Source organism: Salvelinus namaycush, chromosome 3, assembly GCF_016432855.1.
Source record: "Salvelinus namaycush isolate Seneca chromosome 3, SaNama_1.0, whole genome shotgun sequence".
Classification (NCBI taxonomy): domain Eukaryota; kingdom Metazoa; phylum Chordata; class Actinopteri; order Salmoniformes; family Salmonidae; genus Salvelinus; species Salvelinus namaycush.
Window position 1 is genome coordinate 27,756,194 of NC_052309.1, and position 71,213 is coordinate 27,827,406.

A 71,213-nucleotide genomic window follows, 5' to 3' on the forward strand; every position below is an offset into this window, starting at 1 on the left:
CCTGACCGGTTGCATCACTGCCTGGTACGGCAATTGCTCGGCCTCCGACCGCAAGGCACTTCAGAGGGTAGTGCGCACGGCCCAGTACATCACTGGGGCAACGCTGCCTGCCATTCAGGACCTATATACTAGGCGGTGTCAGAGGAAGGCCCTAAAAATTGTCAAAGACCCCAGCCACCCCAGTCATACTGAGAGACTGTTCTCTCTACTACCGCATGGCAAGCGGTACCGGAGTGCCAAGTCTAGGACAAAAAGGCTTCTCAACAGTTTTTACCCCCAAGCCATAAGACTCCTGAACAGGTAACGAAATGGTTACCCGGACTATTTGCATTGTGGGCCCCCCAACCCCTCTTTTACGCTGCTGCTACTCTCTGTTTATCTTAAATACATAGTCACGTTAACTATACATTCATGTACATACTACCTCAATTGGCCCGACCAACCAGTGCTCCCGCACATTGGCTAATCGGGCTACCTGCATTGTGTCCCACCCACCACCCCCTCTTTTTACGCTACTGCTACTCTATGTTCATCAATTATGCATAGTCACTTTAACCATTCCTACATGTACATACTACCTCAATAAGCCTGACTAACCGGTGTCTGTTTGTAGCCTCGCTACTGTTTTTTTCAATTGTCTTTTTAATGTTGTTTTATTTCTTTACTTAGCTACACACACACACACATACCTTTTTTTCGCACTATTGGTTAGAGCCTGTAAGTAAGCATTTCACTGTAAGGTCTACTACACCTGTTGTATTCGGCACGTGACAAATAAACTTTGATTTGATTTCAAGTTATTCTCCCATCCTGTAAGAGATATGTGGTTTATTTTTTGTTCTCAATTTTTTTGTTTTCTGTGTCTCTGTATCTTTTCACAATTCTATTACATATGGTAATGAATTGAGTCACTTCCTGTGAGAGTTGGCATATACACCTGTTTCTCCACCAATACTCTTTATCGCCCTGATGAAGGCTGTTGTAGCCGCAACGCGTCTGTGGTTTTTGCCATGCATAATCCGTAAAACAATAAAGGCTTTTGAATTTTTACATTAAATGATAGTGCCTTGATTACTTCTGGAAGTTTGTTTGCACAAAGGCTTTTCTGGCATTGTTTACATTCCAGCATCAACATCTTTTTTCATTTAGTATTTTAAAAGTAGACTGTATTGAGTGTTTTGCGGTCAGGAGAATTTGCTTACTATTTTGTGGCCAGGACAGCGTGTTGAGTTTTCTGCGGCCCTGCAGTGAGATGGCTCTGTGATAGCCTTTCTCAGCTCCTTGTTCCTCAGGCTGTAGATAATCAGGTTCATGAAAGGAGTCAAAGCTGAGTACAGCACTGACACGATGATACACACCTACAACATTAACACAACATTAATACAACATTAAGACAACCGCAATGTGACAATGATACCTCCCTGCCCCCAAAAAATACAATAAATGCAAAGTTACACATTATTATACAACAATGATACGCACCTACAACATCAACACAATGTTATCTAACCTTATCACAACAATATTAACAGCACGACCTGGATCATATTTACCCATTAACATTTACACAGCATTAATAGGAAGGGTTGGGGTCAATTCCATTTAAATTCCAGTCAATTCAGGAAGTACTCTGAAATTCCAATTCTTGCCCATGCTTTTCAATAAGGAAAAAAACCATTGGAATTTGGATGAATAAATTCCTGAATTGACTGGAATTTAAATGAAATTGACCCCAACCCTGTTATTAGGATTATCACAGCCATGCCACCATGACACAAACCTCTCTCAACCAACAACGACTGAAGAGCATCAGTACAATATGCGACACACAATTAATACAACACTACCATCTCCTGGTGGGAACCCATTTTGCATACTGATAGACATTAACAGTGAAAGGACACAAATCAGAGGACATGGGTAACCAGAGTAATGGCACAAATATCAGACAAACTCTTCAGCTAGTGATTGTAGAATTCACAGTGTTGACTGAAGGATGTCTGATGGCAGAGTTAAACAGACATCGGAAGAGAAAGGGGGGGGGGGGGGGGGGGGGAGAATGAAGAGGAGGGTCACCTCTGGAGAGAAGTTTCCCACAAGGTAGGAGTCGCTGGGCGGCGCCCATTTTAGCTATCGCCACACCGATGAGGATGTAGGAAGTAAAGATGAGCACGCCGTGGTGAGCAGCGCTACAAGGGCAAAAGACCGCGACATTATACTGTCCACCAGCCGAGGATGGGTCGGACAAGCAGTGGCGCACTACGTTGGGTTTGCAAAACAAAAGCCGCGTTGCCATGGCAATGGCCGAGAGGTGCAGATGGCGTCTAAGGTCCACGCCCCGATGATGAGGGGCAGGTGGACGGGTTGGGTCATCACAGCGGTGTAGAGGAGAGAATTACAGATGGCCACATAGCAATCGTAGGCCATGACGGTCAGCAGGGCGTGGTTGTTGACGGCCATCTGGATGAAGCAGTACATATGGAGGAAGCAGCCGGGAACGGAAACAGTTATGACCTCAGTCAGGAAGCCTGACAACATGTTGGGGACAGTGACTGTGGTGTAGACCATTTCCATGAAGGACAGGTTGTGTAGGAAGAAGTACATGGGGGAGCCCAGCTTCGGGTCGGTCCGCAGCTGTAGGATGAGATAAAGAGAGGGATTAGACAGTGATGTAATAGATAGGCCCAGCAGGGAGTTTTTACCGACAATGTGACTCGTCCAGGGAAGAATCTGGGTTCAAGAGTCCTGACTCCTGAGGAGTATAGTGTAGTCTACAGGCCCTCAGTGAGTGGACCTGAAGGAAACCTTTTGATCACTTACACTTACTACAACACCCGTTCTCTTTTATAACATAATGTTTTTTTCTCACATGCTTTGTAAACAACAGGTGTAGACTAAGAGTGAAATGCTTACTTACAGGCCCTTCCCAACAATGCAGAGAGAAAAATAGAAATAGTAGAAAACATAGAAATAGTAGATAAATAAAATATTTTTTAAAAAACCACAAGGAATTAAAAAAATAACAACACAAGGAATAAATATACAATGAGTAATGATAACTTGGCAATATACATGGGGTACCAGTACAGAGTCGATGTGCAGGGGTGTGCGTGTACAGTGTACAATACCAGATGATCATGCTGTTTCCTCCTAGGATGATGGAATAGGCCAGCAAGAAGATGACAAACAGAACCATTCTGTTTTCCACCAGGCCCTGGATGATGAAGAAGGTGACAGGGCTGGGCCGGGTGCTGTTCATACCGCTGGGCCAGTGAGCCTGATAGGAACTTATACAAACCGAGTGCCGACAGAGAAAGACATTGATACCGTGTACACAGTGGTGAAAAAAGTACCCAGTTGCCATACTTGAGTAAAAGTAAAGATACCTTAATAGAAAATGACTCAAGTAAAAGTGAAAGTCACTCAGTAAAATACTACTTGAGTAAAAGTCTAAAAGTATTTGATTTTAAATATACTTAAGTATCAAAAGTACATTGCTAAATTATACTTAATTATCAAAAGTAAAAGTAGAAATGATTTCTTATTCCTTCTATTAAGCAAACCAGACGGCACAATTTTCTTGAATTTTAAATGTATGTTTAGCCATGTATGTTTAGCCACTCCAACACTCAGACATAATTTACAAATAAAGCATTTGTCTTTAGTGAGTCCGCCAGATCAGAGGCAGTGGGGATGACCAGGGATGTTCTCTTGATAAGTCTGTGAATTGGACCATTTCTCTACGCTGCTAAGCATTCTTTGGGTGTCAGGGAAAATGTATGGACTAAAAAGTGCATGATTTTCTTTAGGAATGTATTGAAGTAAAAGTAAAAGTTGTCAAAAATATAAATAGTAAAGTAAAGTACAGATACTCAAAACAACTACTTAAGTAGTATTTTAAAGTATTTTTACTTAAGTACACATAGAAGAAGCACATTCTGAACGAACATGGTTTAGTACAGTTATATTTTGGTTACTAAAGTAGTTACATTAATACATGGTGTAAGAATAATTGTAATGAAAAGTGTTTCCCACAGCAGAAAAAAATACAGAATAAAATCGTATTATTTTTGATTCTTGGCCTTCCTATGGTCGTATCAGAATGGGGAAATCTAAATGCAATGTGATATGATAACAATAACTTACAATCATTTATAGTAAGTGGTAGTCGATTATGTTTAGTTAACAATTCCATCCATAAGCTTGAACACTGAATTCAAAATGTAGTAATATGTTGAAATCTGATTATTATAACATAAGTTTGCAAATAAAACACACTATTACACTTAACGCTAATTTATAAAACAGTTCTCTAAGCTCTCTATACATATTCACTTAGGGGCTGATTCCGACCTGAGTTAAGCAGGCGTAAATGGAACGTAATTCCCCATTTATGCAATTTTCTCTCAAAACATATTTTGACCTTTACCTTAATAAGCTGGAGAAAGCATGCTATTCACCCGCTGTTTGTTCGTGGGTGGAGATCTAAGAAATTAAGGTGTGGTGCGAGTGTGTATACAGATAATCCGTATTCTGACTGTGATTTAATTCCATCATAATTCTACCACCTTTACGTGCCAGAAAATGATTAAGGTTGAGCGAACCTTCCAAGTGGGAAAAGCATCTACTATTCTACTTAATTTTTTCCGATAACAATAACAGCATTCTCCATGCACTGTAATTTATATACTGATAAGAGTTATTGATAAAAGATAGGAAAATTAGTAATCCATTTGGAGTAGGGGATTGTATACACATAGCAATTGTTTTAGATTATTTTTCTAATGCACTGCAGTACTTAATACAGCTGGTGGCCACGCCCGATACTGACTGTTACTTTTGATTTTGACCCCCCCTTAGTCCAGGGACACATTATTCCATTTCTGTTAGTCACATGTCTGTGGAACTTGTTCAGTTTGTCTCAGTTGTTGAATTTTGTTATGTTGATACAAATATTTACACATGTTAGGTTTGCTGAAAATTAATGCAGTTGACAGTGAGAGGACGTTGTAACGGTTGTCGTTGGTGGAAGGAGAAGAGGACCAAAGTGCAGCGTGGTACGTATTCATAATAATTTAATAAAGAATGAATACTGAACAAAAACAACAAACAGTTCTGTAAGGTGCAAACAAAAACACTAAACAGAAAATAACTACCCACAACCCATAGTGGGAAAACAGGCTACCTAAGTATGATTCTCAATCAGAGACAACGATCGACACCTGCCTCTGATTGAGAACCATACTAGGCCAAACACATAGAAATATAACAACTAGAACAAAACATAGAAAAACATAGAATGCCCACCCCAACTCACGCCCTGACCAAACTAAAATAAAGACATAAAAAAGGAACTAAGGTCAGAACGTGACAGTACCCCCCCCAAAGGTGCGGACTCCGGCCGCAAAACCTGAACCTATAGGGGAGGGTCTGGGTGGGCATTTACCGCGGTGGCGGCTCTGGAGCGGGACGTGGACCCCACTCCACCATAGTCTCGGCCCACTTATGTGGCACCTTAGGAACGGTGCCCCTCACCACCGACCCCGGATTGGAGACCCTAGTAGAGGGCGCCTCTGGACTGGAGGGGCGACTCTGGACTGGAGGGGCGACTCTGGACTGGAGGGGCAGCTGCGGACAGGAGGGCGACTCTGGCAGCTGCGGACAGGAGGGCGACTCTGGCAGCTGCGGACAGGAGGGCGACTCTGGCAGCTGCGGACAGGAGGGCGACTCTGGCAGCTGCGGACAGGAGGGCGACTCTGGCAGCTGCGGACAGGAGGGCGACTCTGGCAGCTGCGGACAGGAGGGCGACTCTGGCAGCTGCGGACAGGAGGGCGACTCTGGCAGCTGCGGACAGGAGGGCGACTCTGGCCTGGAGAGAGAACCTGGAGGGAGGAGACGGAGAGACAGCCTGGTGCGTGGGGCTGCCACAGGACCCACCAGTCTGGGGAGACCTACAGGAGGCCTGGTGCTTGGAGGAGGCACCGGAAGGACCGGGCTGTGGGGGAGCACTGGAGCTCTGGTGCGCAGCCTTGGCACCACTCCCCCAGGCTGGATGACTACTCTAGCCCGGACCCTCCAGAGTGCAGGCACAGGTTGAACCGGGCTGTGGGTGAGCACTGGAGATCTGGTGCATACTACGCGCACCTCTCCCTTAGGCTCAATTCCCACATTCGCCCGGCACGAGCGGAGCGCAGGCATAGGAAGCACTGCACCCTCCCAGCGCCCCGGAGACACAGCACGCAGAGCCGGCGCAGGATACCCTGGACCGAAACGGCGTACCGGAGACCAGACACGCTGAGCCGGCACAATACGCCCTGGCTGGATGCCCACACTCGCATGACACTTTCGGGGGGCTGTCCTATAGCGCACCGGGCTATGGGCACGTACTGGCGACACCGTGCGCTTAACCGCATAACACGGTGCCTGACCAGTACAACGCTGCTTACGATAAGCACGAGGAGTGGGCTCAGGTCTCCAACCTGACTCCGCCACACTCCCTGTGTGCCCCCCCCCAAAAAAAATATTTTGGGGCTGCCTCTCGTTCCTGTCGCGCTACCGTGCTACCTCCTCATATTGCCGCCGCTCAGCTTTCGCTGCCTCCAGTTCTTCCTTGGGGCGGCGATATTCCCCAGCCTGTGCCCAGGGTCCCTTACCGTCTAATATCTCCTCCCATGTCCATAATCCTCTGCTCCCGTTTACCACGCTGCTTGGTCCTTGGTTGGTGGGTAGTTCTGTAACGGTTGTCGTTGGTGGAAGGAGAAGAGGACCAAAGTGCAGCGTGGTACGTATTCATAATAATTTAATAAAGAATGAATACTGAACAAAAACAACAAACCGACAAACGAACAGTTCTGTAAGGTGCAAACAAAAACACTAAACAGAAAATAACTACCCACAGCCCATAGTGGGAAAACAGGCTACCTAAGTATGATTCTCAATCAGAGACAACGATCGACACCTGCCTCTGATTGAGAACCATACTAGGCCAAACACATAGAAATATAACGACTAGAACAAAACATAGAAAAACAACATAGAATGCCCACCCCAACTCACGCCCTGACCAAACTAAAATAAAGACATAAAAAAGGAACTAAGGTCAGAACGTGACAGACGGTTCTTTTTTTGCTGAGTTTATTATATTTTGTTTAAGATGTTTATTATATTTTGTTTTAGATGTTTATTAAATTTTGTTTAAGGTTATCCATGTTTCTCTCCATTGCAGCCTTAGAGGTCAGACTGAGTGCAAGTGAGAGCCAGGGATGATCTGAAGAGGGAGAATGCAGGTAAAATGACACAAACTTGAGTTAGGCCTATATAAATCACTTCAACAGTGTAATTTGTGTTGTTTTCCCAAAATATTTCTAAGGATAGAAATTATTAGTTTGTAAAGGGTTATGGTTATGGTCAGGGCAAGCTAACATGCAAAGTAGCTAAAAAATAGTATGTAGTTTCAAAGTTTTAAAAGTTTGTTTACTATGTTACGTGTAGTATATGAGACCAGGCTGGATTGGAATACTTGTAGTGCTGTAATGACATCAAGGGTACTCTTGAGGATCCTCTTGGAATTTGCAGCAGTGGTTCCCAAACTTTTTATTCTCCCGTATCCCTTCAAATATTCAACCTCCAGCTGCGTACCACCTCTAGCACCAGGGTCAGCGCACTCTCAAATGTTGTTTTTTGCCATCATTGTAAGCCTGCCACACACACACACACTATACAATACATTTATTAAACATAAGAATTAGTTAGTTTTTGTCACAACCCGGCTCGTGGGAAGTGACAAAGAGCTCTTATAGGACCAGGGCACAAATAATAATAATAATCAATAATTTTGCTATTTATTTAACCATCTTACATATAAAACCTTATTTGTTCATCGAAAATTGTGAATAACACACCACAGGTTAATGAGAAGCGTATGCTTGAGAGGATGCACATAACTCTGCAACATTGGGTCGTATTGGAGAGAGTCTCAGTCTTAAATCATTTTCCACACACAGTCTGTGCCTGTATTTAGTTTTCATGCTAGTGATGCCTGAGAATCCACTCTCACATAGGTACGTGGTTGCAAAGGGCAGCATTGTCTTAACAGCACAATTTGCCAAGGCAGGATACTCTGAGCGCAGCCCAATCAAGAAATCTGTCAGTGGCTTCTGTTTTAAATTCATTTTTCACAGAATCACTTGTTGCAATTTCGATGAGGCTCTCTTGTTCAGATATCGATAAGTGGACTAGAGGCAGGGCACGAAAGGGATAACAAATCCAGTTGTTTGTGTCATCCGTTTCGGGAAAATACCTGCGTAATTGCGCACCCAACTCACTCAGGTGCTTCACTATATCACATTTGACATTGTCCCTAAGCTTGAGTTCATTTGCACACAAACAATCATAGAATGATGTAAAGACCTGCGTGTTGTCCTTGTTAATACAGTCAGAGAAGAGCTCCAACTTTTTAATCAAAGCCTCAATTTTGTCCCGCACATTGAATATTGTTGGGGAGAGTGCCTGTAATCCTAGATTCAGATCATTCAGGCAAGAAAAAACATCACCCAGATAGGCCAGTCGTGTGAGAAACTCTTCATCAGACAAGAGGTCAGACAAGTGAAAATGATGGTCAGTAAAGAAAACTTTATGCTCGTTTCTCAATAATAATTTTAAAAAATTGTCAATACTTTTCCCCTTGATAACCAGCACGCTTCTGTATGTTGTAAAAGCATTATATGGTCGCTGCCCACATCATTGCATAGTGCAGAAAATACACAAGAGTTCAGGGGCCTTGCTTTAACAAAGTGAACCATGTTCACTGTTGTGTCCAAAACGTCTTTCAAGCTGTCAGGCATTCTCTTGGCAGCAAGTGCCTCTCAGTGGATGCTGCAGTGTACCCAAGTGGCGTCAGGAGCAACTGCTTGCACACGCATTACCACTCCACTATGTCTCCGTGACATGGTTTTTGCGCAATCAGTACAGATACCAACCCATCTTGACCACCAAAGTCCATTTGAGGTCTCAAAGCTGTCCAGTACTTTAAAAATATCCTCTCCTGTTGTCCTGGTTTCCAGTGGTTTGCAGTAGAGGATGTCTTCCTTAATTGACCACCCATAAACGTAACGGACATATACCAGGAGCTGTACCAGGCCCGCCACATCTCATCCAGCTGTTACGCATAGAATTCACTGGCTTGTATGCAAAGCATCTCCTGCCATGTCACTGATGCGTCGTGAAACAGTGTTGTTTGATGAAGACATTGTCTGTATTGTTATTTTTGGCCTTTTGTCCCAGCCATATCCACGGCAGCAGGAAGAATTAAGTCCTCCACAATAGAATGTGGCTTGCCTGTCCTAGCCACTCGGTAGCTCACCATATAAGACGCTTCTAGCCCCTTCTTATTAATGGTATCTGTTGCTTTTATACATGTCTTACTACTCGAAAGTCGCCTTAATTCTCGCTCAAAACTCCCGTGGCCTATTTTCCAAATTGCCATGTTTTGTTTCTAGATGTCTGCGCAAGAGTGAAGGTTTCATCAAGTTGTGAGATAGTACTTTTGCACATATAAGAAAAGGCACTACTCCCAATATAAGGGAACCCCAAATCAATGTAGTTCTCATATTTTTGCCTCTTCGATGGTCCAATGTCCCTTTCTGTTGTTCGGTGCTTTCCCGGGTAAGGGGGCAGTAGCTTTTCGGCTGCATCAGATTCACAACAGTCAGTGTCCATGCTAGCTGGGCTAACAACAAATGTAGAATTACTGATGCTAGCATTGGATGTGCTCGTGGAAGCAGAACAACTTGTGTCGTCGACAGGTGCAGGTGTAATACTGCTGGTAGTAGCAGTACTACCAGTAGAGCTGGTATGTGTCTCTATGGCCTTACTTTTTTAAACCATTTATCAATTTTCAAGTAAACGGAATGAGCAGTAGCTACGTTTGGCTACATACGCACCGTTAGTGGAATTCCTGCGAGAGAGTAACGGTTAATGTTATTGGTTGTTAATTATTTGACTAGGCTACCTGTATTAGACATTGTCTTGTTATTTCGCTGAACACTAAATAGTAAAATTTTATCTTTGGCAGTGAAACGACTAAACTCAGGCGAGGAAAAACACCTCACCCATATGTATATGTAGTGAGGTGCGTACTGGCGGTAGAGAAGTCAGGCGCAGGAGAGCGAAAACTGATTTACAACGGTGTCGTTTAATATCCATAAACCACCGTCAACAGAATACAATAAATGGGTCAAACAAAACCCGGTAAATACCAGCACTACAAGAAACAATTACCGACAAGGACATGGGGGGGAACAAAGGGTTAAATACACAACATGTAATTGATGGAATTTGAACCAGGTGTGATGGAAGACAAGACAAAACCAATGGAAAATGAAAAGTGGATCAGCGATGGCTAGAAGGTCGGTGACTTCGACCGCCGAACGCCGCCCGAACAAGGAGAGGGACCAACTTCGGCGGAAGTCGTGACAGTATAGCCCCGTTGGAAAATATAAATGGACTGTTTGAAAATGTGAAGAAAAAATGTGAATCACATTTTTATTTGGCGTACCTCTGATGGCACTGCACGTACCCCTGGGGCAACTCCTTGTGGTGGGCTGAGCGTCTGCAGGCTGACTACGGTCGTCAGTTGAACAGTGTTTCCTCTGACACATTCCGGGTTAAGCGAGCGGGTGTTAAGCGCGGCTTGGCAGGTCATGTTTTGAGGGACGCATGACTTGACCTTCGCCTCTCCCGAACCCGTTGGGGAGTTGCAGCAATGAGACAAGATCGTAATTGGATATCATGAAATTGTGGAGAAAAAGGGGGTAAATAAAAAATACACTTCCATTCAAAAGTTTGGGGTCCCTTAGAAATGTCCTTGTTTTTGAGAAATTAAGGCTATTCCATGTGAGAAATTGCCAAGAAATTGACTACTCCGTTCACAGAACAGCGCTACCTGGCTCTAATCAGAATAGAAAGAGTGGGAGGCCCCAGTGCACAAAAAGAAAAGTACATTAGTCTAGTTTGAGAAACGCCTCACAAGTGCCCGCAAAACACCAGTCTCAACATCAACAGTGAAGAAGCGACTCCGGGATGCTGGCCTTCTAGGCAGATTTACAAAGAAAAAGCCATATCTCAGACTGGCCAATAAAAATAAAAGATTAAGATGTGGAAAAGAACACAGACACTGGACAGAGGAACTCTGCCTAGAAGGCCAGCATCCTGTAGTCGCCTCTTCACTGTTGAGTTGAGACTGGTGTTTTGCGGGTACTATTTAATGAAGCTGCCAGTTGAGGACTTGTGAGGCATCTGATTCTAAAATTAGACACTCTAATGTACTTATCCTCTTGCTCAGTTGTGGACCGGAGCTTCCCACACTTTCTATTCTGGTTAGAGCCAGTTTGCGCTGTTCTGTGAAGGGAGTAGTACACAGCGTTGTACGAGATCTTCAGTTTCTTGGCAATTTCTCGCATGGAATAGCCTTATTTTCTCAGAACAAGAATAGACTGACGAGTTTCAGAAGAAAGGTCTTTGTTTCTGGCTATTTTGAGCCTGTAATCGAACCCACAAATGCTGATGCTCCAGATACTCAGCTAGTCTAAAGAAGGCCAGTTTGATTGCTTCATTAATCAGACAACAGTTTTTTTTTTCAGCTGATCAATTAGCCTTTTAAAATGATAAACTTGGATAAGCTAACACAATGTGCCATTGGAACACAGGAGTGATGGTTGCTGATAATGGGCCTCTGTACGCCTATGTACTGTAGATATTCCATTACAAATCAGCCATTTCCAGCTACAATAGTCATTTACAACATTAACAATGTCTACACCGTATTTCTGATCATTTGATGACATTTTAATAGACAAAAAAAAACGGTAGTGTATATTACACATGCAAAAAAATTATATAGCTATAATTACATTCGGAGAAAGAGTCTGTTTTGGAAGAAAGCGAGAACGTAAGGCAAAGTATATATAGAGAGGTAGAAAAAAACAGACAGACAACCAGAGGGGGAAGGAAGGAACGAGAGAGGGAGCAGGTTTCTGAGTCAGCGAATCAGGCTGTGGTGGTAATCAGGGCAGAAGTGCAGCGTGGCTGTTCTTTCCTCCTTTGGCACCCTCTAAGACTGAATCAGAGTTAAGGAGTAAGCAAGAAATGCCGAGAACCACCTCAAGGTCGAAATCCCTCTCACAGAGTGGCAGGATGATTTAAAACACCCATTCAATAGAATTGCAGAGAGTTAGAGAAATTACAGGAGCACTGACCCTCTCTCAACACCATGACATCCTGATTTAACATGGATCTTCATTAGAGAGATGGAGATTTAAAGAACTTATTGAGGTGGTGACCTGTATCTAAGCTATATGACAGAATGATTTAGAAGGGTAGGTCTAGTTTTGGGAATGCTTAGTGAATCTTAAAACCTGTGTACCTTTATTTGGATGTGGTGGGGGGAATTAATCTGAAGGGTAGTTCACTTGTAGGAAACTGTAGCTCTCTGCAGAATATTGTGTCTGACATGAGGAGGGCCACACACAACCACAGAATAGGGACCACTCAATAGAGTTCCCTGCACACAAGTCTTGTTTTAATCAGTCTGTAGCCTGACGAGAGCGAGAAAGCGATTTGCCATAACCCCATTACCTGTGGCAGCATGCAGTGTGTGATGTCAATAGGTGTGCAACAAAGTTTCTATGTTCATAAGGCTAATAACTTGAATATTGGAAAGGTGTAACAATTTTTCATTTGCATCAATAAGTGAGTGAAATGCATCAGAAAGGTATTGGAAAGTTCAGGAAAACACCAGGAAAGCTTATCAGGTAATAATTGTGTCTGTAAAAAAAGGTTGTGCATTGCTTTCAATTGCGGTTTTGTCACTGTCGCTTCTAACGTCTGTGCTGCTGGTGGATGTTGTCCGGGTCTTAATAGGTAACAGCTCCAAACCGCTCTGTTTGTTCCAACCACATTTAGCGGATATCAGAGGTTACTCAAGTAAACACGGTTCTATGAACTAAGCGAGGCATTTTTATTTGTATTTATTTATTTTATTAAATTTTTTACCTTAATTTAACGAGGCAAGTCAGTTAAGAACAAATTCTTATTTACAATGATGGCCTACCCAGGCCAAACCCTAACGACGCTGGGCCAATTGTGCGCTTTTAGAGGCATTATTACAGACCGCTTCTCAATTTTTGGGGTTTCCGACATATATTGATGGTGAAAACTGGTGCTTATTTTGGAGGATGCAGCCTTGCAGAACGATCAGACAGAAATCTGGATCCTTCTGGAGGGCCACATTTTGGTCGGCACTGTTCTACAGAACACATTTCTGTCTGATCATTCTGCAAGGCTTCATCCTGAATAAGCCCCAGTTTTCAATATTGATATTTGTCGAAAACCAAACACATTGACAGGACAGGCAGGGTCAAAACCAGGAGGGCGAGAAAAAGAGAGACTGGGAAAAGCAGGAGCTGAGACACAAAAACACTGGTTGACTTGACAAACAAGACGAACTGGCAACAGACAAACAGAGAACACAGGTATAAATACACAGGGGATAATGGGTAAGATGGGCAACACCTGGAGTGGGGTGGAGACAATCACAAAGACAGGTGAAACAGATCAGGGTGTGACAATACCTGGCGCCACCTGGTGTCCTACCTGGGCAGGTATGCGTCCTGCCTGGTCGCATACCTGGTTGACCAGGGTAACGGTAGTGAAAGTCGGCGATGAAGGCTGGGTCCAGGATGTCTCTAGCAGGGACCAAGCACCTCTCCTCCGGGCCATAACCCTCCCAGTTAACCAGGTACTGAAAACCCCTGCCCTGTGGTTGAACACTCAGGAGGCATCTCACCGTGTACACTGGATGGCCATCAATTACATGGGGAGGAGGGGTGGGCCTGGAAACAGAAGACAAAGGGCTGTGAGACACAAGCTTAATCCTAGGCACATGGAAAGTAGGGTGAATAAGGAGGGTACGGGGTAACAAAAGACGAACAGCAGGGGGGGCTCTAGAGACTCTAGAGATGGGGAACAGGCCGATGAAATGGGGGGAAAGTTTACGGGAGAGCCATACCCTCTGCCCGAACCGATAGCGTGGAGCAGGGGTTCGGTGGTGATCCGCTTGTCGCCTATACCTGAAGGTGGTCTTCAACAGAGTGGCCCGGGCTCTCTTCCAGGTACGGCGACAGCGGCAGATGAACATCTGGGCAGAGGGATTGCTGACTTCCTCCGCTCAGGGAAGAGCAGAGGCTGATAACCCAAGGAACACTCGAAGGGCGAGAGACCCGTGGCAGAGCAAGGAAGGGTGTTGCGAGCGTACTCAACCCATACCAGTTGCTGACTCCAGGTGGTAGGGTTGACAGAGACTAGGCAGCGAAGAGTCGTCTCTAAGTCCTGGTTGGCTCGCTCCGAATAGCCGTTGGACTCGGGGTGGAATCCGGAGGACAGGCTGGCCGATGACCCAATGGGCGTGCAGAACGCCTTCCAGAACCGGGATGAGAACTGCTTACCCTGGTTCGGAGACCATGTCCACTGGGAGTCAGTGGAACTGGAAGACGTGCTGCACCATAAGCTGGGCCGTCTCCTTGGCCGAGGGTAGTTTGGGGAGAGGGATGAGGTGGGCGGCTTTGGAAAATCGGTCGACCACAGTCAGGATGGTAGTGTTGCCCTCAGACGGGGGAGACCCGTGATGAAATCCAGGGATATATGGGACCAGGGACGGTGAGGGACAGGCAGCGGTTGGAGAAGACCAGCCGGAGCTTGCCGAGGTGTCTTGTTCTGTGCGCAGACCATGCAGGCGGCGACAAACACGGCAACTTCTGGAACCATAGTAGGCCACCAAAAGCGGTGTCGCATGAAGGCCAGAGTCCGACGAGAGCCCGAGTGACAGGCAAGCCTGGAGGTGGTCGGTCCACACAATGAATGGATGTCCACCCCTTCTAGCCAGTGCCTCCATTCCTCCAACGCCATCTTCACCACGAGAAGCTCCCGATTCCCCACATCGTAGTTCCTCTCCATGGCATTGAGGCGGTGGGAGAAGAAGGCGCAGTGATGCAGCTTAAGGTCCAGGGCATAACGTTGGGACAGGACAGCACCCACTCCGACATCTGAAGCATAGGAGACCACCAGGAACTGACGGGAGGGGTCAGGATGAACCAGGATAGGAGCAGTGGTGAAGAGGTATTTAAGGTCCTGGAATTTCCGGTCAGTGGCAGATGACCACGTGAACGGAACTTTGGTAGAGTTGAGTGCAGACCAGGGCGGCCAGGGTGCTGTAACTCTGGATAAAGCGGTGATTAAAGTTGGCGAACCCCAGGAAGCATTACAGCTGCACCCTGGACGTAGGCTGAGGCCAATTCACCACCGCTCTCACCTTATCGGGATCCCTGGACACTCTCAGCAGAGATGATGTAGCCCAGAAAGGGAATGGTGGAGCGATGGAACTCGCACTTTTCCACCTTAAAACTTCTTATGGCTGCAATCCCGTTAACGGGATCGATATGACAACAGCCAGTGAAAGTGCAGGGCGCCAAATTCAAACAACAGAAATCTCATAATTAAAATTCCTCAAACATACATGTATCTTATACCATTTTAAAGGTAATCTTGTTGTTAATCCCACCAAAGAGTCCGATTTCAATTAGGCTTTACAGCGAAAGCACCACAAACGATTATGTTAGGTCACCGCAAAATAACAGAAAAACACAGCCATTAACTAATGTCACGCCCTGACCTTAGAGATCCTTTTTATGTCTCTATTTTGGTTTGGTCAGGGTGTGAGTTGGGGTGGGTATTCTATGTTCTATTATTTGTATTTCTATGTTTTGGCCGGGTAGGGTTCTCAATCAGGGACAGCTGTCTATCGTTGTCTCTGATTGAGAACCATACTTAGGTAGCTCTTTTTCCCACCTGTCTTTGTGGGAAGTTGACTTTGTTTATGGCATATAGCCTTTAGCTTCACGGTTTGTTTTGTAGTGTTTTTTTGTTTTGTTTGGCGTCTTTTCAAATAAAAAGAAAATGTACGCTCACCACGCTGTGCCTTGGTCTACTTCTTTTGACGGCCGTGACAGAACTTCCCACCACCAACGGACCAAGCAGCATGGTAAGGAGGAGCAGCGTGTTCAGGATTCATGGACTTGGGAGGAAATCCTGGACGGTAAGGGACCCTGGAGGCAGGCTGGGGAGTATCGCCGTCCACGGGAGGAACTGGAGGCAGTGAAAGCAGAGCGGCAGCGTTACGAGGGAACACGGCTAGCAAGGAAGCCCGAGAGACAGCCGGTGTCCGCACACCGCATGGTGTCTCCAGTACGCGTTCTTAGCCCGGTGCGCTACATTCCAGCTCCCCACATCTGTCGGGCTAGGGTGAGCATCCAGCCAGGACGGGTTGTGCCAGCCCTGCTCTCCAGAACTCTAGTGTGCCTCCTCGGCCCAGTATATCCTGCGCCGGCTCTGTGCACTGTGTCTCCGGTACGTCTGCACAGCCCAGTGCGTCCTGTGCCAGCGCCACGCATTTGCAGGGTGAAGATAACCACCCAGCCAGGACGGGTTGTGCAGGCTCTAAGCTCGAGACCTCCAGTGCGCCTCCACGGCCCAGTGTATCCAGTGCCTCTGCCAAGGACAAGGCCTCCTGTATGTCTCTCCAGCCTGGTGAGTCCTGTGCCTGCGCCCAGAACTAATCCTCCTGTATGTCTCCCCAGCCTGGTGAGCCCTGTGGCAGCTCCAAGTACCAGACTGCCCATAAGTCTCCTCACTCCAGTGATGATCCATGGCAAGAAGCCTCCAGTGATGATCCATGGCACGAAGCCTCCAGTGATGATCCATGGCAAGAAGCCTCCAATGATGATCCATGGCACAAAGCCTCCAGTGATGATCCATGGCAAGAAGCCTCCAGTGATGATCCATGGCACGAAACCTCCAGTGATGATCCATGGCAAGAAGCCTCCAGTGATGATCCATGGCACGAAGCCTCCAGTGATGATCCATGGCAAGAAGCCTCCAATGATGATCCATGGCACAAAGCCTCCAGTGATGATCCATGGCAAGAAGCCTCCAGTGATGATCCATGGCACGAAACCTCCAGTGATGATCCATGGCAAGAAGCCTCCAGTGATGATCCATGGCACGAAGCCTCCAGTGATGATCCATGGCAAGAAGCCTCCAGTGAAGATCCATGGCAAGAAGCCTCCAGTGATGATCCATGGCACGAAGCCTCCAGTGATGATCCATGGCACGAAGCCTCCAGTGATGATCCATGGCACGAAGCCTCCAGTGATGATCCATGGCACGAAACCTCCAGTGAGGAGTCATGGCAAGAAGCCTCCAGTGATGATCCATGGCACGAAGCCTTCAGTGAGGAGTTATGGCACGAAGCCTTCAGCGACGGTCCCCAGTCCGGAGCCTCCAGCGACGGTCCCCAGTCCGGAGCCTCCAGCGACGGTCTCCAGTCCGGAGCCCCCAGCGAGGGTCTCCAGTCCGGGGCTCGCAACGAGGGTGCCCAGTCCGGGGCCCGCAACGAGGGTGCCCAGTCCGGGGCCTGCAACGAGGGTGCCCAGTCCGGGGCCCGCAACAAGGGTCCCCAGTCCGGGGTCGGCGACGAGGGTCCCCGCACCAGAGGTGCCGCCAAAGTGGGGTGAGCCAGTGGTGGAGCGGGGTCTGCGTCCCGCACCTGAGCCGCCACCGCGGATAGATGCCCACCCAGACCCTCCCCTATAGGTTCAGGTTTTGCGGCCGATACTTCAGGTTTTGCGCCAACAGTTGTTGCCTTCTCACCAAGCTGCTTGCCTATTGTCCTGTAGCCCATCCCAGCCTTGTGCAGGTCTACAATTTTATCCCTGATGTCCTTACACAGCTCTCTGGTCTTGGCCATTGTGGAGAGGTTGGAGTCTGTTTGATTGAGTGTGTGGTCAGGTGTCTTTTATACAGGTAACGAGTTCAAACAGGGGCAGTTAATACAGGTAATGAGTGGAGAACAGGAGGGCTTCTTAAAGAAAAACTAACAGGTCTGTGAGAACCAGAATTCTTACTGGTTGGTAGGTGATCAAATACTTATGTCATGCAATAAAATGCAAATGAATTACTTAAAAAATCATACAATTTGATTTTCTGGATTTTTGTTTTAGATTCCGTCTCTCACAGTTGAAGTGTACCTATGATAAAAATTACAGACCTCTACATGCTTTGTAAGTAGGAAAACCTGCAAAATCGGCAGTGTATCAAATACTTGTTCTCCCCACTGTATGTGATTGCAGGTGCGGGTAAGGATGACAAAGGCAAAGAATATTACCGTTTACAGGGAACTTATTCTTCCTTCACACAGTAATTTGAGGAAAAGGGGCTGGATGGAACCAAAGCAAAGAAAGTAAAAGTTAAAGAGCCCCCGCTCTCCTACCTTACCTGCCTTCCCACTTCTAACCTAACCTTTAGCACCACCTGGTGCGCCAACCAAAATACAGGGGGTGGTCCTCCCAGGTCTTACATAGTGTGCATAGACAGATTAAATACTACGGGTTATATATGCCCTCAGGCCTCTTGCCTAAACATACCCAAGGTGCGTTCCCCTTCCCACCCTGGGAACAAATGAAACACAGAATAATTTACCAATACTCTAAGTGTGAAATTTCAATAACCAAAAACACTAAGTCCTATTGTCATACACATACCTCTGAAGGAGCTGCTACAAAATAATATTTAAAAAACTTTCACTGACCACCACAACAAGCCACATAGGACATAAAATGAAGCTCTCCTCTCTGACGAAGGAACACTGGCTTTTATCAAGCTGGAGAAGGAGTTGGTAATTGAAGAAACAGCTGTATCCCCTGACGAGAGGGAGAGGTCAGAGCTCCGATCAGCGATTGGCCGACCATTGGCCGACCAATCAGCTGCTTTAGGAATCCAGGAAGCCATTTCCTGAAATAGACACACATACAAACCCATAACAACACAGAAACTGGGGAACGTAACAGAGCGAAATCGAATTTCCTCTCCATCCGTCATTCCCGCAGTCGCCCATCGATGCAGATGGTCAAAGCGATGAGGGAGTCAAGATCGGTGGGTAACTCCCGAGCAGCAAGCTCATCCTTAACCACCTCCGAGACGCTGTGCAGGAACATGAATAACATTGAATAACACATTAGTAAATGGCAAAAAAAGACATTCAAAAAATAAATCATATGGAATAAGATTTTGAAGTGTCTGTCCTATATCTAGTAGCTATAAGAAAGCTCAGTAATTGTTCTTGTTGTTTTGGCCACATAAAGTATTCATATTCCTTGACTTATTCCACATTTTGTTATGTTACAGCCTGAATCCAACATGTATTAAATATAGACACAACACCCCATAATGACAAATTGAAAACACATTTTAGTTTTTGCAAATGTATTGAAAATTAAATACAGAGATCTCATTTACATAAGTATTCACACCCCAGAGTCAATACATGTTAGAATTTTAATTATTCAAGCTCTGTCAAATTGGTTGTTGATCATTGCTTGACAGCCATTTTCAAGTCTTGCCATAGATTTTCAATCAGATTTAAGTCAAAACTGTAACTCGGTCACTCAGGAACATTCACTGTCTTCTTGGTAAGCAACTACAGTGTAGATTTAGCCATGTGTTTTAGGTTATTGTCCTGCTGAAAGGTGAAATCATCACCCAGTATCTGGTGGAAAGCAGACTGAACCAGGTTTTCCTCTAGGATTTTACCTGTGCTTAGCTCCATTCCGTTTCTTCTTTATCCTGAAAAACTCCCCAGTCCTTAATGATTACAAGCATATCCATAACATGAAGCAGCCATCACTATGCTTAAGAATATGGAGAATGGTACTCAGTAATGTGTTGTATTGGATTTGCACCGAACACACTTTGTATTCAGGACAAAAAGTTAATTGCTTTGCCAATTTTTTTTGCAGAATTACTTTAGTGCCTTGTTGCAAACAGGATGCATGTTTTGGAATTGTTTGTATTCGTTACAGGCTTCCTTCTTTTCACTCTGTTAATTAGGTTAGTATTTTGGAGTGACTACAATGTTGAGTGGGTTCCTTCCTCTCCGGCAAGTGAGTTAGGAAGGATGCCTGTATCTTTGTAGTGACTAGGTGAATTAATACACCATACAACATGTAATTAATAACTTCCCCATACTCAAAGGGATATTCAATGTCTGCTTTTTTATTTTTACGCATCTACCAATAGGTGCCCTTTGCGAGACATTGGAAAACCTCCCTGGTATTTTGTATGTGTGGGGTATAAAGATGAGGTAGTCATTCAAAAATCATGTTAAACACTATTATTGCACAGTGAGTACATGCAGTGAGTACATGCAACTTATTATGTGACTTGTTAAGAAATGTTTTACTTCTTAACTTATTAAGGCTTGCCATGACAAAGGGGTTGAATACTTATTGACTCAAGACATTTCAGCTTTTCATTTTTAATGAATTTGTAAACATTTCAAAAATCATGATTCCACTTTGACATTATGGTGTATTATGTGTAGGCCAATGACAAAAAAATCTAAATTGAATCCATTTTAAATTCAGGCTGTAACACAACAAAATGTGGAAAAAGTCAAAGGGTGTCAATACTTTCTGAAGGTACTGTTTTTAACCCCTTATTTTTATTGGTACAAAACTACCTCCATACTTCCATTCATTTGTATGGGTTACTTTCAGACGAGTCCCGTGACACTTGTGGGGGTCATAGAGCAAAACAGAGAGCACCATCGTGTTCTTTCCATTGAGGGGTCATATTAATTAGTAGGCCACTGTTCGGACACTACAGACATTTTGTGAGAAGATCGATTTTCATCTCCTGGTCTGACAAACAGCGCTGTAGATCTGCCACTGTTGCCCTGATGCAGAAGGGCAACAAAGGCAGATGTGGTGGATTGAGACGCAACCCATTCAAAAAACTGATATCCCCATCTTAATCTGACGGATCTGATGGGGATTTTTGTATTATTTTCATTAGATTGATGCACAGGTGCGTCAATAGACTACTATTTTAAGCGATCCGGTTCAAAGAGTTGTCATCTGAATTAATTCTATGAAAACCCTGTTTTCAACAGTGTGTGTAGTTTGGGAGTGTATGTGAACGGTTGTCATCGTAAACAGGATTAGTGTCTAAGGGAGATTACCCAGAACTCTCCGAATGGTTTTAAAGTTAAGATTAAATTGCTTTTTCCAATTAATTCACAAAGCTCTAATGATGTTAAAGGGTTATTGGATTACACTACTACATGTCCTAATTTAGCTTCACGCTGGTTCTCTTCCATGTATCCTGTCCTATTCCTCACAACTGGAATGTATGAGTGTATAACAGTATTCCTTTCCCATTCATGGCTCACTGAAATGTTTACCTGGGCTTACAAAGTGGGAAAAGTCAGAGGGTTTTGAAAAGTATGAAATATTCAATACATTTAATGGCGTGGTTGCACATTTGCTGCTATGAATTTTGGAAACTTCTTTATGGTACAAGACAAGTGATAAACATCAGATACATTGTTCTTAAGCATGGCCCATACCTATTATTTTAACATTGTCATACTATACTGTATCTACACATCAAGTCTTCAAAAGTGTCAAGTGAGCACTAAAAGAAAGTGTGCACTTATAAAGTGCTGTGATTCCCATGCAGTGACTGGCAGGCCTGAGAAGTACACTTAAAACACAATTGTCCAATGACACAGTCCATATGGAGTGTACTGGATTCTTCACATACAGTAAAAGGACAGAGAAAGGTAAAATTATATTAATACAAAAAGAAGAGTGTGTGTGTGTGTGTGTGTGTGTTAACTATTCTTGTTAAAGAAGAATAGTAAACTAACCAAAATTTGACCAATTAGGGACATTTAGTTAGTCCCCACGAGGTCAAATGCTATTTCTAGGGGGTTTAGGGTTAAGGTTAGAATTAGTGTTAAGGTTAGGAGCTAGGGTTAGTTTTAGGGTTAGGGTTAGGTTTAGGTTTAGGAGCTAGCGTTAGGTTTAGGGCTAGTGTAAAGGTTAGGATTTTGGGTTAGGGTTAGGTTAAGGTTTAGGGAAAATAGGATTTAAAATGGGACTGAATTGTGTGTCCCTACAAGACTAGCTGTACAAGACTGTGTGTGTGTGTGTGTGTGTGTGTGTGTGTGTGTGTGTGTGTGTGTGTGTGTGTGTGTGTGTGTGTGTGTGTGTGTGTGTGTGTGTGTGTGTGTGTGTGTGTGTGTGCGTGCGTGTGTGCGTGTGCGTGTGCGTGCGTGAAGAAGAGGACTGTACCTCTCTCGGTTTCTTCCTAGGTTCTGCCTTTCTAGGTAGTTTTACCTAGACACCGTGATTCTATATCTGCATTGCTTGCTCTTTGGGGTCTTAGGCTGGGTTTCTGTATGACCACTTTGTGACAAATGCTGATGTAAACAGGGCTTTATATATACATTTAGTTGATTGATTGTTTGCATGTGTGTGTTGATAATAGTCTCAGGGTGGCAGAAGATATGCTTTGGCTCCATTCCACAGATTAAGTGTGTTCCTGTCTCCTCTACAAATACTTTAGATCCACGTAGAAAACATATGTATGGTGATGATACAGAGAAACTGCCAAGTTGCCCACCTCTGTATCAAGAGATTATCCTCCAAATAATCCTCTTCATCACAGCCTTGGAACATAAACAGCTAGTACACTAGGTACAAAAACACATTTCCACATACACAGTATCTCCTGTGGTAAACTCTGTGAATGGTTTAGTTGGCCGCTACTACCCCTCGGAGTAGGATAAAGTTGCCATTAGAAACTGAGCTAAGGTCTGTTTGGGATCCCCCTTAATGGTTAGGGTCAGTATTTGGGAAGGGTATGATCTGATCCTAGATCTGTGCCTAAGGGTAACTTGTACCCGGAGCCTTCTCCCTCTTCTCTCTGCACGTGCTCAGACAGCCTTGCCCATGATGAGGAGGCTCATGAGGAAGACCATGATGAAGAAGAGCCACATGAAGAGTCGGTCCATAACCTTGGCCACCTTCCTCCACTCACCCGTACGTCTCTGGGTGGAGCGCTGGTCGTGGTAGCAGCTGGCGATGTACTCGATGTTCCTGCATAGCGCTTGGTGCTGACACACACACTGGGCCCTCACCACCACCTCCCTCCTAACCCTAGCCTCTGCGCCTCCTAATGATCCTTTCCTTCTTTCTCCACCTCCTCCCACACAGCCTCTCTCTCCTCCTCCACCTTTGCCTCTTTCTGCCGCCACTGCTCCTCCCATGTACCCACTTTCTCCTCTGAAACCCTTCTCTCTTTCTGCCTCTCCTCCTCCTTCTTTCTCACCTCCTGCTGCTCCCTCCTCCTCCTCTCCAGCATCTATACTCACAAACAGGTCGTCTTTCCACCAACTGGGCTCAAAGGTTTGGTATGAGACTCTTTTCACATCCAGTCTATCCCCCTCCTCTTTCTGTGTTTTTACGCCCACGCCAACCCCTTCCTCTCCACCCATCCCTCCCATGCCTCCCAAGGACTCCCCATTCACATCCCAGTTCGTACTTCTGGTTTGGGGGTTGATATTGTGGTCAGGTGGGAGCTCGGGCGGGGCCTTTTTCTTGGGGGTGCCGGTGAAGCAGTTCTCTCCCACCTCATAGACAAAGCAGATCCGCGCCAGGTAGTGCAGGATGAAGCGGCGGGCCCACTCAGGGACGGGACGCGCCTCCGGACCACAGTGATGGATGTTCATGATGAAGATGGTCAGGGCGGTCGACGCAGTGATCATCGTCATGGTAGCAATGTAGTACTTGCCTGTGGGGAAGTAGTGATCAGCAATACAGTCAATTCCATGTATAACAACTCTCACACATTCAAACATAATCATCATTATTCAATGTAATGGTGTACATTGACTTACATAATATCACTTCCTTCAGGATTCTAGACAGTGTTAAATAGACAGACAAGCATAATTGCTCCACAGAGGGAAGACAGAGTATAGGTTATCGAGTTGTGATTGCGGCACATTAAATTATCTGGACAGCCACTATCGACTGGCCTCTGTACCATTACATCGACATTATCCCACAAACACCAACACAATTTATTACTTTGCTGATACCTTCTTTGTTGAAAATGTAAAAAACAAATGTATTGAAATACTATTGCAAAAATTCCTACTTCACTTTTGTTTTACTCTGCCTGCATCCCAATGTTGATTCAAAATGCATACGCACTTTTTGCTTGTCCCTATACTATTTCACAATAAAATATGGAATAATATACTGAATAAACATACAAAATATGCTTCTTCCGTATTCACAAGGTCTCCCTGCTCTGTATCACATCTCATCTATACAGTAGACAGGGAATTCAATTTAGCAGCAGAGAGAGGCTGTATGAGGATGTGCTGAGTAAGACCCATTAAATATTTACTAAGCATCTCTGCCTGTGAGTTTATGGGAGAAGACCTACAAAAGTCTCTGAGGAGAGATGGTCAGTCTCAGTTAGTGTTGGAGAAGGAGATAAAATGGCCTCAAAAGCCCAGAGGAGAGTATATATTCTCTGATTGCTGTACTCATGGCACTCTCTCTCTACCCATCTCTCACTGTAACACCCCCACCCCCTTCTCTCACCCCCTTCTCACACCTATGAGTGGTACGTTCTCCGAGGGTGGCATGCTCTCTGCCACTAGCAGCTGAAACACGGTCAGGGCCAGCAGCACGGTGACCCCCAGGGACACTTTCTCCCCAGAGTCAGCTGGCAGGTAGAAGCCCAGCGGGGCCAGGAAGGAGATCATCATACAAGGGATGAGCAGGTTAAAGATGTAGAAGGAGGCCCTGCGTTTCAGGTGCAGGGTGTAGGTGATGTCTGGATAGGGGTCCGAGCAGCAGCCGTACAGGATCACGTTCTTCTTGGCTGGCATGCCCAGTACCTATAGTTAGGATAGCATGGAATAGAATAGAAATGAATGGCCTACGGTGATCTAGCGGTCTAAGAACACTGATACTTTGAACCTCTGCCAGCATGGGTTCAAATCCAATCCAATGCTCTTTCAGCACACTCCTCCTATCTCTCTCTATCCTATCCAATGAACAAATAAAATACATGTATTGTGCATCGTTGAATAGAAACTATGGAAACAACTAGATAAGAGAGTCTTATAAATGCAAAAGTGTTTTCAATCAATAAAGTGCAAATAGGGAATACATATCAGGCTTTGCCCATACAAATATCAGCAAAAGCACTGCTATAGATAAAGGATTAAAAAAATGTCTAAATTAACTAATAAATCTGACCTCCCACTCTACATTGGCCACGAAGTCGGCCAGGTCAGCACTGTCCAGGGCGTTGACCAGGTCCATCTGGTTGCCGTTGTGTGTCCAGGAGCCGAAGGTTAGGCGACACTGCTGGGCATCAAACGGGAAGAAGGACACATCCACTGAGCACGAGCTCTTAGTGATGGCCGGCTGGTCCCACATGATCTGTCCATCGTTACGGATCACCACATTGGTCTCCATGGAGCTGGCGAACTGGTCATCAGCACTGAGAGGAGGAGAGCAAGGTGAGAGGAAGGGAAAGTGTATGAGTGAGAGGGGAGATTGAAGGGAAAAGGAGGAGTATGTAGGGAGGGAGGATAGAGGGGGGAGAAGGAGGACAGGGATGGTGGGAGGAGGAGAGACGGAGGGAGGAAGGAAGAGAGGGAGAAGAGGCAGAGTGTGTGAGGAATTCATTGGTGAACAAAGAAGGCAATTAAAAGCATAGAAAATGTGTTCTTATCTACAATAGATATCGTCAAGTCACTAAAGACTCTTTAGAGGAGTGACTGGGAAAGGACAGAGGGCAGAAATGGAGGGAAGGAAGATGGGCATGGAGTGTCTCACAGAGAGACAAAGGATGTGATGACGGTCAGGCAGGATGATTGAAAGATGATTGCCGGTGCGCAAGGAGAGTGGGGAGAGCAGGGGTGGAGCCCTCCTCTCAGAGCCCACTTCTACACTCAGAAATCTCACTACACTTCTGACCTTCATCACAGGGACTGGACTGAGCTTAGAACTTTAATAGTCATGACCCTAAAAGTTTGAAACTTCTCAGAAACCAAAGCTTAGGAACTGAATCTGCATTCTGTGGCATCCCCCTACTATCAATCGTCCTCCAACAGGGATTTGGTAATTAAGCATATAAAGTGTTAGTTTAGGTATGGGATTATTGTGAGTCTCATGTAACACACAACCCTCAGACCTGTCCAGATATTTCCAGGAAAAAGGATGTAGAAATGCTCCTAGTCTAGCCTGTTGTAAAATGATTACTGATTCAGTTGTAATAACAACAAAGGGAGATTAAAACATAACAAGACTGTGAAAGAATGAAGAGCTAGATTATTCCACTAATACAGTGTTTCCCGGTGCAAAAAATATATATATGAGACAATCCTGTGCATCTAGGTCCGGGTGCTGGATTAGGTAGGAACAACTAGTATCCAAAAACAAGTTTAAAAACCGCATACTAGAAAAGACAGGCGACCAACCTTGTCTTTAGTTCTATTTATTTTTCATTTCAGGTTAAAAAATGAAAAATAAATAGATGTCAAGGTCAGTTGTCCCTATTTTCTAGTGTGCAGTTTTACAGTTGTTTTTGGAGAGTGTTTCCCAACTGTGGGCCAGGGTCCATTGGTGGGACAGGGCTGGTATCTACTGCGTTATTGATTAAGACTTGATTCTGGCTAGAAACACTGTCAATGTTGAATTGGCACATTGCAGCAACGAAAAACTTGAAAGGCTGTAGGTAGCCATAAATCATAACAAGTGCCAAGAGATTTTCCTGACCACGTAGCCTAACCAAGACAAACCCTGGCACTAGTCATGGTGCAACAACAAGAAAGTCCTGCTCCAATACACTGTGATGAGCATCAGAAGTAGACTGGTTACCTGGACACCCCGTGAGTAACGGCTTTTAGGGTGTCCAGCTTGTGTCCATGGCAACACAACAGATATTTGACGATGAGGGTGAAGAAGAGGAGTATGAGGAAGAGGACAACAAACCCGTGCAGGGAGAACCGATGTGTCTCAATACCAGCCAGGCCTACTTGTTATATAGGACAATATCAGGCCTCCATACATAACTACTAGGTATACGGATGGTATCGAGACCATCGTAGTCCTCCTTCTTCCAAGTGAGGTAGGCGTCCGTCCACACCTGCCGGATCCACAGGTACGTGGTCAGGATCTGGTTACGCTCATCCTACAGAAAAACACACACAGGTAAAGAGACAACAAGTACTGAAACACACAGGTCCAATGATTACAGGTAATGAAAACATACAGAAATGGTAGTATCAGAGGAGGCTGAGGTGTGCATGTGATGTGGGGTCATCATGGTGACCTTGTGCATGTGTTTGTGTGTTTACCATGTCGATTATCTGTGAGAGGGTGATCTGCAGTGTGACATTGATGATGTGGTCCGTGTCCTCCACTGGTCTCAGAGCGTTGGTGTAGTTAGCGAATAAATCAGTCAGCAACTTCTGAGCATACCTCCCATGAGCACCAAGACTCACTGCCACACAGAGAGAGAGAGAGAGAGAGAGAGAAAGAGACAGAGAGGGGGGGATTATATTATTCAATATTCAAATCCAAGTCTCAGTTTCTCAAAGGAATGGGAAAAATTGGCTCTGCAGTATCCCAGCTCGATTAACCTAAGAGCGACCTTGGAAACCACTTAATGATGTCGTAATTTGATAAGCTGATCACAAAGCTAGCTCTACATGTCTGTCTGGTCCCTTATGCATGACTCACTACAGTCATTACATTTGATAATGTTAAAGTAACTTTTGGTTAGGCTTCTTCCTATATGTAGGCACATTTAAGGTATTGCCCTTTTGTGCGGTTGCCCTTTAACTGCAGGGTCACTGGCAGAATCCCTGCTCCAGATGTTTTCCCCTAATCGCTGCATTGATGGAACTGGTGGGATAGTCCTGCAGTCTCTCAAGCCTTTCTTGAAAGAGTTCCTGTAGGGGTTTGGGCCAGCTTCTTGAGGGCCCTTAATGTTTGGAATTTGGTTTGGCAAGAAACACACAAACAATGGCAACACTCATGTTTATAAACCTTATGTCAATTTTTTATTATTTAGAAATTAAATTTGACAGACAGACCGAGGGTGAGAGAGAAAGTGACAAGGGAGATGGAGACAGAGAAAGGGGAAATGTTAGAGAGATTAACAGGGAGAAGTAAACAGAGGTGAAAAGGACAAAAAGATTAGGGGTGACTTTAGTGTGAGGGGAGGAAAGAGAGAAAGGGTTGAAGCAATGGAGGGAAGGAGTTAATTACTCAACGCACTGGAGAGAAACGCTGGATATATGAGAGAGAAGGAAAGAGAGGGGGAGAGGAGAAGGAGAGGGGGACAGAGGCAGATAAGCGGAAAGTTAATTACAAACAGTAAATGAGATAGTGTGTCCATCTAGAACTGCTAAATCCCTGTCCATTCACTTCCTACTGCAGACAGCACAGCGCAGCACAGGCACGCCCCGTGTGCCACTACTACTGCAGAAAGTTAAACACACTCAGTGCCTCTACACTTACTACTGCCAAACATTATAGACACTCAATCTCAAACAATGCATGTGTGTGTGTGTGTGTGTCTGTACATGTAACAAAGCAGTGTGTGTGTGTGTGTGTGTGTGTGTGTGTGTGTGTGTGTGTGTGTGTGTGTGTGTGTGTGTGTGTGTGTGTGTGTGTGTGTGTGTGTGTGTGAGATAGAGAGAGAGAGAAAAACACCAACTTGAGACTCTGCAAGCAGAATTCTGCAAGAATATCCTCCATGTAGAACGTAAAACACCAAATAATGCATGCAGAGCAGAATTAGGCCGATATCCGCTAATTATAAAAATCGATTAAATTCAACAACCACCTAAAAGGAAGTGATTCCCAAACCTTCCATAACAAAGCCATCACCTACAGAGAGATGAACCTGGAGAAGAGTCATCTAAGCAAGCTGGTCCTGGGGCTCTGTTCACAAGCACAAACAGAGTCCCAGGACAGTAACACAATTAGACTCAACCAAATCATGAGAAAACAAAGATATAATTACTTGACACATTGGAAAGACTTAACAAAAATACAGAGCAAACTAGAATGCTATTTGGCCCTTACAGAGATTACACAGTGGCAGAATACCTGACCACTGTGACTGACCCAAAATTAAGGAAAGCTTTGACTATGTATAGACTCGGTGACCAAAGCCTTGCTATTGAGAGGCCGCCATAGGCAGACCTGGATCTCAAGAGAAGACAGGTTAAACTGAACTGCACTTCCTAATCTCCTCCCACATTAGAGACACATATTTCCCTCAGATTACACAGACCCACAAAGAATTAGAAAACAAATCCAATTTTGATAAACTCCCATATCTATTGGGTGAAATACCACAGTGTGCCATCACAGCAGTAATATTTGTGACCTGTTGCCACAAGAAAAGGGCAAACAGTGAAGAAAAATCTTTGTAAATACATCCCATATTTATGTTTATTTCCCCTTTGGAACTTTTGTGAGTGTAATGTTTACTGTTCATTTCACTTTTGTTTATTATCTATTTAATTTGCTCTGGCAATGTAAACATATGTTTCCCATGCCAATAAAGCCCATTGAATTGAATTGAGAGAGAGAGAGAGAGAGAGAGAGAGAGAGAGAGAGAGAGAGAGAGAGAGAGAAAAAAATTAAATTGAGAGAGAGAAAGAAAAAAATAGAAAGAAAATTTAGTTAGAATAACAGACTTGGTGTGGTCTTGATTACCCATCTGCAGTACTGTACATGTGTGAATGACTCTCATAGAGCTTCAGTAATATCCTGTACATACACCATGTATTGCATGTCAACCAACAAGAGGACTTGGTTACAGCACCAACCACATCTGTGAACCAGGCATTCATCCCATAACCTCAACCCCTATCCCCGAGCCCATAACTAGACAACAACTCTGTGTCCTAGTTGTAGCCCATTATGACTAGGTTCCACAGTTTTCCCTGGTCACGTCACACAGTAAATAAGCAGCAGTGTTAAGGATTGAAGGTTGGCTCTGGGTAGAGCTACGTTGCATGTAAGCTGACCAGATGCGTCTGTTTGCCTTAAGTTAAAGAGATAGTTCACCACTAAATCAATCTTTGTCAGATGTTGTCATACTTCAAAAGTGATCTAAAGTCCACTCATTATTCCATACCATCTTCTGTGTAAATCACACATTCAGGAAAATCTCTATACCTCAAATCCAAATGAATGGGAACGATGAGACCAATCTAATTGCAGCGTTATTGGGGTTGAACTACAACCTTTTGTCTGTACAACTGCGTGTGTCCTGTGTTGTTGCCGTTGCCTCCTATGCACACTGAAGAAGGTCTTATACCCTAAATGTTTGGCGACAATACAAATAAGTGCTGTCCTATTTTTGTTCTGTGTAATAATGTGTACGGCACACAGAGTGGTCCATTTACATGTTTATCTGCTTCTGAGTTCAGTCAGCACCCCATCAGCAGCTCACTGGCTGTCATAGCCCCATTCTCTCTCAGTCCAGCTCAGCATCCATCCATCCATCCATCTCTGTGCCAGTATAAAGTGCTGCAGCCACACTGCAGAGGGCTGCTGTCCCACTACTACATTCACTGGGCCACAGCGCGCTCTCTCTCTCTCTCAGCTCCTAATGGAACAGCAGGTTTACTAATCTGTTCTTTAGTTCCTCGTTCTCCTCATTGTTTCTTCTTTCACTCTGTGCCAATTGTTTCTATCCCTCTCATGTGTTCTCTCTCTCTGCCACTGTACTCACCTTTCCGTCTCATTCTCTCCTTCGCTCTTTCTCTCTCTTTATCTCAGTTACGTACTCTCCACCTCTATTTCTCCCTCCTCTCTATCTCTCTCCCTCCATCCTTCTCTCTCTCTATCTCTAGAAAAGCAGGTTCAGTTGTTTGGTGGGTTCATGAGGTGTGAGTTTAGTCAGCGTTTTTCTCCAGCATTAATCTAAGCGCCCTGGTGCTAACGGACCATCACATGCCAACTGGCAGACACTTGTCTAACTACCTACTGTATTGCCCAAAGTGCACACAACACACGGACATGAGAGGGAACATACACATGGAGAAACCCAAATGTATGTACCAACTAGCACACACATGCACAAACACATGTAGGCCTACAGTAGAGCATAACAAAACATACATAAGAGTAGAAATTACACTGTATTGGCTCGTTTCCCAGATATAGATAAAGACTAGTCCTGGAATAAGAAGAACTATCTGAGTGTGTATTGTTAGACTGACAGGGCCAGGTTTGATTATCTGTCCCATCATGCCATGAGGCAGTGAAGCGTCAAAGCATGTACTCCTACCCTGCCAGAGGCATTGTGGGATTATTTGCTATAATCCCGCTCATGCCCTTCACTGTACCCTCTCTCCTCTAGCATCTGGACACACACACACACACTGACACGCACACCCACCAGCCACTCCTTGAAGGCAGAGAGCACTCTGGCATCAACTCTAACGGTAGTTTCAGAAGCACGGACCTCATCTACACTAACTCTGGGTCATCACCATCTGGTCATAGAATTTAAACGCTTTCTAACCACAAATAATTTTTTAATCACTAACCCTAATTTTAAACCTAACCTTAATCCTAGGTCACATACACGCTTATCATTTAAAGTGATACTGCCAATTTTTACATTTTATTTTGTTTAACTTTTTACTGAATTTGACCCCGACCCTAATATCTCTATTCTATCCTCTGTGTGAAGAGATTGAAAATGTACAACATAATCAGAACAAGAAGCCAACAATTTAGGATCCATACTGTGGGTGTGTGTGCGCGAGCCCAGGGATGTCCTGATGATTCATTATTAATGAACAAGGGTGAAGGAAGTCCCTGTAGCCTCTCTCTGGGTGTACGCTGTAGGGAATAGTAAACACTCATTATTTACACACAAGAAGGTCAGACGAAAGGTCTCTCACGTAAACACAACACTATTTTTCTCTCTCTCTCCTCTCCCCCTCTACATCTACCTCGTCCTCTTCGACTCTCTCCCTCTCCTCTCCCTTTACCACTCCTTGTCCCCTCCCTCTCTCCTCTCCTTTCCCTTTACCACTCCTTGTCCCCTCCCTTTACCACTCCTTGTCCCCTCCCTCTTTCCCTCTCCTCTCCCTTTACCACTCCTTGTCCCCTTCCTCTCTCCCTCTCCTCTCCCTTTACCACTCCTTGTCCCCTTCCTCTCTCCCTCTCCTCTCCCTTTACCACTCCTTGTCCCCTTCCTCTCTCCCTCTCCTCTCCCTTTACCACTCCTTGTCCCCTTCCTCTCTCTTTACCACTCCTTGTCCCCTCCCTCTCTCCTCTTCTTTCATTTTACCTCCCTTTGTCCACTCCCTCTTCTTTCCTGGAAAGCAACATTAGTGATATTGATTCTTACAAATTGAGGCTACCAATTAAACCCCAAAAACATTTTTTTTAAACAGTAAGAGCAACTATCAAAGTCCTTGAGACTATTGGTTTTAATTTCTTATGGGCAATGTATTGATACGGAAGTCTTTGACCATAGAGTCCAGACCCTGTCATCTTCTCGGTTCTCCTCTTCCTCTCTTTTTTCCCCTTCATTCATATCCTCTCTTCTGTCTCCTGTCAGTATGTGCATGACCAGGCATGAGTCTGGGTCAGAGGTCACAGGGATGATAGCATTAACCTGTTGATAGTGGCAGATATCACGTGTCCAGACAACAGTGTCATTCTCTCATCTGATCTAATCTCTTTATGTGTGTGTCTTCTCTTTCAGCCCAGTGGTCATGTCAGAACACACTCTCACTGCAGGTTTAAGCACCAGATGGTTAGGATTAACAAGGGATGATATGGAAAAGAGAGAGAGTGATAGATAAATTAATGATGAGAGGAACAGCTTGCCATGAGTACAGCAATCAGGTATTAATTAATAAACACACCATAATCTCCACAGCTTTGTGACGAGTGAAACCAGCAATAACACCAATAGGGTCAGGCACTATGACATGGTAGCCTATCAAGTAATATCAGGTTAATTCCTTATTTCCATTCCAGTGGGATAAAACACCTAAATTCTCATCCTGAAATCACCAACCCAGACTGTGTAGTCCATGCATGCCATTATATCCTGTCCACCTTTGCCTCTAAATAAATCTGTGAGGGATAGCTTATACATTAATTAATCATCCAATGTGAACATAGCTAGTCTGCCACATTTTCAATGTGAGGTCAGTTAGGTCACTATACTGTAGGTGGCATTTCATAACACTGGGAAAACATGAAATAGCCTACTTACTGTAAGTTAGTCTACCGACTGACTAAAGTGAGGAAATTTGCCCTCAAAGTCTATTCAGTATTTGAAACTGAATTAAGCCATGGATAAGCAATCAGAACCTTCTCTGTAATGCAATTCATGTTGTCAGTTAGTTAAGCAACAAAGAGCACGTACCTGGAAGAAAACTTACACCGAGGAAGAACAGCAACATAGGAAATAAGCTCCATATATGCATGGTTTTGAACTGGCACAATGTGCCGCTATATGTTTGATCCAGCAGGCAGAAGAGGAGCAAAATAGTCACCTACATCTGCGATATCGTCCCAAAGCGATTGAAAGATTATTTGCCGTATCTATCGATTTTAGCGCACGACTGAAACGCGCCGCGAAGAGACAGCTGCGCACACAGACCTGATTATGGATGGGCTGCTGCTGTGTCCAGTTGCATCGGGTTTTTTTTCTCCCGAGCTGTGGTGAGCGACAAACATGTTGCGACAAAACACATGCTTGTATATAATGTGCACACTTAGAAGTACATGCGATACTATAAATAGGTTTGAAACCTCTTGAGGTGCAGACTGTTGCACCCTTTATAATCACTGTGATTATTATTTGACCCTGCTGGTTATCTATGAACGTTTCAACATCTTGGAGAACGATCTAGCCTTAATGGCCATGTAGGCTGACGCAGTCAGAGGACTGGCCACCCCTCAGAGCCTGGTTCCTCCTTTCTATGGAGTTTTTCCTGGCCACCGTGCTTCTACATCTGCATTGCTTGCTCTTAGGGGCTTTAGACTGGGTTTCTGTATAAGCACTTTGTGACATCAGCTGATGTAGAAAGTGCTTAATAAATACATTTAATTGATTCATCATATCTGACCGGCACTGACTCCGTGACTCCTGTAACATCAAAGAAAGTGGCCATTGCCCATTCATTTGAAGCAACTCTGAAGAGCAAAGTGATGGTGCGTAGCCTACCTTGAGGCGTTGGCAATTGGTAACAAGTTTTTTTTTTTTTTATTATTATTATTTTTTTTAATAAATACATCAGTGAGGAAGGGCAGGTGATGTGAATAATTGAACCGAAGGTGAGCCACTTGTCAGATTTCAATGTAATGGTAGCCAAAAGCTGCTTGTACTGTGGACACGCAGCAAGTAGCCTAATTAACACATCTGATTCAGTCCATTAACACGCATGGTTCACTCAGCAACCCAGTTCATTGTTATAACGTATGCAAGTAACATCTTCAGAAAATCAAGCATTATAAAAATGCATTAAACCTATTTAAAAACAAAAATGTTGATGCTGCCTTATGCAGAATAATAGACATGACATACTGTATTATAGCCTAAATGAGAACGGATGCATTTATTCAGGACAAACATTTTATTCAGACTAATAAAAAAGTTATCACCGTCATCACAATCATGCACAGTAATGGCAGCAACAGAAGTCCGGAGACCCTCCTCGTGAAAGGCACTGTGCGCGAGGGGAGCGGTATCCCGCCAAACAAACATACTGCGGCAGCACACAACAAACAATAACTACATACATCAGTTTCACTTGAAACATCAAAAAACAGAAAACCCGGGGGTGGGGAATGGAGGTTGAGAAAATGGAGGGTGTGTGAGTGAAGGTGAGACCAAGGACCCCAAGGAATTGTAAATTATATTTAAAATTATATTTTTAATCAAACTCCTTGCAAGGACCACAGAGAAACTGTCCCACTCATAAAAATAAAAAAAACTGGCTGATTACAAGAAAAAAAAAAAAAACTAGCAACACCAAGGAACAAACATAGCTCTGGTAATCCCCCATACAATAGAAATATGAAACCATATATTTGAGATAGAGAATGGAATCTAACTATCTCCATTCCAATAGACTCACACTCTAGTTCAGCCCCCAAAAATAAAATACAAAAATAGAAGTTTATCCAATCTCATTTTACATTCTCTCTTTTGGTATGCAAAAACAAGAGTTGTTCACTTCAAGCAGACTGTTTGTACAAGATTACATCACTAAAATGAGTCTCCATTTTAAGCTAGATCTTCCCTATGTATACACATATTGAGAGTTCATCAGGTGAGTGCGATTCCGCTCACTAACAAAATCCTGGTAAACAATCTTTACTATATTAAACTTTCCATTTCCATGGGGATGTAGGAGTCAAACAAACATGTAGTTTGCATACAGTATTTATACTGGAAACATGAATTGCAGGATGACAGCGTTAACACACCAGCCAGTGAGTGAGTGTCCCTTTAAACAGGGTCAAAGGTTGGGAGAAGAGAGCTCTTATCAGGATGGTTCAGCAGTTCAATATTTAAATGCACATCATACACAAACACACATCTCAGGCCTCCTAAGTACAAAAAAGCTTAACAAAAACATAATAATGAAAGAAAACAACTTGCAAGTCATTCATTTCCAAACACACACGGAGGAATGCTTCATCCAATTATCTTGTGCCATTTTCTTCAGGAGAAACCAAAGCCCCAAAGGAGCATGGGATACACTGCAAGTCCATCGCTGCCTTCTCAACCAAACTTCCCATCTCAATCAACCCCAGTAGTCCTACTAAACAGTGCCAGATAGTCCCCTCCTACCCCCACTGTTCTCATTGGCTCCCAACAAACTACCTCAGTTCCTATTGGGCGGGGGGCTGAAGGTTCGGGGGCAGATCATTAGCTGACGATGAGCTGTCTCAGGTATGATTGGGTGAGGCTGCGGAGCTCCTCGAGGGCATAGTCCTCAGGCATGGGCAGACGGCCGATGTGGGGCGCTAGCTGGGACAAGGGGATCTCGCCACCCTCACCACCCTGCTGCAGACTCAACACCACACGCAGGATGTTAGCCACGCGCTTGGCCATATCTGGAGAGAGGAGAGAGAAGAGGTTTAGGTAGGTCTCGGAACACACAGACCTGTAGTCCAGCTTCTCTAGACTGAGATTGTATCTCAGTCTAGAGAAGCACGGATATACGGAGATTGCATCTCAGTCTAGCAGTAGCCCACGTTCAACTTATTTTCCGACACTTTTCCACTAGGGGGTATATCCGTGATTGGTGGACTGTTCGGATAAATAATGCGTTGTTTGCGCCGCCGAGCGGTGCCCTGGAAAGAATGTCAATGTCTGCGCCCACACGCTCCATTCTACTTCCTGTCTGTGGCAGCATGGTGCCCATATTACGAAGCTGATTAGCTAGGACAAACAGGTGTAAAACAGACAGGTGTGTGCCCAAAGCTAGAACACAACATGGAATCCATGTTTGGTTTTGATTTGTATTTAATTCATTCTTGGGCACCGCAAACAATTACTTCCTAATCAGAACTGTCTACTGATAGCAGATGTGGGAAAAGTGACAACAAACAGGTGCAGGCCGACAAATAACTCGTAAGTTATATGTTATAAGACTAGACCAGAGTTCCATTCAGGTCTAGAAACTGGGCTAGATCAGACAGGACAACGTAGAAAATTAAAATTAACGTTACGTATATAGATCTGTTCTAGGAAAGATCAGCTACCCTCTGATTGGAGCAGACTAAGAGGTCGGCCGATTAATCGGGACCGACTTCAAGTTTTCATAACAATCGGAAATCGGTATTTTTGGGCGCCAATTTGCCGATTTTTTATTTTATTTTTTACACCTTTATTTAATCTTTATTTAACTAGGCAAGTCAGTTAAGAACACATTCTTATTTTCAATGACGACCTAGGAACGTTCTGCCTCGTTCAGGGGCAGAACGACAGATTTTTAACCTTGTCAGCTCGGGGGACCCAATCTTGCAACCTTACAGTTAACTAGTCCAATGCTCTAACACCTGATTACATTGCACTCCACGAGGAGCCTGCCTGTTACGCGAATGCAGTAAGCTAAGGTAAATTGCTAGCTAGCATTAAACTTATCTTATAAAAAACAATCAATGACTGTCATTGCTCCAATGTGTACTTAACCATAAACATCAATGCCTTTCTTAAAATCAATACACAAGTATATATTTTTAAACCTGCATATTTAGCTAAAAGAAATCCAGGTTAGCAGGCAATATTAACCAGGTGAAATTGTGTCATTTCTCTTGCGTTCATTGCACGCAGAGTCAGGGTATATGCAACAGTTTGGGCCGCCTGGCTCTTTGCAAACTAATTTGCCAGAATTGTACGTAATTATGACATAACATTGAAGGTTGTGCAATGTAACAGGAATTTTTAGACTCATGGATGCCACCCGTTAGATAAAATACAGAACGGAATAAACGTTTTGTTTGAGGTGATAGTTTCCAGATTAGTCAAAGGTATATGGTTTAGAGAGAAATAGTCGACGCGTTATAATTCCTGTAATAACTTGCGGCTGAACTTGAAAGGGGTTCCTTCGTTATTTTACCGTTCATGTCTTCCATAGAGAATGTCTTGATCTACTTCAAATAAGGTCTGTTTCATGCAGGCTTAAACCGCCTCGACGTTTTGATACCCGTGTAAATCTCACTAGGATAAGGTAACGGTTGTCAACATATTTTCATAAATCCACTCTACAATTTTTTTTTTTATCTTCGCTTATATTTAGCCAATATTGATCAGAGTTACCTTGTCCTATGGATATCTACAGTTATAAAATTGGCAAGGTGGTGTAAGCCTACACGAAACAGACCTTATTTTAAGTTAATCTAAAAAAATCCTATGGAATAAATGAAGGAACCGCTTTTCAGATTTTGCTAGAAGGTGTCATGGGAATTATGACTCGCACTTTGGTCGTCAATTCTTACCATGCCCATTATTAAAATAGGATTTCCTGCATATAGAAATGACAGTTTTTGTTTTCAACATTCATCACAGGTAACGTAAACTCTATTTTTATTCAAACAGTTGAGAGTATTTGTCTCCTAAGCAGACTCTTCAGTATCATTGTCACTTCAGAGCTGTGTGTGTGTGTGTGTGTGTGTGTGTATTTATGTATTAAAGTAAGTTAAAATAAAAGTGTTCATTGTTCATTCAGTATTGTTGCAATTCTCATTATTACAAAAATGTGTGTGTGTATGATATATATAAAACAATTTTTTTATAAAATCGGCTGATTAATCGGTATCGGCTTTTTTTGCCCTCCAATAATCGGTATCGACATTGAAAAATCATCAAATCGGTCGACCTCTAGAGCAGACGGCTCCATCTCCTCACCTGATTGGGCGAGACGGTCCTTGGCGGTGGAGCAGGGGAGGAGCTCTATCCTGCTGCAGAGTGATGTCACCTCGGTGTGTAGACGTTCCAGCTTATAGCCAGCACTGTCCATCTGAACACACACGGAGAGAGAGAGAGACCGAGAACAACAGAGACCCATTACATACAAACATCATGCATCAATATGAAGCATTCCAGCACTTTCTATCCATGCAGCGCCAACACACGCACCTTCCCACCCACAAACTCACATCCTTCCATTAAAAAAACCCATACAGCCTCAATGTGTTCCAGACCATAGCCACCATTGTCCATGGTATATGACAGAGACTGACAGATAATCAGGAGATTAGCAGCATAGCTAATTGGCTAACATTATCAACTGTAATGGAGTCAACATAATGCCAGACAGACGTACCTGTTGTATGGCGTGTAAGGTCTGTATGACTCTGATGTAGTCCAGGTAGACTCTGCCTGCCGTGTCCCAGTCCTGGATCACAGCACTGCGCTCTGGAACAGCCAGCCCCTCCAAGAACTCCAACAGGTACTCATGGTTATCATTAATGATACAGTCTACAGGGGAAACACATACAGGTTGAATAGGGTTAGAGGTGTGTGTGTGTGTGTGTGTGTGTGTGTGTGTGTGTGTGTGTGCGTGCGTATACACACCTGAGGCTAGGTGTTGTATGACCAGCCTGTGGCAGAGGTTCCAGTGGCCTGCTCTGTATAGGTGCAGGGCCTCTCTGTGTCTGTCTGTCTCTCTTCTGGCTCTAGTAGCTTTGGCCAGGTGGAGCCACTGTTCTGGGATCAGTAATCTTTCTGTGAGGAAGCGCTCTTTCTGGGCAGACTCCTCCGTCTCCAGCAGAGGGCAGTGGAGCTGGAGCATCTCCCTCACCGCACGCTCACGGAGCCTGAAGAGAGGAGGACATGTTAGCAGGTTTAAATTAACGTAATGTGTAAGCTTGCCTGAGATTATTACGTCCGTTAGCTCCCCGAGCACAGAGGGATAACACATTACAGACGATTCACAGTTGGAATTGGAACCCAGCTGGACACAGTAGCACTTGTGTGAGATTATGATAAACCGTGTTCAGCTTATCGGTCCATCCTGGGCATCTGCTGAGGGCACTGACCCTCAAATCCTCCTGCGACTAATCAATTTAAACTTCGTCATGATTCATGTTAAAGTTGAGAGTCTGAAGTCTCTTCCTGTGTGCATGTTGTAAGGTGTGTGTTGCAGTACGTACATGTCCTCAGATATGTGCAGCAGTACATAGATTGCCATGTCCCAGAGGCCAGCGCTCTCCAGCTGGGCAGCGTAGCTGGTGTGTATGAGGCCCTGTCGGGCGGGGCTCAGGTGTGTGTAGTGCAGCGCCTGCAGGACCGACCACAGGTGCCAGCTCAGACGGTAGTCCAGACGCTCCCACGTCACCGTCAGCGGGTCCAACAACTCCTGCAGGCTGTAGTGTCTGGGAGGGAGAGGCATCACTTATTTAAACACCACTCTAGCAGTACTTCACTTTTATTCTGTTAAATCTGCTTGAGAATGGAAATGTAGGATTAATTCTAATCTATTTTGAGAAACCTATGCAGTGTGTTGTGGGAAACGTAGTACCTGTCGCTGTATAGTTTGAGCAGGTGGAAACAGATGTCGTAGAGTGGCCGTTTAGACTCTTCTTCCTCCATGTCCAGCGGGTCTGATTGGTCGAGGTAGGGTGGCAGGGGGGCGCAGGCGTACTTCTGACCCTCTGCAGAGCCCTGGAAGGCGGCTTCGTACTTGGCCAGGGCGTCAGCGATGGAGGCGGTGGGAGGCAGCATGTACCACAGGTGGACCGCCACACAACGCTTCCAGTCCAGCTCTGAACACACGTTCACCACACAGTCTGTAGACTGCCACACCTAGAGAGACAAGTACATACAGCTCAGAAAACATTTAGCACTAATGTACAGTACTAGTCAAAAGTTTAGACACCTAATCACTCAAGGGTTTTTATTTTTACTATTATCTACATTGTAAATTAATAGCGAAGGCATCAAAACTATGAAATAACACATATGGAATCATGTAGTAACCAAATATATATTTTATATTTGAGATTCTTCAAAGTAGCCACTCTTTGCATTGATGACAGCTTTGCACTCTCCTGGCATTCTCTCAACCAGCTTCATGAGGTAATCACCTGGAATGCATTTCAATTAACAGGTGTGCCTTGTTAAATTAATTAGCAGAATTTATTTCCTTCCTAATGCATTTGAGCCAATCAGTTGTGTTGTGACAATGTAGGCGTGGTATACAGAAGGTTGTCTTTTACCAAATAGGGCTAAGTCCAAAATATGGCAAGAACAGCTCAAATAACCAAAGAGAAACGACAGCATCATTACTAAGACATGAAGGTCAATCAATCCATCAAGCGCTAAGATGAAACTGGCTCTCATGAGGACCGTCACAGGAAAGGAAGACCCAGAGTTACCTCTGCTACAGAGGATAAATTCATTAGAGTTAACTGCACCTCAGATTGCAGCCCAAATGAATGCTTCAGTGTTCAAGTAACAGACACATCTCTACATCAACTGTTCAGAGATTGCGTGAACCAGGCCTTCATTGTCGAATTGCTGCAAAGAAACCACTACTAAAGGACACCAATAAGAAGAGACTTGCTCGGGCCAAGAAACACGAGCAATGGACATTAGACTGGTGGAAAGCTGTCATTTGGTCTGATGAGTTCAAATTTGAGATTTTTGGTTCCAACCGCCGTGTCTTTGTGAGACGCAGAGTAGGTGAACGGAGGATCTCGGCATGTGTGGTTCCCACCATGAAGCATGGAGGTGCGATGGTGAGTGGGATGCTTCGCTGGTGACACTGTTTGTGATTCATTTAAAATTCAAGGCACACTTAACCAGCATGGCTACCAGAGCATTCTGCAGCGATACACCATCCCATCTGGTTTGCGCTTAGTGGGACTGTCATTTGTTTTTCAACAGGACAATGACCCAACACACCTGCAGGCTGTGTAAGGGCTATTTGACCAAGAAGGAGAGTGATGGATTGCTGCATCAGATTACCTGGCCTCAACCCAATTAAGATGGTTTGGTATGAGTTGGACCGCAGAGTGAAGGAAAAGCAGCCAACAAGTGCTCAGCATATGTGGGAAATCCTTCAAGACTGTTAGAAAAGAATTCCAGGTGAAGCTGGTAGAGAAAATGCCAAGAGTGTACAAAGCTGTCATCAAGGCAAAGGTTGGCTATTTGAAGAATCTCAAATATATTTTGATTTATTTAACACTTTTTTGGTTACTACATGATTCCATGTGTTATTTCATAGTTTTGATGCCTTCACTATTATTACACAATGTAGAAAATAGTAGAAATAAAGAAAAACCCTTGAATGAGTAGGTGTGTCCAAACCTTTGACTGGTACTGTATATTACAACAAATATGTGGATTGCAAAACCTACACACATCAACATAGCACAAAGGATAACCCAGTTAATGGCGGTCTGAACACATTGGCAACAGCTGCATGCGCGGTTACTTACAGGTTTCCCGGCGAGCAGGGCGAAGATGCGTAGCCTCTCCTCCTGCAGGAATGAGTCCGTTTGCATTCTGTTCCAGTCTCCAAGCTGCAGCGCCAGCAGCTCCCGGCCGTACTGAGAGCCCACCGCCTGGGACAGCAGCAGGGAGAGGCGGTGGTCCCCTACACACACAGGTTAAAGACATCTTAATGAGATCCTACAGCCTGGCCCAACTAATTTGTGAGACGCCCCCTGGGGCCTTATATAACCGTTGTGTAAATTTCACACTAAATAAAAGAGAACGCACACTCACCAAAATATTGAGATTTCTGAAGTTGGCGCACGTCATCCATACAGTTATAAATCAGATCAGTTTTAAAACTGTGCATGTGTGAACGAGCATTATAACTGCGCCTGAATAATGCCCATCATTCACCTTTTATGGTGAAGACAACACCCATATTTGCTGTATACTTTGGAAGTACTGGAATTAGGTCAAGATATATATATATATAAATAAAGGAAATATCAATGGCAAACTTGATCAAATGTCTTGTTTCCCCCCCATTAACATGGGCTGTATCTGACAGTTTCTGAAACACAAAAACTGCACATTTTTGTGGACCTGTAAACAGATGTAAATACAATGTTTTGTATTTACGTTCTCCCGAACCTAAACATGCTGCACTGCCCGCAAAATCTGAATAACTATACTTAAAAATATATATATATATTTTTTTAAATAGAGTACCACTTCCAGTGGTTGTCTACACACTTCAATGCAAAAGATCAACTGTCTGTTCATCTGTATGTTATAAACCACACTCCTTTTAGGATGCATAGAGCAAAAACTTGAAATTATAATAGCCTAGCTAATAGGTCCAATTAAACAAGAGATGCTCATGGTCATTTGTTGTATGGCTTCTTCGGGAATGAGCTCATCATGGCCAGAAAAGGGCGGAAATGGTTATGATATGTCTTGTTTACTGGAGAAATTTGACATTACAAAATTCAGACGTAGCCTACAAATGTCATTGGAAAAGGTGAACCGTCTGTTCTACCGTTAAACTGCTCTTCAGATCGGACCACAGAGCAAAATACTTGAAATGGTGGTAGCTTATCTATTTACTACTGTGAAGTGGGTGGAATTAAATGAGAGATGGGACAAATAGTAGCCTATTTTAACTTGTTGGATGCCTATAGGCTATTTCGCGAGTATGAAACCATCACAGTCCGAAAAGCTGAGGAATTTATTCTGCAATGATCATGGAAATGAAAGAAATCAGAAATAGATTTCAAATTATTTAAAAATCCAAAGAAAATAAATCGATTCTGCAACCACTAGAAACGGTGTACGCATGGTCTACAGTGTGCGGAAGGATAACATTCTCACATCTAGTTCAGTTATTATAAATTTTTGTGAAAAACATGCGTGCGCCAGTTTGGGGCATATTCTGTGTGTAGGCAACATTTGTAAATGAGGCCCCAGGTCTGCAGCAGGCTTTACCTTCCCACCCCTCATCCATCCATCCTCTTTCTTCCTGATCTCTGTTCCCCTTCCTCTCTTACCAATCCCCTCCAAACTACGATCTCCCCCCTCTCCTCACCACTCTTCTGAGCCAGCCTGCAGGCGTCACTGATGCGGTGTCCAGTGAGGTAGCTGAAGATGGCCTCCACATGTCCTCCCCCCTGGCTCAGGCCCACCTCTTGCTCGATCCTCTGGGTTGCGCTGTGGGACAGCCAGGCTGAGAAGCTCCTCCTCCTCTCCAGCTGCTGCAGGTAGCCGCTGGTACCAGGCTCTGTCGTACCCAGCCGACCCCACAAGGCCTCACACAGAGTCCACACCAGAGCCCAGTGAGCCAGGACCCCTACAGGGAGAGAGAGATAGGATAGCATATAGTTATATCTGAACTCATTGAGACAGCAATGGGAGAGATAATTAAAACAGAGGTAGCAGGGGTGATGTTAGAATCATAGGGAAGTTTTGGAATTGGACCAATAAAGTGTGAGCCATCTACCATTGGGTGTGTGTATGATTGTGTTGCATCGCTTACTGTCTCCGGCACCAGCCTCCTGGTTGAGGTCAGTGATCCACTCCACGTACTCGTGCAAGGCGGCCACCCCACTCTGGGGCTGGATGAAGGGGCAGGCCCCCTCTGTACTGATGGTGCTGTGCTTCAGGCCGATCTCCAGGGGCCGCTGGTACACCGCCTGGCTCTCCTCACTGTCCCGCGGCTCCAGACCAACCACCTGCTCGATCACCACCTTGAACGGACTGTCTGAGAGTCTGTAGGGGGAGGGGAAAGAGGGGAGCTTAGGGTTCAGTTTCTACCACCCATAAGCACTGCTCTGATACAGTAAGTCTGGATCCTATTCTGACACTCCTACAACATTGTGTAGATGACAGTGGTCTGGTGTTTGTCTATTACTCACTGTTTGCTCTTGGCATGTTTAGGCAGAAATCCAAAACCTCCAGCTCCTGTGTCTCCCTGGTCCTGCTCCTTGTCCCCAGTCCCACTCAGCCTGTCTCCACAGTGGACCAGAGTCCAGCCTGGACCCCAGCCAACCCGGAACGACCGGCCCGTGAACAGAGCTGCATCCATCAGCAGACGGCCCTGGGTGGAGGGAATGTGTTGATTACGTTGACTAGATGATTTAAAACTGCCCATACTGTACAGCTATGTTCACACATACGAAAACCACAGTGGATTCATTGAAATGATCCAACAAATGTCCATGTTCTCTCCATGTACCTCTGTACTGTATGTATCCCTGTGTGTTCAGTCTACTGTACTATCAGATATTTAAACTCTTAACTATCATAAATGTATCATGATGTAGGATGAAGTATCTAGAAAGACACCTGAAAAAGACAAATTAAATACTACTAGTAGTATAGTTATCATTACCTTCCCCAGTGTGACTGAGTTCTCTGGGGCCACAGGGCCCCCCAGGCGTCGAGCCCCCACCGTCCGTACAGTGGCCTCTGCCGCTGGGGCCGGCAGCAGGAATGAGGGCCCCAGCGAGGGCCAGGGGGAGAGCCGCGAGGGCTCAGGAACCACCGCGGACGGCCGAGACATGGACAGCCTCCCGGGAAGGCCCCCTCCAAAGGGCACGTCAGGGAGCTGAGGGAAGAGACCTGCCCCGCTGAAACGAGTCTGCAGGAGACCACCGACTGGAGAGAGAAAGAGCAAGAGAGATCAATGAGCATTTATAATAGCAATAAGGCACCTCGGGGGTTTGTGGTATATGGCCAATATACCACGGCTAAGGGCTGTTCTTAGGCACGACGCATTACAGAGTGCCTGGACACAGCCCTTAGCCGTGATATATTGGCCATATACCACAAACCTCTGAGGTGCTTTATTGCTATTATAAATGGGTTACCAATGTAATTAGAGCAGTAAAAATAAATGTTTTATCATACCCGTGGTATACGGTCTGATATACCATGGCTGTCAGCCAATCAGGATTCAGGGCTCGAACCAGCCAGTTTACAATAGCATTTAAGACATGTTAGGGTCTGAGTGAAGGATGGGTGACTGTGTGTGAGGGTAGAAATCAATGTTAGGGCTGTGTGTGACACACTTACTGGAGGGCCTGCCCTGGGTGCCAGGCAGGAGGATGCGAGGGGAGGCCCTGTCTAGAGAGCTCTTCATTCCTCCCTGCTCCAGGAACATGTCACCATCATCATCCTCAGCAAACAGAGATGCCTTCATGATCTGAGAGAAGAGAAACACACATAACGAACACATTGTCTTCATGATGTGATTGAGGACTCCATTAGCCTCAACAAACAGGTAGAATGTGAGGGTGTACAGTAGTATCTTACCTGGAGAGTGTGAGGGTTGATTCCCAGCGAGGAGGCGATCTGACTGGATGCAGAGACAGGGTTGTGTTCTGTGGGGGTCACAGTCCCCAGCCGACTGCCCTTCTCCTCCCCCATGCCGCTCTCCCCCTCCTCTTCCAACATGCTCTCCCCTGGGGCATCCTGGGTAATGTCGGCCATGTCACTGTCCACCTCAGACATGCGACTCAGCAGCTCCAGCACAGCCTTGGACTGGACCCACAGAGCGAATGGACACAGGATACACACACAGCAGAGAAAGTGCAACCAAACACACACAGTAAGGTGACATACACCAAGAAGAGAGAAACACACAGACAAAATCAGTTTAGTGTAAATAAATGAAAATGGTCAGCATACACAAGTCAGACAGACCAGCAAAGTGTGATCTTTAATCCGTTTATTTCTTAACTTTATCAGATCAAATACAAGATAACACAGATGTATATAGGAGCATGTTTTACATAATAAAATAATTCATAGCTTGATTCAATAATACCCCAAGAGTAGATGTTGTAGCTTCTTAAACCCTCAACCAGAAAGAAGACCTAACCCTGAATATATTCTGCAGGACTGGCAGGTTATCGCACATCACTCATATCTTTGGTCATCCTCTCAAAGCTTGTTTCAAAGAGATAAACTAATATTCATAACAAAGAATCAAAAATACATTGTGTAGATTCTCATGAGATACAACCATGATAATGTGAGGTTTTCTGAAGTTACATAATCAGTATTACCCAGTCAAATTATAACAATGGAAGGAACAGTTGGCAAAATACAAACATTTTACAATACAGATTTAATTTAAGACATCTTAAAATCAAACTCTACTTCTGAGTTAAGACTTCACTTCAAACATTTCCTTAAAAAGGGGAAATCTGCAGTTGGTAAATCCATTTTTAGACTTTGAAAGTAATGAGATATACCCCATTGATTCTTGAAAAATATAACAGATGCCTCATGAGCATAGTTGTCATGCACCATCACCACCCAAAATATAAGTGTGTTACTCCTTTGTTTGAAAACAATGTAAATTTAAACAAACTGTATAGCCTCAAAACTACAATTTCAATATCATGGATGGTCAGTCCCTGTATCCATAGCGCTGCCCATGTGTTTGGGAGCAGTTACATTTCTCCCGCCCCATCCCGTAGCTGTTTACCAAATCAGTGGCGGGGTGGCGCTTGTTATTGTTCGAACTGCAGATTTCCAGTTAGATTTTCTTATCTAAAAAAACAATTTAACACAGCCTTTAAAGGGATACTTCAGGATTTTGGCAATGAGGCTCTTTATCTACTTCTCCAGATTCAGGTGAACTAGTGGATACAATTTATGTCTTTGCGTGCAGTCAAAAATTCCAGAAGTATCCCTTTAAAACACCTTATTTTCAATCCACGGATGACTTCATGCCATAGCTATTGAACCAGGGTGATGTTTAGCTAAGGACAGTTTATATTTAGAGCACAGATGAAGTTGATGTTCCTGAATCAGTTGTGAGGGGCAGAACGTAACCACTAACCAGGACTGACAGACTTCAGATAAACTACCCTGCCCACCTCCTGTCTGTGATTGGTGGGTTGTGGCCTCCACCACCTCAGGTGAACCTGGGAGAGGAGAACCCAGCCCTCCCCACACCGCCACTGATAAACAGATAATGTGGGGTGTCCTATCTGATCAGTCGCTATACGCTACAGCCCATCCAACTGATGTCAGATCAATGTTTAGCAGCCTCATTTGGGTTGCAGAGATCACCAAGACCATCTGCATCAAGGGCTACCAAACTTAAAACCTTTCCATAGAAACCTATTGAATACAACCCATAACAGTAGTGGTGAAACAGCTGAGATCTAGGCAGAGGACCCCACACACTGCATGTGGCTGAAATGGTAGTGGAAAGGAAACGGCATCAATTCAGATCATGTATATTTAGGTTGTATATTGACTAAGGCCTTCCAGGTGATGTAGAGAGCAGTGGGTGTGACTGTCAGTGTGGGTGGGCGCACTGTGCTGCTCCGTCTACCTGAGCCTGTGGCGCCACCTGCTGCTGGGAGGGAGGAAGCTGCTGCAGCCCCGGGGGAAGTGTTGTGGCCGTCTTCAGCTTCTTGGGGTCCACTTTGAGAGGCACTTCCTCATCCTCGTCAGAGTCCTGCAGGCCGTACTTAGAGAAGTGGGCCACCTGCAGACACAGAGAGAGATGAGTTACAGACATTGGAAGGGAGATATGGAGGCACCTTTCGTATGTGTCTAGGCATGCTTACTTCAAACACCCAGGAGCCGGTCTCGGGGCGGTACTCAAGGAAGCGGGCGCCCTGTTTGCGTGAGGCGTTCTCCAGGCGGCCCTCGTAGTTCATCTCAGACAGACGCTCAGGGTTCTTTATCTGAGTACAAGTGGTCTTATCATTAGGCCACACCCCATCCAGAGTCACCTCCGCTCGCCTGGCAGAGGAGTGAGGGAAAGGAGGGGAGGGAGAAAGAGGTATAAAATAACATGGGGTGGTAAAGAGATGAGGTGAAGGATGAAAAAGAGAATATCAACTTGAGTTAGGTCTCAGCTGTGATCACTATCAGAATATGTTGAATCAGTTTATGACTTCTGTGATGAAATTACAAGGAAACTGATAACGACATTGTCCCCAGTGTGAAGGGTAGTAAGTTTCCCTGTCCCATCCTGTCACTGACCTGTTGAGCCCCTCCCCCTCAGCAGGCTTGTTCTTGTCGTCGGGGTAGACGATGACCTCTTTGCGTCTGAAGTGAACAATCTCATCCAGGTTCAGCCCAGTCACATTCACCTCGCCATGGAAAAACACTGAGCCGTAACCTGAGAGCCAATCAGAGAGCAGAGCAGTGAGCTACCGACCAATTATTTCCCCAGAGCTGTTTCCACCCGACCAGTCAAGAGAATCGTTTACCTTTTCTGCCCACGGTGAAGTTCTCCACCACACACACGCCGTTCTCGTCCACCATCTTGGACAGCTCGTCCATGGCGGGGATGGTATAGTAGCCCACACGGCACAGAACGATACCTGCAGGATGTGGGGGAACCTCCTGCACCTCCTCCTCTCGCTCCTCCTGTATGGAGTCCTCCCCCAGCGATATGTCCTCGCTGCTCACCTGGAATCAGAACACTCATGTCAAACCTCAAAAGTAGAGCACTATATGAGAAGCATGGCCAAAAGAAGTGCCCTTAATGGGAATAGGGTGTCATTTGAGACGACCATATTCATCGTCTGTCTACTCTGTTCTATCAGCTCACCTCCAGGCCATTCCTGCCCCTGGCCCCCACCCTATGGGCGTTGAGCTCTGAGATGGTGTCCTGCAGGCTGGGCTTGGTGTAGAACTTGTTGATCTCCAGGTCATCCTCGGCCCCTCCCTCCACCACCTCCCTCACATAATCATCCTCGTCCACACTGGCACTGTAGGGGGGTGGGGGAGACATGGTTCAGCAACAAATATCACACAGATCAATATCACTGACGGTGTGTGTGTGGGCGCGTGTCTGACCTGAGTCCGTTGAGGGGGTACTCCGGTGGAGAGGCCAGGTCATCTGTGTCTCTGTTGATTGGGCTGCTGTACAGGCTGCTGCCATTCAGGTTCTTCAGCACCAGCTTCTTGATGCTCTTCCTGGGTTACAACACCACAGAGAAACACACAAATCAGATACCATACACCAACATCACTGTCAGAAGACAGACAGAAGCAAATATCAAAAAAGCTACCCGAAAATTAAGTTGTAGTATTCGCTAAGAAAAACATAACAGAAAACTAAAAATCGGTAAATCAGTTGAAACAGAAACATGTGAACTAGCTACAAGCGAATTTCCAGACGGCCACCTACCTGGGCATGAAGGCTCCATTGGTGAGAGAAGGCTCGTCGTCATCCAGCCCGTCAAACAGCTGAGACTTGGAGGAGCCCGAAGATGTCAGAGCTTTGGGCCGCACACGTGTCGCAGGCCGCGGCGTCAGCTTGTAGTGAGTGGGCGTGGTCAACGCCTTCTGGGCCGCCGGATTGGTGGGCTTTAGACGCTCCTCCTTCTTCTTGGGGTCAGAGAGGGGGTTTCTGAAGAGGGGGGAGTCACCAAAGGGGGAGTAGGCCAGAGCATTGATCTGCTGCTGCAGCACTGCCTGCTGGGCCGCCGCCGCGTTAGGGTCCGTCAGCGCTGGGAGGAGAGAGAGACAATTATAGCTTCACCTAGCCTTCAAGGGCTACTGGAAGTTTCCACCACAGTGTAATGTTATCCAGCCAGTTTCTTCAGTACACTGAAAGAGTAATAAGACTAGGTACTAAAGGAAAGTGCCAGAGAATGTGCTTTCACAATCAGCTTGAGACTGGGCAGAGGAGATAGAGGTGGTAGACGGAAGTGGTATTTACCGACAGGCTGTTGTTGTGCTCCGAAGCCCAGAGTGCTGGTTCCTGTGCTGAATCCCTGCGGTCCGAACGCTCCTATTGTTCCCAGAGTGGAACCCAGTGCCTTGTTATTCCCAAACAGAGACATCTGCCCAGTGCCCACCGCTAACAAACACAGAACACACTTAGCGAAACATCCACAGGGGACTACTAATGACTGACAATACAGACTCTGGTAAAACACCCAAACGGGCAGGTGTTTGTTTTTGCTTTTCTTTACATGATGGATATTTCATGTATTTTTGGTTTCTTTATTATTGTATCCCAGGCCTATGGCGCTCTTTCCGTTCATACCTGCTCCAAAGCCGGCTCCCAGTCCGGTCCCCAGTCCTCCTGCTGCCGCCTTGTTCCCAAAGAGGCTTCCGCCAGCAGCAGTGGGTCCAAAACCTTCACACAACACAGAGATAACACGATCACTTAAATAGCCAATACGATTATCTATAGACGATTTATTTGCAAGTACTAGCCTTTATCACACAGGTGCACTCCAATAAGGACAGATGATCAACTCACCGAAGTTAGATGGGTTGGTGCCTGTTCCGAGGGTGAGGGCGGATTTGTTGCCGAAGAGGCCGGTGCCTGTGCCAAACGACGACGCGCTGGTGGTGGTGGCGCCAAACCCTGCCGTCTTATTACCAAACAAGCTCTGCTAGGGACAGAGAGCGGATTAATACACACCCATCCCACAATGCCTGTAACTACCAACTGTGTAAAAGCCTTCACAGTCGAGTCTATTAATACCTGTGTGCCGACGTTCCCGAAGGCGGTGTTGGTTTGTCCGAAGAGCCCGGTGCCTGTCCCAAAGCCAGTGGCTGGTGTGGTCTGAGCTGTGTTTCCAAACAACCCCCCTGCCTGGGACGCCGCGGTGCTCCCAAACAGACCCCCCTGGGATGGAGAGAGAGTTACTCTAGTGGAACGGTACAACACAGACAGAGCTAATGTTAGGCGTGTGAGTATATTAACATGTACGTGTGAGCTCTCACCATGGTGCTGGTTTGTTGGGGCTGGCCCATGGTGCTGGTGTTGCCGAAGGAGAATCCTGTGTTGGGTGTGGTTGTGGCCTGACCGAAGGGCTTGAACAGGCTGGCTGCCTGCTGGGCCTGCTGGGGCTGTTGCTGCTGGCCAAACAGACTGCCTGTGGCTGCACCAAACCCACCCGTACCTGGGGACAGGGAGTTAGAACTGTACTATATAATACATTTGTATTTATATTTTCTATTGAGCTCTGTCTATGGGCCTATGTGACTTACTGGTGCCGAAGTTGGTTTTGGCCTGGCCGAAGGAGAAGCCTGTGTTGGTGGCCGAGGAGCCAAACAGCCCTGCAGCCCCCGTACTGGGGGTGGCTGCGGCCGCAGCCCCAAAGAGACCCCCCGTCGGTGCAGCCATGGGGTTAGTGGGGCCCTTCCTTCCTGCCTGGTAGTCCTCCAACCTCAGCTCCTACACATAGCAAACACCACACAGGAGAGAGGGTGAGTGAGGCCTGGGCTGCACTGATCCCATCTTGCACTGGCTACACACACCCTACACTGACTCACAAAACCCATAAATTCACCACATACGCATACAGACAACAAAAACACACTTTTACACTCGTATGCTGCGACTACTCTGTTCTATATTTGACTCATATTATTTTCTATCATGATGCCTAGTCACGTTACCCTGCCTTAATGTTCATATCTACCTGAAATACCTTGTACCCCTGCACAGTGATCTGGTACTGGTACTCCCTGTATATAGCTTAATTCTTGTGTATTTTATTCCTCGTGTTACCAATATATATATCTTTTTTTGCATTGTTGGGAAGGTCTTGTAAGCAAGCATTTCACAGTCAAATCTACACCTGTTGTATTCTGCGCATGTGACAACTTGATTTTGATTCAATACTTTAAAGTGGATTCCTCTCCTCGTCTCTTTCCCTTTCATTTGAACTGATCTAAAAGACAGAGGGCAGCTGAAAGTAACTGCATAATAATGACCCACCTCCAGTGATTTGTTCTCATACTCCTTCATGGCCGTGATGCACTGGTGCTTGGTGTTAATGCTCGTGGTCACACCCCCTTTCACCATGGTGTCACTTCCTGTTGCAGGCTGAGGAGGACAGAAGAGGACATTCATTGGAATACAAACTCCTTTACTGTATTGTAGCAGGATAAACTGATTACTCGTATACATTAGAGAAAACTGACCTATGAATTTCTTGAGGATTACAGTAAAGAGTAGCATGACATACAGCAGTAAGTACAGACCTTTTTAGATCAAATAACATTCCATACACGACACTAGACAGACTCCTAGTACAGTAGTTTGGCCCAGGTGTAATGGCCTAGCCTAGGTCAGGCCAAACTCACGTTGAACTTGACAGTGGTGCCTGGCTGAGCGGCTTGCTGGGTGAACCCTGAAGCTCCGAACAGGGAGGCAGACGCCCCTCCGAAGGGGTTGGAGTTGGTCGCCCCAAACAGCCCCCCGCTGCTGGCCGTGCTCGTGCCAAACGCTAGACAAAAAAATAATCTTAGCGATCTAGCCAGACATCGATAATGTAGGACCATGTGACCTGACCAAGATAACTCCTGCCACTCATGAGTGATCTAAAAAAACATCTGAAATATGAGCAATATACAACATCAAATGCATCTAATCAAAAGAAAAACTAATATTTAAAGAAAATAAATGTAAGGTATTACACATCATGATCTCATTGAACACCAGCTGTCACACAATTACTACAATGGACCAGAGCCCTCTATCTACTACAATTTTACAGGCTAAATAGAAGGCACTGGAGTGGCCATAGGAGTGCCACCACAAAAGAATCAATTTTCAAAACCAGTTCTATTTGCCATTGTTGCATGTATGGAACTCTGAGAAAGGCACAGAATTCTAAGCTTACACTCCATAGACCCAGTCGGTATTAGATAGAACGTCACGACCCTGCCCGCCGTGCGGGTTAAAATCACCTGTGGTTACCCCATGGACTCACAGCAAAAACGTGACCTTTTTCAAACGCAATTTTATTGTTGTCTGCTTGTTTTAGTCAATTACTTTTCAACATTGCCTGGTCCCTAGTGTTAAAAAAACCATAATATTTTAGGGCTTCGCTCATGCCCCTTTTCACGATGATGCTAGCAGCCACTTGAGCGAGTGAGCGTTAGCTCGCTACCGACCGGAACATGAAGCCTGCCAAAACCAACAACACAAACGGACTATACAGCTACAAGTAGTGAGTGGAGTTAAAATCGAACTGTACTAAACAAGTTAAATATCTTACATGTGATGAAATGTTTTCCACATATAGCTACATGTAGCCTACTTGAACACAGCATCCCCACATTTTCCACTCTCCCACAACGAATAGCCTGAAGCCACAGGGCTCTTCTTGCAGGCTCCGTTTCCCTATGTGGGAGCATTGCGAGCCACAGGTCTGTATTTTTGGCCTGGCTACATGTACATTGAACAACACAGTAGCCAGTGGTGTACAGTACTTAAGTAAAAATACTTTAAAGTAATTTTTTGGGGTTATCTGTACTTAACTATTTATATCTTTGCCAACTTTTACTTCACTACATTCCCAAAGAAAATTTACTTTTTACTCCATACATTTTCCCTGACACCCATAAGTACTCGTTACATTTTGACAGGAAAATGGTCCAATTCACACACTTATCAAGAGACCATCCCTGGTTATGCCTACTGCCTCTGATCTGGCAGATTCACTAAACACAAATGCTCCATTTGTAAATTATGTCTGAGTGATGGAATATGCCCCTGGCTATCCGTAAATAAGAAAATAGCGCCGTCTGGTTTGCAGAATATAAGGAAATAATTTAAATGGTTTATACTTTTACTTTCGATACTTAAGTATATTTAAAACCAAATATTTTTACTCAAGTAGTATTTTACTGAGTGACTCACTTTTACTTGAGTAATTTTCTTTTAAAGGTATCTTTACTTTTACTCAAGTATGACAATTGAGTACTTTTTCCACCACTGACAGAAGCTTTGTCATTTTTTGATATTTCTGTATAACAAACCAAAAAATTTGACGAAGTTCCCTCTTTTACAATGAAGCTCAATAGGAAAGAAAGTTGGTTTCCCTCAATTCGTGGGTGTGGTCGAGGAGAATTCCTTATTAATACATGAATACCGACTGGGACTACATAGTACACCCAATATGACTACTGTCCCACTGGTCACGGAACATTCCTTTGAATGGGAATGCATTATAGTACAACTAATTCTATGGTAAACCTGTTTGAACAACCTCAATGCTAGACAGTAAAAATAGACACTGACTGCCAAAGGAGGCTGGTTTGGCGGCTCCGAAAGCATTGCTCTGCTGGGAGAAGAGTCCTCCGCCGCCGCCCGTGTTGGTGCTGCCGAACAGGCTAGTGGATGTGCCGCTGGCCGTGCCAAACCCAAAGCCGCTACTGGTGGACGACGTTACGGGCTGGCTGAACGTACTGGAACCAAACAGGCCACCTGGGGAGGGACACACACCACCTCAAACCAGCTCACACACAGGTCCCTATGGCCAGCTGTAGGAGTGCTCAACTCAAATTCTTGTAGGACCCGGGCTAATGGTTTGGTTTCATGTTCACTGAGGATCCTCTAGAACTGGAGTTGTGCATCCATGATCTGACTAAGCCAGCCAGATTAGGTCCACCTGAACTAGTTTATGGGAGCCCCTAATCATTTCACTCATCACAAGGAGAGGTGGTCTCATAACATGCAGCGCTTCATCCCCCTTTTCCCACCTTTTTCTTTCCTCTCACTCAGCACAAATAACCCACAAACTCTCACATATTACAGACAATAGGGCCATACACAGTGCCACCTGTCTACATGATCACACTCCCTTTAAGAGCAGAATGCAGACTGTGGCTTTGCTCCAAACCAAATACTACATACTGTATATACTTTGTATGTACGGAACCAAGAGTATAACAGGGACTGTGGGTGCGCACAGCCGCCTGTTTAACAGCGGGTCGTGTGTGTGCGCGCGCGTCAACCCATGCTTACCTCCTCTACCTGCACCAGTGTGGATTTGTTGAGGATTGGCTGTCACCACTTTTGAGAGAGTAAAGCATTACAGGGTGGGGTTAGACACACATATTCAACCACCACATGTCAGTAGCAGTATCATGGTGGGCACAGAAAACACTCACCATTGTATATTGCATAATAGATTAATGTATAGAGCACATAGTCAGCTCTCTGTCTACTGCGAGTGGCAGTGTGATCATGCAGGTTCACTGTTCAGGCAGACGTCACAGTACAAAAGCTAGTCTTAAACATGTTCAACGTCGTACTTTATCAGTGCTATCATATTGACACATGGAAATCCCCCTGAATCTTTGTGGTTAAAATGCCAGTGGGAAATTTCATAATGTAATCTGTAGGTTATGCAAAAGTTATACAAAAGACCTTATGCCACAGACACCTTTCTTATGTGGCTATTCATTCAAATGAAGAACACGGTCGTCCTGAACGGTCAGCAGAGTTAACCCCTAAACCACTGCAATGGAGAACACTGGCCTGGTCCTAAACCCAGAAGATAGTTGGAGAAACCATACTGCTATAGGGCCTCAGCCAATTATAGTGAAAAAAGTATTCAGGAAAGCAGCTATGGCCCCTGTTCTACAGGATGTTAATTAGAAGAACAGATCTGATATTCGACAGGATTAGGCAGGTACTGAGTTATTAACATGTGTTATAGTCAGGATCAGGGAGATGTGGCAAACCTGGCTTATTTTGCGTCGCCCCAAAGAGTCCTCCAGTGTTGTTGGTCGCCCCAAATGCTGAGGCCCCGAAGCCACCTGTCGTCGCCCCAAAGCCAGTGTCTGCAAACACAGGGTCAACACCATCCCTTTTATAATCCGGAACAATTTAACTTTACTTGAGAGTGAATACTGAGGCGAAGACATTGATGAGACAAGCAAGAAACCATAAAGGTACTCAACTTGTCAGGGCATACATTAAAATTACACTTGCGCCCACTGTTGTTACTTACTTTGTTGTCCAAACGTGGATGAAGTTCCAAATCCTCCGGTCCCTCCCCCGAAAGGAGCACCAAATGACTTGTTGAACATCTTCTCCTGCTAGCAGGACTGCATATGTCTGCTCAGCATTTCACAAAATGACAAACTTCAGCTTATTTCAGCAGACAAAAATAACTGACAAACATACATGACAGTAACTGAATACAATTACAGTAATCACGTAAATGTTCTAAGTTACAAAGATCTATGTATGACAAATTAATGACACAGTACATATGTTTTAGGTATTCCCGTAGCCAAGAAGAGAGCAGTAGATGGCTCTGGCTGAACACAGTACCTGATTTATATCAGCACGTGAATGACGTTGACATTACAAAAGGCTTTCCATTAGAAGTTACGGTTTTCTATGAGACCGCCGATTGGCCTGTAAAATGTTTTATTGTTAGATATTAAACTGGTTTTAGCATAACCTGGCCTATATGGCAGTTATAATAACACACATAGCAACACAAAAACGGATTAACGTTAGTTGAGAAATGGAATTGAGAGAAGCAGTGTATAGTAAATTAGTTCTGGTGGTGCGAAGTTCCAGAAGACAGGACTAACGTTAGTTCCAATATAATTCCTGTCATGAGAACCTACCTAGTTAGCTAGCTTACTCAACTACTGTAACATTAGTTAACCACCGTCCGCACATTCACTACCTGCCAGTCCCTCAGTTCATTGATATATATATATTGTTTAGAACAAAGGCCAAGAGTCCATGTAGAAACAGTTGAACTACTTTAGCTAGATTTCGCTAACAAATAACGCTCACCGCTCGGTTGGCTTGTTAACTAAAGATTACGTTTGAAAGCCAGATAGGCGCCAGAATGTGTTCTCTCATCACGCTAAGCCAAGGCCTGGCAGAAATCGTTAGTTAAGTAGTGCGCTAGCAACTAGTTACACAGCCTGATATTAAAACAGTATTTAGCCAGTTAATTGCCCACCTCAAAACATTGAGAAAATGATCACACCAATGTCGCACAAGATAAAACCAGATATGACCAGTTTAACCTGCTAGCTAACGTTAGTTATAAACATCCGCAAATGTCGCTGGTGAGTCAGAACCGCAAATCTGTTAACGGTGGCTAACAGTTAGCTAGCTCACTAATTACCTAGCTCCTGTTAGCCAACTCTCTCTGGCATGATAACAATCTTTGATATCCAACAAATGTATCTAGGTCGTTTAAGTCTACACTATAGTTAGATATATTGACAACTTTAACCGACCAAAGTTGCTAGCTAGCTGTTAAAGAACACATTGCTAGCTAATGTTAGCTAGCTAGTTGTGATGTTGTGCTAACTAGCTTGATATGTAACCCAGTTGAAAAAGGGATGTAAGGACAATGTTAAAACTCACCGTAAATAAGATTATGTTCAATACAATACGTGTCTTGTGATCCAGTCACAATATGGGTGTAAATAAGGTCGAAGTCTCTAAACTGGAATAGATTGTAATGTTCTTTTTCCGAAACTGCGGCTTTTCGTTGCACAACGAGGAGGGAAACTGCGGTAACGAGGCCAAAATGCGTCACGACGCACGGCGGCTACGTTCTGAATATGTCGACGCGCACCAATGTTTTATCGGTCCTAGAAAATCTATGGCAAGACTTGAAAACGATAGTCTAGCAATGATCAACAACCAATTTGACAGAGCTTGAATAATTTTGAAAATAATAATGGGCAAATATTGTACAATCTAGGTGTGCAAAGCTCTTAGAGACTAACCCAGAAAGACTGACAGATGTAATCGTTGCCAAAGGTGATTCTAACATGTATTGCCTCGTGTGTGAATACTTATGTAAATGAGATATTTCTGTATTTCACTTCCAATACATTTGCAAACATTTCCAAAAACACATGTTTTCACTTTGTCATTATGGGATATTATGTGTAGATGGCCTGAGAAAACAAATCTATTTAATACATTTTGAATTCAGGTTGTAACATAACAACATAACATGTGTAATAAGATAGGGGTATGAATACTTTCCGAAGGCACTTGATGTACACGATATTATCAAAAGTATGAGGACACCTGCCAGTCGAACATTTCATTCCAAAATCATGGGCATTAATATGGAGTTTGTCCCCCCTTTACTGCTATAACAGCCTCAACTCTTCTGGGAAGGCTTTCCACTAGATGTTGGAACGTTGCTGCAGGGACTTGCTTGCATTCAGCCACAAGAGCATTAGTGAGGTCAGACACTGATGTTGGGCGATAAGGCTCGCAGTCAGCGTTCCAATTCATCCCAAAGGAGTTCGATGTGGTTTAGGTCAGGGCTCTGTGCATGCCAATCAAGTTTTTCCACACCGATCTTGACAAACCATTTATGTATGGACCTCGCTTTGTTCACAGGTGCATTGTCATGCTGAAACAGGAAAGGGCCTTCCCCAAACTGTTGCCACAAAGTTGGAAGCACAGAATTGTCTAGTATGTCGTTGTATGCTGTAGCGTTAAGATTTCCCTTCACTGGAACTAAGGGGGCTAATAATGGTAATGGCTGACACTGGCCAGATGGTGAAGCGTGATTCATCACTCCAGAGAACGTGTTTCCACTGCTCCAGAGTCCAATGGCGACAAGCTTTACACCACTCCAGCCAACGCTTGGCATTGTGCATGGTGATCTCTTAGGCTTATGTGTGGCTGCTCGGCCATGGAAACCCATTTCATGAAGCTCCCAACAAACAGTTCTTGTGCTGACGTTGCTTCCAGAGGCAGTTTGGAACTCGGTAGTGAGTGTTGCAAACGAGGACAGAAGATTGTTACTCGCTTCAAGCACTCGGCGCTCCCATTCTGTGAGCTTGTGTGGCCTACCACTTCAAGGCTGAGCTGTTGTTGCTCCTAGATGTTTCCACTTCACAATAACAGCACTTACAGTTTACCAGGGCAGCTCTAGCAGGGCAGAAATGTGACAAACTGACTTTTTGGAAAGGTGGCATCCTATGACGGTGCCACCATGAAAGTCACTGAGCTCTTCAAGGCCATTCTACTGCCAATGTTTGTCTATGGAGATTGCATGGCTGCGTGCTCGATTTTATACACCTGGCAGCAACTGGTGTGGCTGAAATAGCCGAATCCACTCATTTGAAAGGGAGTCCACATACTTTTGTATATATAGTGCATATATGTTTATAGTCCGGACTCCGACATTGCTTGTCCTAATATTTCTATATTTCTTAATTCCATTCTTTTTCTTTTAGATTTCTGTGTATTGTTCTGTATTGTTAGATATTACTGCACTGTTGGAGGTAGGATCACAAGCATTTTGCTACACCCATATGCAACCAATAAATTTTGATTTGAAAATAGTTATTGGTTAAATATCTAACTATCTATTTAGCAGTCTTGTGGTTTAGGGGTAGAAGCTGTTCAGGGTTCTGTTGGTTCCAGACTTGCTGGATCGGTACTGCTTGCCGTGCGGTAACAGAGAGAACCGTCTATAACTTGGATGGCTGGAGTCTTAAGCATCCGATCGCAAGGCGCTATAGCGGATAGTGCCTGCGGACCAGTACATCACTGGGCACGAGCTCCCTGCCATCCAGGACCTCTATACCAGGCGGTGTAAGTGGAATGCCCTAAACATTTTCCGGCTACACAAGTCATAGACTGTTCTCTCTGCTACCGCACACTGCACGGCAAGCGATACCGACAGGACCCTGAACAGCTTCTACCCCCAAGCCATAACACTGCTAAATAGTTAGTTAAATAGTTAACCAAATAGCTACCTGGACTATCTGCCTTGACCCTTTTTGCATTAACTTTGTTTTAACTCGCCACTTACGCTGTTGTTACTGTTTATTATCTATCCTGTTGCCTAGTCACTGTGTTCCTAGTTATATGTACATATCTAACTCAATTACCTCGTACCCCTGCATATCGACTCAGTACTGGTACCTTGTGTATGTCGCCACGTTATCGTTATTTATGATCGTTTATTTATTATTACTTTTTTTGTTACGTTCTATTACTTTTCTATTATTACACTATTTTCTTTATCTCTGCATTGTTATTTTCTTTCTCTCTGCATTGTTGGGAAGGGCCTGTAAGTAAGCATTTCACTGTTAGTCTACACCTGTTGTTTACGAAGCATGTGACAAATCAAATGTTATTTTATTTGATAATGGCTGACACTGGCCATAACCCCACTCAGAGGGTGTCACCAGTTACAACAGCCACAAAGTCAAAATGTATATTGTAAAATTTCATAAAAACTAAAATGAGCTTTTTGGTCTTAAATTGCAGGTTAGGGTTAGGCATACGTTTATCAGTGTGGTTAAGGTTAGGATTAAGATTTAGCCATAATTATTACTTTGCGGATGTGGTAACTGGTGACGAGCGAGGGATATGCAAAAAACACATTTCCAAATAGGACAAATATAAGCACCCACCAAATTATTATTATTAATACTAGATTTATTATCATGATAGCCATCTGCAGTTGTCAGCAGTGTCTTTAGAAGCAGAGGTAGAGCAGGGCAGCCGTGGGACCAGCCAAAAGACCAACCAGGACAGATACTTTTTTAAGGGGACTTTCTGACCAGCAGTATGCCTTTGACAGCCTAACTAGTGATCAAGACAAAGGAGATGATTGTGGACTACAGGAAAAATAGGACCCGAGAACGCCCCCATTCTCATCGAAGGGATGCAGTGGAGTAGGGTGAGAGCTTCAAGTTCCTTGGTGTCCACATCACCAACAATCTAACATGGTCCAAGCACAGCAAGACAGTCGTGAAGAGGGCACGACAAAACCTATTCCCCCTCAGGAGACTGAAAAGATTTGGCATGGGTCCTCAGATCCTCAAAAGGTTCTACAGCTGCACCATTGAGAGCATCCTGACTGGTTGCATCACTGCCTCAGACCGCAAGGCACTACAGAGGGTAGTGCGAACGGCCCAGTACGTCACTGGGGCCAAACTTCCTGCCATCCAGGACCTCTATACCAGGCAGTGTCAGAGGAAGGCCCTAAAAATTGTCAAAGACTCCAGCCACCCTAGTCATAGACTGTTCTCTCTGCTACCGCACGGCAAGCGGTACCGGAGCGCCAAGTCTAGGTCCAAGAGGCTTCTAAACAGCTTCTACCCCCAAGCCATAAGACTCCTGAACATCTAGTTAAATGGCTGCATTGTTGGTTAGGGGCTCGTATGTAAGCATTTCACTGTAAGGTGAGTTGTATTTGGCGCATGTGACTAATGCAATTTGATTTGATTTGATTTGATTTCTAAAAGTGATCCTTAATTATTTTACCCCTAAATTTAACCAAACCCTTAACCCGGGCCTAACCCTTCCCTAACCTAAACCCAATTTTAACCAATTCGGAAATTAAATATCGTTTTGCAGTTTGCACGCCAGACACGGTCCCCTTAGTTTTTTCCGATCAGGACAGAGCAGTTATGGGCCTGAGGATAGTGTGTGGAGAGCAGGGCCAGTTAAAAAATAATTGTGTTTTGAAGTGTTTTGATAGAGACACGGTGGAGAGGCCCCTTGTCTCTCTTGCCTTCTGGGTTTCTGATGGGCAAATGGAGTTATCCCTCCAGGAGTTGATCTATAAGAAATTAATGACTTAATGTATGACTTTTTGTTTTCTGATGCAATTGAAACTTTCTAAATCAATTCTGGCCTCTTGTCAAATAGTCCTACTCCAGTCTCCTTTTAACTTAATTTATCACCTGATTTACAAAAGGCACATCTCAATAGGTGATCCAGGTATCCTCATGATGACATGGCGTCTCTATTGCTTCTCTTTTGTTCCCACAAGCGAGTGTGGAGGCCGATGACATCAGAGGGCACCATCATACCACCTCCTTGAATGGCCTACTCCTTGAACTTTGCAGTTATGTCTAAAAAGACACTATTTTGCTCAGAACATGTATTTTTAACCTTAAGTGTGTGTAGGCCTACATTACTGTATTTATTATACGTGGATATTTCAAGGTGTTGTCCTTTGACCACTAGATGTCCCCAGTCATATTCAGATCATGATTCAAATGTATATTGATTGGCTGACATGTACCAACCTTTGTGGGAGTAAAGCATAATGTTAAAAATGTGGTTGTTTCATTTTATTATTTAAAGAAAATAGAATACGATAAAATATAATGGAATACTATAGAATATAAATCTTCCAGAATGCCATCATGACATGTTTAATAAACTGTGAAAAAATTGTTGAATAAAATGTGAGCATGCGATTTTTGGTAGTAGCTCTTTTGGATATAATGTAAACCTTTTCTCAGCCCCTGCGTGCTGCCAGACAGTGCAGATTCAATGGATTATATTTTGCAGTCGGTTCGTTTCTTCAACCTTGAACCTACATACAGAAGAAAACGATCCGGTAGGAACGCCTCCTTCCATGAATGTCAGCTCAATTGCCCAATGAGAGCACAGAGCAAGACGGCATTTCCTGTTTCTGTGGGTATGTTAGCCTAAGCAGCGGGAGGGATCCTGTCGAAACAAGGTACCAAACATGTCCTTAATTGTTATGTAGATAGAATGTAACTATCAAGATATTGTCCACGGAGGTCATGCAACAGTGTTTCAATGAAGTATAACGTCAGAACTCATGTAGGCCTACATTGAAGTTGGCGTTTGCTAGAGAGAGTGGATGCGTTAATTTCTGTGCTCTCTAGTCACTTTTCCAAGGCTATGATTGAGGATGTGTTGTTTTGGTATTCAGTAATTTTCTATGCTTATTTCCTAGCTACTACAATATCAAACTTGACCCTGGTGTATTAATAACAGAAAAGAGAGTTTGCTTCAGTATTTTAGAATCAACTATTCTTTGCATGCAAACTATGCAGAATAATTATCTTTTCAAATGTTATTTTTCCTTTGACCGCAGGAAGTTGGTGGCACCTTAATTGGGGCAGACAGGCTCATGTTAATGGCTGGAGCAGGTAGTGGAATGGTATCAAATGCATCGCTCCATTCCAGCCATTATTATGAGCCATCCTTGCAGCAGCCTCCACTGCCATTGATAATTTCTTGAGTTTTAAAGCATTAAATAGTCTATCATTGGGTCTCAACAGTCTACACGTTGCGCAAAATCTAAGTTAGATTGTATTGCAGGAGTGATTCAATGAAATGTTTTGGCAATGTGTGGTGGTCAATGTCAAAGTTCAAGCGTTTGTCTGATACGAGATTAAAGCGGCACCCCAGACTTTAAATCACCCAACATTATACAGTAGCACACTGGGGATTAGCTGACCAGAGAGGGTCTTGAAAATTGGCCTTATTCCTGCCATTGTTCCTTTTGTCATAATTTCATTATGAATCATGTGTTGACTGGCCTGATTTTGTATTGTGGAAACAAAAATGTTAATTGTTCATTGATGTAGATCAATAATCAACAATTGATTAATCTATGATATGTGTATTCTGAAGTATTGGGGTGTGTTTCTAGGCATTGTGTGTGAGGGTCCTGTCTTCTGATACTACCTGGACCTCCACAGAGACTGGGCCTGCTGTGGAATTCCCACCCCTCAGAAAGAACGACCGCTGGGACAGAGAACAGACAGCAACATCCACATACAGGAGAAATAATAGCTTGGAAGTTCATAGAGGCGGACTGGAAGAGAAGGGACAGTCCTGAATGTGTAGTACAGTAGAAGCACCAGCTATGTCAGAGAGTAACAGGGTGATAGCTGCTTTTCTGTAATGTCCATCTACATCCACCTGGGCAAGATTGAATCAGTGTTATCAACCCAGTGCCACATCTCAATTGTTGCTCTGTAAACATGAGCGTGGTATCTCTAACCAAAGGAAAGTCGGCCAGTAACCCCATACACTGGTAACGGCATCATGGAATGTGATTGGTTGTTTCAAACGCTAAAGAATTTCAGAGCCAGCATTCACTAAAACAGTGATTTGCATCATTTGGAGAGAACAAATCTGAAGTATTTTTATTTATTTTTTTACCTGGGAAATTAACAGTTTACAACTTTTAGATTTTTGCTCCAAGAGATTGGTCTGATTACCTCTGGAATCATGGGGGCCACTGGTTATGGATACTATCGTATGGTTATCTTCTTCTCCATGTTTACTGGCTACTCCCTGTACTACTTCAACAGGAAGACCTTCTCTTTTGTCATGCCCTCTGTGATGGAGGAGATTAAACTGGACAAGGATGACTTGGGTAAGAGCAGTCTTATGCTATATACAGTTGAAGTCGGAAGTTTACATACACCTTAGTCAAATACATTTAAACTCCGTTTTTCACAATTCATGACATTTAATCCTAGTAAAAATTCCCTGTCTTATGTCAGTTAGGATCACCACTTTATTTTAAGAATGTGAAATGTCAGAATAATATTAGAGTGATTTATTTCAGCTTTTATGTCTTTCATCACATTCCCAGTGGGTCAGAAGTTTACATACACTCAATTAGTGTTTTGTAGCATTGCCTTTAAATTGTTTAACTTGGGTCAAATGTTTCAGGTAGCCTTCCACAAGCTTCCCACAATAAGTTGGGTGAATTTTGGCCCATTCCTCCTGACAGAGCTGGTGTAACTGAATCAGGCTTGTAGGCCTCCTTGCTCGCACACGCTTTTTCAGTTCTGCCCACAAATTTTCTATTGGATTGAGGTCATGGCTTTGTGTTGGCCACTTCAATACCTTGACTTTGTTGTCCTTAAGCCATTTTGCCACAACTTAGGAAGTATGCTTGGGGTCATTGTCCATTTGGAAGACCCATTTGCGACCAAGCTTTAACTTCCTGACTGATGTCTTGAGATGTTGCTTCAATATAGCCACATAATTTTACTTCCTCATGATGCCATCTATTTTGTGAAGTGCACCTGTCCCTCCTGCAGCAAAGCACCCCCACAACATGATGCTGCCACCCCCGTGCTTCACGGTTGGGATGGTGTTCTTTGGCTTGCAAGCCTCCCCCTTTTTCCTCCAAACATAATGATGGTCATTATGGCCAAACAGTTCTATTTTTGTTTCATCAGACCAGAGGACATTTCTCCAAAAAGTGCGATCTCTGTCCCCATGTGCAGTTGCAAACCGTAGTCTGGCTTTCTTATGGTGGTTTTGGAGCAGTGGTTTCTTCCTTGCTGAGCGGCCTTTCAGGTTATGTCAATATAGGACTCGTTTTACTGTGGATATAGATACCTTTGTACCTGTTTCCTCCAGCATCTTCACAAGGTCCTTTGCTGCTGTTCTGGGATTGATTTGCACTTTTCGCACCAAAGTACCTCTAGGAGACAGAATGCGTCTCCTTCCTGAGCGGTATGACGGCTGCGTGGTCCCATAGTGTTTATACTTGCATACTATTGTTTGTACAGATCAACGTGGTACCTTCAGGTGTTTGGAAATTTCTCCCAAGGATGAACCAGACTTGTGGAGGTCAACAATTCTTTTTCTGAGGTCTTGGCTGATTTATTTTGTTGAAGGTAGGCCTTGGAATACATCCACAGGTACACCTCCAATTGACTCAAATTATGTCAATTAGCCTATCAGAAGCTTCTAAAGCCATGACATCATTTTCTGGAATGTTCCAAGCTGTTTAAAGGCACAGTCAACATAGTGTATGTAAACTTCTGACCCACTGGAATTGTCATACAGTGAAATAATCTGTCTGTAAACATTTGTTGGAAAAATTATTTGTCATGCACAAAGTAGATGTCCTAACTGACTTGCCAAAACGATAGTTTGTTAACAAGTAATTTGTGGAGTGGTTGAAAAACGAGTTTTAATGACTCCAACCTAAGTGTATGTAAACTTCCAACTTCAACTGTAGTTCATCTTTGTTGTGACATGCATCCTATGAAATGCTGTGTGTCAATTCATTAAATATTATGTGAGAGAATGTGCAGCAGTCACTGTAAGCAACTTTTATTAAGCACACTTCTCTATAGAGATGACATTGTATTTATCTTTAGTCAATTCACTGACCCACATAAGAAAATCAGTTTGGGCCTTCTATCTAAGGTTTAGAACCATGTTAAGATCTATATCCCTTGTGATTGATGTCCTGTTAAGAATGTGTTTTCCTCTCCTGTCCTCTTAGGCCTGATCACCAGTAGTCAGACCATGGCCTATGCCATCAGTAAGTTCATCAGTGGTGTATTGTCCGACCAGATCAGCGCTCGCTGGCTCTTCTCCATTGGCCTCTTGGTGGTGGGGGGCATCAACGTGATCTTCTCATGGTCCTCCACTGTGACTGTGTTTTCTGCTCTGTGGTTTGTCAACGGTCTGGGCCAGGGCTTAGGCTGGCCACCATGTGGGAAGGTGCTGCGCAAGGTAAGACTGTTGCTCCAATAGGGAGAGGCTCCTGTAACATAGACTGAGGTGAATTCACAATCAATACATAATGAAAACCATTCAGAAAATCCCTGAAGTAAGGAAACTCTCACACCTAAAGGCTTGCGCCATCAGCCATCTGTGTTTTAACACTTGGCTTTACAATATGCACACAATTATTTTGGAAGGTATTTACACCCCACCCAAAAAACAGATCCCTTCGAAAAGAATAGTGACGAGAATGTGCTTCACCCTTTGCCTTTAGAGTGTACCTGTCACTCACCTCCCCCAAGTATGGTCAGGAATTCGAACCCTTGCCATGACATAGCAGTGACCTTATGGGCTAGAGATGGTGATTTCTGGCATGAAGTCACAACAGTTTATGCCAACTGTAATCTTGGAACACTGAGTGCTCGTGGTGCCATTTCCATGAGTTAGGGGCCACAAGGAAATGACTATTGCATGGAGATTGAGCAATACTGTTCACAATCAGCATGTACGGCATACTGCAGCCTTCCTATTACATTTCACACTTGTTTTCTGTCATATGCATTTGAATGAACTACAGTGTAGATTATACTGGGGTGTCTATTTGTACAATATCTGAAGTAGATTTGAGTGCTATATGAATTCAACATGTGAGAGAAATAAAAATGATGTACCGCTTATATAAATTTAATGTATTGGTGTTTTCCCCCATTCCTTACCCTCAACCATTCATGTCAATCCTTTATTTCCTGATACAATTAAATGCATAATGAGTTAAGACAACAGGAGTACTAAGAAGCTGCCGTCAATGATCGGGGAATAAATACGCTCTGGCATATGTGAGCGGGATTAGGTCTCAGGGAATAGTATTTATAGAGACTCCTGGCCATGGCCTTCACAAACACATTGCATACACAGGTATGTCCTGGTAAAAAATAGCTCAAATAAACTGGTAAGGGATGGGTGGGAGGAAACAATGGGTGTGTCTGTCTATAAGAACACAAGGAGAGTGTAGCTTTTTTACAAAAACAGGTTTGTTGGTCTTTTGTAGGCTTCAAGTAAGATGATATAAATGGTGATATAGATGGTTACACTAGGATGATTCAGAAAGAAGATATTGTTAATACAATATGACATTAACATGGTCAATAAACGGCAAACAACATACTTACATCAAACTGAAAGAACTTAAAGCTATACATTAGCATCTATATACAATATTAGTACTCTGGGAAATAAACACAGGCTCAATCAAATTAGCTCCCATTGAGGCAGGTAAATATAATCCAGTGAGCTCCTAAAGTATTGGGACAGTGACACTTTTTTTGGTTTTGGCTCTGTACTGCAATTTGGATTTTAAATGACCTTATGCCAACTGAGGTTTAACTGAGGTTAAAGTGCAGACCGTCACCTTTAATTTGAGGGCATTTCCATACAAATGGAGTGAACTGTTTAGAAATTACACCACTTTTGTACGTAGTCCACCCATTTTAGAGGGATCAAAAGTATTGGGACAAATTTACTTATGTGTATTAAAGTAGTCAAAAGTTTAGTATTTGGTCCCATATTCCTAGCATGCAATGATTGATTATATGTTGTGACTCTACACACTTTTTGGATGCATTTGCTGTTTGTTTTGGTTGTTTCAGATTATTTTGTGCCCAATAGAAAGTAATGGTAAATAATGTATTGTGTCATTTTAGAATATGGGACCAAATACCAAACAATTGATGACATTAATTCACAAGTGAATTGGGCCCAATACTTTTGGGTCCCAAAAAATGGAGGTGGGACTTTGTACAAAAAGTGCTGTATTTTCTAAACGGTTCACCCGAAATGGAGGAAAATACCCTCAAATTAAAGCTGACAGTCTGCACAAAACAGTAAGAGCACGGTCCTAATATTGAGTTGCACCCCCCTTTTGCCCTCAGAACAGCCTCAATTTGTCAGAGCATGGACTCTACAAAGTGTCTCAAGCGTTCCACAGGGATGCTGGCCCATGTTGACTCCAGTGTTTCCCACAGTTGTCAAGTTGGCTGGATGTCCTTTGGGTGGTGGACCATTTTTGATACACACAGGAAACTGCTGAATGTGAAAAACCCAGCAGTGTGGCAGTTCTTGACACGCTCAAACTGGTGCGCCTGGCACCTACTACCAAACCCTGTTCAAAGGCACTTACATATTTTATTTATATACAGTACCAGTCAAAATTGGGACACCTACTCATTCAAGGGTTTTTCTATTTTTCTTTTGCTATTTTTTACATTGTAGAATAATATAGTATAGTGCAGACATCAAAACTGGGAAATAACACATGGAATCATGTGGTAACCAAAAAAGTGTTATTTTATAGTTGAGATTCTTCATAGTAGCCACCCTTTGCCTTGATGACAGGTTGCACACTCTTGTCATTCTCTCAACCAGCTTCAGGATGTAGTCACCTGGAATGCATTTAAATGAACAGGTGTGCCTTGTTAAAAGTACATTTTTGGAATTTCTTTCCTTATTAATGTGTGTGAGCCAATCAGTTGTGTTTTGACAAGGTAGGGGTGGTATACAGAAGATAGACATATTTGGTAAAAGACTGGCTCTCATGAGAACCGCCACAGGAAAGGAAGACCCAGAGTCACCTCTGCTGCAGAGGATAAGTTCATTAGAGTTACCAGCCTCAGAAATTGCAGCCTAAATAAATGTTTCAGAGTTCAAGTAACAGACACATCTCAACATCAACTGTTCAGATGAGCCTGCTGCAAAGAAACCACTACTAAAGGACACCAATAAGAAGAGACCTGCTTATGCCAAGAAATGCAGAAAATTGACATTAGACTGGTGAAAATCTGTCCTTTTAGTCTGAGTCCAAATTTTTGATTTTTGATTCCAACCGGCGTGTCTTGGTGAGACGCAGAGTAGGTGAATGGATGATCTCTGCATGTGTGGTTCCCACCGTGAAGCATGGAGGAGGAGGTGTGATGCTGTGGGGGTGCTTTGCTGGTGAACTTGTCTGGGATTTATTTAGAATTCAAGGCACACTTTACCAGCATGGGTACCACAGCATTCTGGAATGCTTTTCCAACAGTCTTGAAGGAGTTCCCACATATTCTGAACACTTGTTGGCTGCTTTTCCTTCACTCTGTGCTCCAACTCATCCCAAACCATCTCAATTGGGTTTAGGTCGGGTGATTGTGGAGGCCAGGTCATCTGATGCAGCACCATCACTCTCCTTCTTGGTCAAATAGCCCTTACACAGCCTGGAGGTGTGTTGGGTCATTGTCCTGTTGAAAAACAAATGATAGTCCCACTAAGCGCAAACCAGATGGGATGGCATATCGCTGCAGAATGCTGTGGTAGCCATGCTGGTTAGGTGTGCCTTGAATTCTAAATAAATCACAGACAGTGTCACCAGCAAAGCACCCCTCCACCATAACACCACCTCCATGCTTTACGGTAGGAAATACACATGCAGAGATCCTCCGTTCACCCACACCGCGTCTCACAAAGACACGGCGGTTAGAACCAAAAATCTCAAATTTGGACTCATCAGACTCATCAAATTTGGACTCATCCTTGCTGTCCCCAGTCCGCCTGGCCTTGCTGCTATTCCAGTTTCAGCTGTTCTGCCTGCGGTTATGGAACCGCCACCTGTCCCAGACCTGTTGTTTTTCAACTCTTAATGATCAGCTATGAAAAGCCAACTGAAAATTATTCATGATTATTATTTGACCATGCTTGTCACTTATGAACATTTTTGAACATCTTGGCATAGTTCTGTTATAATCTCCACCCGGCACAGCCAGAAGAGGACTGGCCACCCCTCATAGCCTGGTTCCTCTCTAGGTTTCTTCCTAGGTTTTGGCCTTTCTAGGGAGTTTTTCCTAGCCACCGTGCTTCTACACCTGCATTACTAGCTGTTTGGGGTTTTAGGCTGGGTTTCTGTACAGCACTTCGAGATATTAGCTGATGTACGAAGGGCTATATAAAATAAAATTGATTGATTGATTGATTGATTGATTGATCAGACCAAAGGACAGATTTCCACCGGTCTAATGTCCATTGCTCTTGTTTCTTTGCCCAAGCAAGTCTCTTCTTCTTATTGGTGTCCTTTAGTTGTGGTTTCTTTGTAGCAATTTGACCATTCACGCAGTCTCGTCTGAACAGTTGATTTTGAGATGTCTATTACTTGAGCTCTGTAAAGCATTTATTTGGGCTTCAATTTCTGAGGCTCGTAACTATAATGAACTTATCCTCCGCAGCAGCAGAGGTAACTCTGGGTCTTCCTTTCCTGTGGCGGTCCTCATGAGAGCCAGTTTCATCTTAGCGCTTGATGGTTTTTGCGACTGCACTTGAAGAAACTTTAAAAGTTCTTGAAATGTTCCGCACTGACTGACTTTCATGTCTTAAAGTAATGATAGACTGCCATTTCTCTTTGCTTATTTGAGCTGTTCTTGCCATAATATGGACTTGGTCTTGTACCAAATAGGGCTATCTTCTGTATACCACCCCTACCTTGTCACAACACAACTGATTGGCTCAAACGCATTAAGAAGGAAAGAAATTCCACAAATTAACTTTTAACAAGGCACACCTGTTAATTGAAATGCATTCCAAGTGACTATCTCATGAAGCTGGTTGAGAGAATGCCAAGAGTGTGAAAAACTGTCATCAAGGCAAAGGGTGGCTATTTGAAGAATCTCAAATATAAAATATTTTTTTATTTGTTTAACTTTTTGGTTCCTACATGATTACATATTTGTTATTTCATAGTTTTGAT

The 71,213-nt window shown here is 44.2% G+C and overlaps 4 protein-coding genes across 10 annotated transcripts in view; 1 reads left to right on the forward strand and 3 right to left on the reverse strand.

Moving 5' to 3' along the window:
- Window positions 1–1,184: 1,184 nt before the first annotated feature.
- Window positions 1,185–3,259, reverse strand: LOC120043811 (olfactory receptor 10J4-like). Its single transcript, XM_038988407.1, has 5 exons — window positions 3,194–3,259; window positions 2,294–2,634; window positions 2,077–2,189; window positions 1,848–1,876; window positions 1,185–1,358 (listed from the first exon to the last, which is right to left on the reverse strand). The coding sequence occupies exons 1-5, from the start codon at window positions 3,257–3,259 to the stop codon at window positions 1,185–1,187; spliced, it is 723 nt and encodes a 240-aa protein (XP_038844335.1).
- A 19,483-nt stretch (window positions 3,260–22,742) lies between these two features.
- Window positions 22,743–30,754, reverse strand: LOC120043812 (neuronal acetylcholine receptor subunit alpha-10-like). The gene is made up of 6 exons (XM_038988408.1): window positions 30,742–30,754; window positions 27,341–27,486; window positions 27,020–27,174; window positions 25,233–25,479; window positions 24,583–24,868; window positions 22,743–23,745 (listed from the first exon to the last, which is right to left on the reverse strand). The coding sequence occupies exons 1-6, from the start codon at window positions 30,752–30,754 to the stop codon at window positions 22,889–22,891; spliced, it is 1,704 nt and encodes a 567-aa protein (XP_038844336.1). The 3' UTR covers window positions 22,743–22,888.
- Window positions 30,755–34,573: 3,819 nt separating this feature from the next.
- On the reverse strand, window positions 34,574–57,725 carry LOC120045165 (nuclear pore complex protein Nup98-Nup96-like). Of its 7 annotated transcripts, XM_038990106.1 has the most exons (34): window positions 57,572–57,725; window positions 56,507–56,593; window positions 56,181–56,287; window positions 55,912–56,010; window positions 55,190–55,237; window positions 54,464–54,649; window positions 52,522–52,664; window positions 52,154–52,261; window positions 51,421–51,607; window positions 51,154–51,332; window positions 50,912–51,055; window positions 50,684–50,819; window positions 50,465–50,557; window positions 50,135–50,275; window positions 49,601–49,922; window positions 49,267–49,386; window positions 49,019–49,178; window positions 48,675–48,876; window positions 48,445–48,583; window positions 48,024–48,201; window positions 47,786–47,941; window positions 45,748–45,975; window positions 45,508–45,637; window positions 44,825–45,090; window positions 44,349–44,530; window positions 43,970–44,202; window positions 43,523–43,783; window positions 41,940–42,097; window positions 40,019–40,302; window positions 39,651–39,872; window positions 39,073–39,314; window positions 38,822–38,976; window positions 38,404–38,515; window positions 34,574–36,107 (listed from the first exon to the last, which is right to left on the reverse strand). In XM_038990106.1, the coding sequence occupies exons 3-34, from the start codon at window positions 56,257–56,259 to the stop codon at window positions 35,920–35,922; spliced, it is 5,481 nt and encodes a 1,826-aa protein (XP_038846034.1). In that variant the 5' UTR covers window positions 56,260–56,287; window positions 56,507–56,593; window positions 57,572–57,725; the 3' UTR covers window positions 34,574–35,919. The 7 variants fall into 7 exon arrangements, with proteins under 7 accessions (XP_038846034.1, XP_038846036.1, XP_038846039.1 ...); XM_038990108.1 differs by lacking the exon at window positions 56,507–56,593 and having other exon boundaries at window positions 50,684–50,816; XM_038990111.1 differs by lacking the exon at window positions 56,507–56,593 and having other exon boundaries at window positions 50,135–50,206.
- A 4,898-nt stretch (window positions 57,726–62,623) lies between these two features.
- LOC120045166 (glucose-6-phosphate exchanger SLC37A4-like) overlaps window positions 62,624–71,213 on the forward strand; it is a 17,386-nt gene continuing 8,796 nt past the window's right edge. The window contains exons 1-3 of the mRNA XM_038990112.1: window positions 62,624–62,669; window positions 63,615–64,346; window positions 66,225–66,457. Of these exons, the coding sequence (XP_038846040.1) occupies window positions 64,199–64,346; window positions 66,225–66,457 (381 nt within the window). The 5' untranslated portion in view covers window positions 62,624–62,669; window positions 63,615–64,198. The remainder of the gene's footprint in view (window positions 62,670–63,614; window positions 64,347–66,224; window positions 66,458–71,213) is intronic.

Excerpts from the sequence above, each read along its gene's own strand:
- LOC120045165 (XM_038990105.1), bottom strand. The coding sequence starts at position 56,259 with ATGTTCAACAAGTCATTTGGTGCTCCTTTCGGGGGAGGGACCGGAGGA. Across the intron at positions 55,238-55,911 it reads GGCGACGCAAAATAAGCCAG|TGGTGACAGCCAATCCTCAA; the intron begins GTTTGCCACATC and ends CTCTCTCAAAAG. Across the intron at positions 42,098-43,522 it reads CAGGCTGGCTCAGAAGAGTG|GGGACCACCGCCTCTCCCTG; the intron begins GTGAGGAGAGGG and ends CTGTGTGTGTAG.
- LOC120043812 (XM_038988408.1), bottom strand. Across the intron at positions 27,175-27,340 it reads TCTCACAGATAATCGACATG|GATGAGCGTAACCAGATCCT; the intron begins GTAAACACACAA and ends GTTTTTCTGTAG. Across the intron at positions 25,480-27,019 it reads GATATTGTCCTATATAACAA|TGCTGATGACCAGTTCGCCA; the intron begins GTAGGCCTGGCT and ends TCCTCCTCTCAG.
- LOC120043811 (XM_038988407.1), bottom strand. The coding sequence starts at position 3,259 with ATGAACAGCACCCGGCCCAGCCCTGTCACCTTCTTCATCATCCAGGGC. Across the intron at positions 2,635-3,193 it reads GCCTGGTGGAAAACAGAATG|CTGCGGACCGACCCGAAGCT; the intron begins GTTCTGTTTGTC and ends CTCATCCTACAG. Across the intron at positions 2,190-2,293 it reads ACCTCTCGGCCATTGCCATG|CGCTGCTCACCACGGCGTGC; the intron begins GCAACGCGGCTT and ends TTGCCCTTGTAG.